This window comes from Haematobia irritans, chromosome 2 (genome assembly GCF_050003625.1).
Source record: "Haematobia irritans isolate KBUSLIRL chromosome 2, ASM5000362v1, whole genome shotgun sequence".
Taxonomy (NCBI): domain Eukaryota; kingdom Metazoa; phylum Arthropoda; class Insecta; order Diptera; family Muscidae; genus Haematobia; species Haematobia irritans.
Window position 1 is genome coordinate 28,644,793 of NC_134398.1, and position 72,089 is coordinate 28,716,881.

Consider the following 72,089-nt stretch of genomic DNA (forward strand, 5'->3'; position numbering starts at 1 on the left):
TTTGACAAAATTTTCTATAGAAGTAACAGTTTGGTCGTATATTCTTGTTGTTATTTGAATCAATAAAAAAAATATTCGCACAGAAATTGTTTGCTTCAGGTTTTGGGGTTAATAAGTGGCTGTTATATTAATTTTGCAAAAAATGTAGCCAAATGTCAGAGTTTTGCATTATATTAATTGACAGATTAAATGTATGCTACGCTATAAAAAAATAAACCTTATAGTTTATTAAGTTTTCTATATGAGAAGATATCAATGAATCCACTTACAAACCATAATCAATTTTTATATGGTACTTTTGTGCGTCATACGACTTCCAGAAATTCCCCATGTCAAAATAATAATGCAGGGTTCTTTTTTTGTTGGTTTGTGTTAAACATAAATCATGCCTCACAATATCCTTATGGTAAGAAAAGCTGCTCTTACGAGTGTGAAAAGATCTCTCGAACATATTGTGAATAATTGATCTAACTTCATAAAATACCATAGCAAGTTGATAAGCGAAAAATATATGCCATTCAATGAGATTTTATGGACTTTATGAAATATAAGCCAGGCAAACGAACGTCAGAACTCTGAAGTGAACAAACAAAGGCCAAGCGATTCAAACGAACGAACGAAAAACAAGGCAATACAAATTGACACAAGCTACTACACCACCAATTACGTTCACACCACACTCAAGTTTTTCTGTTTTTTTTTTTTTTGGAGTAGCGGCAGTAAGCAAGCACAAGATTACACGATTGCAGGCGGAAACGGAAATTGGCATGTGTGTGACAAGTGTATTTAAGAGTGTTTCCCAGTGTGTGTGTGTGTGTGTGTGGGAGAGTGTGTATTTGAAGAGGTTGTTTAAGTCAACCACCCAAGCGAATGAAGAACATTGATGCGTTGAAAATTGAAAATCTGTCCCATAAAGAAAACACACAGCTAAAATGCCAAAAATTCTCCAATACTCACCCCTTCCCCTTCCCCACTCCCATTCACATAATATCAATCGCCCATCATGATTAAAACACGCAAAAACTTCTTCTTCTTTTTCTTCTTGTTCTCCATCGTGAAATGTACAACAATGGATGTGTTCTCTTTTATAACAAAATGCTTTAGCTTTTGTATAGAGAGCTAGAGCTCTGTTCCAGCCTCCTCCCGAATGTGTGTTTTTGGTGTGTGTGTGTGTTGGTGTGTTTGTGTTCCTAAGTCATTGTCATCGTTATAGCTACATTGCTACACTTGAAGACTGTACAAGGCCGGAAATGACAAAATAAAAAGCAGAAAGAAAGGATTTCTAATGATTTTTACCCTCCAAATCGTAGAGATACACCGGAGAAAAAATATTTTGTAAAACTAAAAAAAAGTTAAAAATTATACTAAAAGTCGCCATGAGAAAATAAAAAAATTGATTTTTTGTACATCCATTTCTTATTAAGCTCAAACCGGGATAGGTCTTAAAGTGACAAATGTCATAAAGGTGGAACAAACATTGTCATAAAAGGTGGCTCAATTATGTTGAAAAAGTGGCCCAAAACATTACAATTTTTTTAAATGTGGTAGGATTTCCCTTTTGAGTGTGCTCGTTGACCTTCCGCCACATGCTGCAGAACCCATAAAAAAAACTGATTTAAAAACAATTTTTCAATTTTTTCGGAAAAAAATTAACATTTTAAAATCTCCCATTTTTGATTTGCTCTCTTAATAGACCACAATATTTTTAAATTCCTATTTACCAACAAATTTGTTATATTTCAGGATACTAACTTGAATTATTGCCTAAAATGTTAAATTATCACTTACCTAATTTAAGCAAATCTAAAATTCAAATCATCTTACCTGCAAAAATCAAAAAAAAGAAATATTTGTGAATAAGATTTTTCAATAAAAAAATATATTTTATAGAAGGTTTTATCAAAATTTTATTTCTATAGACAATTTGGTCAAATTTCGTTTTTAAAAAAATTTTGTTTAAATTTTTATATCTTTAGAGAATTTGGTCAAACTTTGTATATCCATAGAAAATGTTGTCACAATTTTTATATCCATAGAAAATGTTGTCACAATTTTTATATCCATAGAAAATTTTGTCAAAATTTTATTTCTATAGAAAAATTTCTCAAAATTTTATTTCTATAGAATATTTAGTGAAAATTTTATTTCTATAGAAAATTTTCTCACATTTTTATTTCTATAAAAAATGTTCTCAAAATTTTATTTCTGTAGAAAATTTTCTCAAAATTTTATTTCTACAGGAAATTGTTTCAACATTTTATGTCTACAGAAAAGCTGGTCACAATTTCTATGTCCACCGAAAATTTTGTCAAAACTTTTATCTCCATAGAACATTTTGTCAAAATTTTTATGTCCATAGGTTAGGTTCGGTTAGGTTAGGTGGCAGCCCGATGTATCAGGCTCACTTAGACTATTCAGTCCATTGTGATACCACATTGGTGAACTTCTCTCTTATCACTGAGTGCTGCCCGATTCCATGTTAAGCTCAATGACAAGGGACCTCCTTTTTTATAGCCGAGTCCGAACGGCGTTCCACATTGCAGTGAAACCACTTCGAGAAGCTTTGAAACCCTCAGAAATGTCACCAGCATTACTGAGGTGGGATAATCCACCGCTGAAAAACTTTTTGGTGTTCGGTCGAAGCAGGAATCGAAACCACGACCTTGTGTATGCAAGGCGGGCATGCTAACCATTGCACCACGGTGGCTCCCTGTCCATAGAAAATTTTATTAAAATTTGATTTCTTTAGAAAATTTTGAAAAAAATAATTTATTCCATAGCAAATTTTATCAAAACTTTATTTCTACAGAAAATTTTACCCAATTTTATATCTATAGACATTTTTGTCAAAATTTTATTTCCATAGAAATTTTTGTCAAAATTTTATTTCCATAGACATTTTTTTCAAAATTTTATTTCTATAAAAAATTTTCTCAAAATTTTTCAGTCCATGAAGAACTTTTACAAAATTTTATGTTTATATAAAAGAGTGTGAACATTTTATTTCTATAGAAAATTTTGTTAAAATTTTACTTCTACAGAAAATTTAGTCAAAATTTTAACTCTATAAAAAATATTGTCAAAATTTTATTTCTCTAAAAAATTGTGTGAAAATTTTATTTCTGTAGAAAATTTTCTCAAAATTTTATTTCTATAGAAAATTTTCTCAAAATTTTTAAATCCATGAAGAATGAAGAATTTTTTTCAAAAATTTACTTCTATAGAAAAGTGTGTCAACATTTTATTTCTATAGAAAATTTTGTCAAAATTTTACTTCTATTTTAAAATTTTATTTCTCTAAATTTTATTTCCATAGACATTTTTTTCAAAATTTTTTTTCTATAAAAAATTTTCTAAAAATTTTAAGTCCATGAAGAACTTTTTCAAAATTTTATGTTTATAGAAAAAGTGTCAACATTTTATTTCTATAGAAAATTTTGTTAAAATTTTACTTCTACAGAAAATTTTGTTAAAATTTTAATTCTATAAAAAATATTGTCAAGATGTTATTTCTCTAAAAAATTGTGTCAAAATTTTATTTCTGTAGAAAATTTTCTCAAAATTTTATTTCTATAGAAAATTTTCCCAAAATTTTTAAGTCCATGAAGAATGAAGATTTTTTTCAAAATGTTATTTCTATAGAAAAGTGTGTCAACATTTTATTTCTATAGAAAATTTTGCCAAAATTTTATTTCTATAGACAATTTTGTCAAAGTTTTATTTCTATAGAAAATTTTCTCAAAATTTTATTTCTGTAGAACATTTTATTTCTCTAAAAAATGTTGTCAAAATTATATTTCTATAGAAATTTTTGTCAAGCTTTTATTTTATTAGAAAATTTTCTTGAAATTTCTATTTCCACAGAAAATTTTGTTAAAATTTTTATGTCTATTGAAAATTTTGCAAAAATGTTATGGCCATAAAAATTTTTGTCACAATTTTTATGTCCATAGAGAATTTTATCAAAATGTCAAAATTATATTTCTATAGAAGATTTTATTAAACTTTTATTTCGTTAGAAAATTTTCTCAAAATTTTTATTTTCACAGAAAATTTTGTCAAAATTTTTATGTCCATAGAAAATTTTGTCAAAAATGTTATGGCATTAAAAATTTTTATCATAATTTTTATGTCCATAGATAACTATATCAAAATGTCAAAATTATATTTCTATAGAAAATTTTTTCAAATTGTTATTTCTTTAGAAAATTTTCTCAAAATTTTTATTTCCACAGAAAATTTTTTAAAAATTTTTATTTCCATAGCAAATTTTGTCAAAAATGTCCAAGAAAAATTTTAACAAACTTTGATTTCTTTAGAAAATTTTGTCAACATTTTATTTCCATAGAACAGTTGGTCAAAATTTCGATGTCCACAGAAAATTTTGTCAAAATTGTTATATCCATAGAAAATTTTATCAAAAATTATATTTCTATAGAAAATATGTTAAAATTTTATTTCTATAGAAAATTTCGTCAAAATTTTATTTGTATCGAAAATTTCGTTTTTATTTCTATGGAAAATTTTGTCAATATTTTATTTCTATAGAAAATTCTGTCAAATTTTTATTTTTATAGAGAAATTTGTCAAAATTTGAAATTTTAGAAATTTTTATCAAAATTTTATTTCTACGGAAAATTTTGCCAAAATTTTGTTTCTAAAGAAAATTTTGTCAACATTTTATTTCTATAGAAAAATTTGTCAAAATTGTATTTCTATAAAGAGTTTGGAAATTTTTCCAAAGTTTTATTTCTTTGGAAAATTTTGTAGCAATTTTATTTCTATAGAAAATTTTATTTCTGTAGAAAGTATTGTCAAAATTTTATTTCTGTAGACAAATTTTGTCAAAATTTTATTTCTAAGGAAAATGTTGTCAAAGTTTTATTTCTATAGAAAATTTTTGTGAAAATTTTATTTCTATGGAAAATTTTTTCAAAATTTTATTTCTATAGAAAGTTTTGTCAAAATTTTGGTTCTAAGAACAATTTTGTCAAAATGTTTATTCCCATAGAAAATTTTGTTAAAATTTTTATATACATAGAAAAATTTTTCACAATTTCTATATCCACCGAAAATGTTGTCAAAATTTCTGTCCATAGAGAATTTTGTCAACATTTTGATATCAATAGAAAATTTTGTTTAAATTTTGGTGGCCATAGAAAATTTTGTCATAAGGTTTATGTCCATAAAAAATTTTGACAAAATTTGATTTTTTTTTAGAAAATTTTGTCAACATTTTATGTCCATAGATCAGTTGGTCAAAATGTCTATGTCCACAGAAAATTTTGCCAAAATGTATGTCCATAGAAAATTTTATCAAAATCTATATTTCTATAGAAAATTTTATCAAAACTTTTTTGCTATAGAAAATTTTGTCAAAATTTTATTTTTGTAGAAAATTTTGTAAAAATGTTATTTCTATAGAAAATTTTGTAAAAATTTTATTTCTATAGGTGTTGTCAAAATTTTATTTCTATAGAGGATTTTGTCAAAATTTTATTTCTATTTTCTATAGAAATAAATTTCTATATAATTAAGTCAAAATTGTATTTTATTTCTATAGAAAATTTTGTCAAAATTTTATTTCTATATAACATTTTGCCAAATTTTATTTCTATAGAACATTTTGTCAAAATTTTATTTCTATAGAAAATTTTGTCAAAATTTTATTTCTATAGAAAATTTTGTCAAAATTTTATTTCTATAGAAAATTTTTTAAAAATTTTATTTCTATAGAAAATTTTGTCAAAAATTTATTTCTAGAGAAAGTTTTGTCAAAATTTTATTTCTATAGAAAATTTTGTCAAAATTTTATTTCTATCGAAAATTTTGTCAAAATTTTATTTCTATAGAAACTTTTGTCAAAATTTTATTTCTCTAGAAAAGTTTGTGAAAATTTTATTTCTAGACAAAATTTTGTGAAATTTACATTTCTATAAAAAAATTTGTCAAAATTTTATTTCTACAGAAAATTTTGTCAAAATTTTATTTCTAAAGAAAATTTGTCAACGTTTTATTTCTATAGAGAATTTTTCACAATTTTATTTCTAGAGAAAATTTTGTCAAAATTTTATTTCTATAGAAAATTTTGTCAAAATTTTATTTCTATAGAAAATTTTGTCAAAATTTTATTTCTATAGAGAATTTTTCAAAATTTTATTTTTAGACAAAATTTTGTGAAAATTATATTTCTTTAAAAAAATTTGTCAAAATTTTATTTCTATAGAACATTTTGTCAAAATTTTATTTCTAAAGAAAATTTGTCAACGTTTTATTTCTATAGAGAATTTTTCAAAATATTATTTCTAGAGAAAATTTTGTCAAAATTTTGCTTCTATAGAAAATTGTGTCAAAATTTTATTTCTATAGAAAATTTTGTCAAAATTTTATTTCTGTAGAAAATTTTGTCAAAATTTTATTTCTATAGAAAATTTTGTCAAAATTTTATTTCTATAGAAACTTTTGTCAAAATTTTATTTCTATAGAAAATTGTATCAACAATTTATTTCTATAGAAAATTTTATCAAAATTTTATCAAAATTTTATTTCTTTAGAAAAGTTTGTCAAAATTTTATTTCTAGAAAAAGTTTTGTCAAAATTATATTTCTATAAAAATTTTGTCAAATTTTTTTTTCTATAGAAAATTTTGTCAAAATTTTATTTCTAGAGAAAATTTTGCCAAATTTTATTTCTATAGAACATTTTGTCAAAATTTTATTTCTATAGAAAATTTTGTCAAAATTTTATTTCTATAGAAAAGTAAGTCAAAATTTTATTTCTATGGAAGATTTTGCCAAAATTTTATTTCTATAGAAAATTTTGTCAAAATTTTATTTCTATAGAAAATTTTGTCAAAATTTTATTTCTATAGAAAATTTTATCAAAATTTTATTTCTATAGAAAATTTTGTCAAAATTTTATTTCTATAGAAAAGTAAGTCAAAATTTAATTTCTATGGAAGATTTTGCCAAAATTTTATTTCTATAGAAAATTTTGTCAAAATTTTATTTCTATAGAAAATTTTGTCAAAATTTTATTTCTATAGAAAATTTTATCAAAATTTTATTTCTATAGAAAATTTTGTCAAAATTTTATTTCTATCAAAAATTTTGTCAACATTTTATTTCTATAGAAAATTTTATCAATATTTTATTCCTATAGAATATTTTGTCAAAATATTAATTTCTTTAGAAAATTTTGTCAAAATTTTATGATAATAGAAAATTTTTTCAAAATATTAATTTCTATAGAAAATTTTGTCAAAATTTTATTTCTAAAGAAAATTTTGTCAACGTTTTATTTCTATAGAGAATTTTTCAAAATTTTATTTCTAGAGAAAATTTTGTCAAAATTTTGCTTCTAAGAAAATTTTGTCAAAATTTTATTTTTATAGAAAATTGTCAAAATTTTATTTCTGTAGAAAATTTTGTCAAAATTTTATTTCTATAGAAAATTTTGCCAAAATTTTATTTCTGTAGAAACTTGTGTCAAAATTTTATTTCTATAGAAAATTGTATCAACATTTTATTTCTATAGAAAATTTTATCAAAATTTTATTCCTATAGAAAAATTTCTCAAAAATTCCAAATGTCGATGTTTTTGTCGAAATTTTCTTATTAAAATATTTTGGAGTAATATTTCCTTCAGTGTATGGTGTTCAAAGACTAATAGTCATTCGTTTTCACAACTCTTCGGATGACACATGTATATGAAGAGCTATGTAATGGATGGTATTGCTTGCTGCTTTGTAGATTTTGGCCTAAATTGATCACTATTCCAAACATTTCACACCAATACTAAAGGCGAGGGGTTAGGTGGATTAAGTCAAATAGGACCGGCCCTAAGATATCCTCTAAAATTGTTGGCTGTTGTTGAGATGGTGTTTTTTCTGTTACTTCACTGTGGTTTTCGTTTTCCCTGTCTATGTAAGGCTTATCTTTTTATCCTCCTGTAGATATATTCGTATATAATTTCTCTTTTTTGCTGGGAAAAATCTGGTAGCTTTGTATTTGATGCTCCCTTGCGAAAGGGGTGTGAAAATTGAAAAAGTTTTTGACAGTTTTTGGCGTAAACATAAAATACTTTTCACTGGCAACGTTTTGGCGTAGTACTCGGCTTAGTTTTTCCCCCCTCTCTGCCATCTAGGACCAAGACTATACCTATACCTAGTCTATAAGTCCTTGGCTCCTTTGGCTGATGCCGATGCTGCTGCTATTGCTGTTGGTGTAGGTGTTGGTGTCATTGTCGTTGCAGCTGCCATTGAAGAGGAATTCAAGTGTTTTCATTAGAGATTACAAACCCCTACAACAACTACTTGGGGAGGTTGAAGGAAGCAGAGAGTAAATGAATTGTTCGTAGTTGCTGTTGTTGATTTTTTGTTAGTTTCTTTCCTAAGATTTATGGCATTTTAATGGATTTCTAGAAGGAATTTCATTATTAAAAATAAAGATTTGTTAAGATTGTTTTCATTTAAGGATTAATTTAAGAGAAAAATAATATTTTCAAATCTGACAATAGTCTAACTTTTTGGCAGCAAATGAAAAATTTTAAACACCGAAAAGTAGGCAACGACTTTTTTGAAAATTTAAAATAAACAAGAATGTGAAACTAAAATAATGGAAAAGAATAAGGATACATTCATTGATATGGAAGAATATCACCAGTTTTTAATAGGTTATTCGTGAGTAATATTTATGTGGCTGGAACGATTTCACTGTCTAAAGTTTTTTGACAGCAAAGGGAAAATTTTAAAACCTCGAAAAGTGGGCAAGGTTTTTTTTATTTCTAAAGAAAATTTTCTCAATTTTTTTCTACAGAAAATTTTGTCAAAATTTTATTTCTAAAAAAAAATTCATAATATCACCAAACAGTTATTGTAAATCCGGCAGCACATGAAAAATGTTATAAACACCAAAAAGTTGGCAATGTTTTTTTTTTTTTGGCTATTCGTGAATAATACGAGTATATGTGGGATACATACCTAGTTATGCATCACTTACAAAATTTAGAAAAATCGAATTTTCCAATTATGATAAAGACGACCTTCTGTACTTTTCGCAAAAATTAGAATGATAGATTTTTCAACGTTTTTTTCAAATTTTACAATATTGACTTTTTGCACATTTAGAAAATTCCAATTTTCATTTTTTTAATTTTCCCCTTCTATTTTCTAACAGTTGCCAAGGATATTTCATCATAAATACCAGTATGAAAATATCGAAGGTTATTATGCTAACACATTGACAAAAAAAAACTGCCAAAGGTTGTGTAAACAAAAATTTGGCAATGTAAAAACAATCACAAATTATATATTAATGGTATGGCCTACCTAAAAGTATGCACTAACTTATTGAGCTAAAGCAATTAGAAGACATTAAAGAAAATAAATGGCTTTATAAACCTTCACTTACATATTCATAGTTATAGAGATATTACAGTTGATACATGTTATGGAAAAAGTATCAATAAAAAATTGATGACAAAATATTGCCAAAAAATGAAAGTTCTATGCTTTTTTGAAAAGATTTTTAATAAATTGTAAATGGAAACAAATCCACTTGGCATTTGGCCATTTGGAAAGGAAAAGATTACATGTAAAGAAATTATTATAAATCATTAAAGTGATTATAGGTGGAGATGCGAAAAATGTATGTCATCATATTTTTCAAGAATAATAGACAGACGATATTTCAACTAAATGTGGTAAACTTTTAAGAAAATGACCTTTAGATAGTTGGGCTAAAAAAATAAACTTTTGGAAAAGTACTTCTGTTACTTTTCAACCTAGTTAAGTTCTACTTTGATGCACTTAGCCTAACGATGATGAAATTTTTTAACCTCTATTGGAAACTATAAAAATTAAATATTTTCTTTTTTATTTATTTTTACTTTTAGCCAATGTTACCATTATTTCACTTTAGTGGCAAATGTGCAATTTTCTTAAACTTTGACAATTTTGTTGCATTTTTGTGTTATAACACCAAAGGCCACATTTTGGGTGACTTTACCGCGGTTGGCAAAATTCTACAAAAAATGGTAGATTTTTTACTGTTTCGTAGATTGGTAGAATTCTTGATGTTTTGGTAGATTTTGCAAAAAATTCCTCTCTAACTATATCCCTAAATAAAATAAAATTTTTTATAAAAACAAATTTTGACAAAATTTTCTATAGAAAAAAAATTTTGAGAAAAGTTTCTATAGAAATAAAATTTTGACCAAATTTTCTATAGAAATAAAATTTTGAGAACATTTTCTGCAGACATAAAATTTTAAGAAAATTTTCTATAGAAATAAAAATTTGACAAAAATTTGTATAAAAATAATAATTTTACAAAATTTTCTATAGAAATAAAATTTTGACAAAATTTTCTATAGAAATAAAATTTTGACACAATTTTCCATAGAAATAAAATTTTGAGAAAATTTTCGATAGAAATAAAACTTTGAGAAAATTTTCTACAGAAGTAAAGTTTTGAGAACATTTCGTATAGATATAAAATTTTGAGAAAATTTTCTATAGAAATAAAAATTTGCAAAATTTTCTATAGAAATAAAAATTTGATAAATTTTCTATAGAAATAAAATTTTGGCAAAAATTTTTATAGGAATGAAAATTTTAGAACATTTTCTATGGATATAAAATTTTGCGAAAATTTTCTACAGAATTTTGAGGAAATTTTCTACAGGCATAAAATTATGAGAAAATTTTCACTAGAAATAAAACTTGACAAAATTTGCTATAGGTTTAATACTTAGAGCAAATTATCTATAGATATAAAACGTTTAGAATATTTTCTATAGAAAAAAAAATATTGTAAGAATAATTTCTATAGAAATAAATTATTAAGAAAATTTTCTATCGAAATAAAATTTAGATAAAATTTTCAATAGAAATAAAATTTTGAGAACATTTCAATAGAAATAAAATTTTGACAAAATTTTTTATAGAAATAAAATTTTGATCAAAATTTCTATAGAAATAAAATTTTGACAAAATTTTCTATAGAAATAAAATTTTGACAAAATGTTCTATAGAAATAAAATTTTGACAAAATTTTCTATAGAAATAAAATTTTGACAAAATTATCTATAGAAATAAAATTTTGACAAAATTGTCTATAGAAATAAAAGTTTGACAAAATTTTCTATCCAAATAGAATTTTGAGAAAATTTTCGATAGAAATAAAATTTTGAGAACATAATTTTTCTATAGAAATAAAATTTTGTGAAAATTTTCTATAGAAATAAAATTTTGTGAAAATTTTCTATAGAAATAAAATTTTCTATAGAAATAAAATTTTGACAAAATTTTCTATAGAAATAAAATTTTGAGAAAATTTTCAATAGAAATAAAATGTTGAGACAATTTTAAATAGAAATAAAATTTTCAGAAAATTTTCTATAGAAATAAAATTTTGGTAAAATTTTCTATAGAAATAAAATTTTGGCAAAATTTTCTAGAGAAATAAAATTTTGAGAACATTTTCTATAGAAATAAAATTTTGACAAAATATTCTATGAAAAAAAAAAATTAACAAAATATTCTGTGGACATAAACATTTTGACAAAATTTTTTATAGAAAATAATTTTGAAAAAATTTTTTTATAGACATAAAATGTTGACAAAATTTTCTATAGAAATAAAATGTTGACAAATTTTTTTACAGAAATAAAATTTTGCGAAAATTTTCTATAGAAATAAAAGTTTGCACAGAAATAAAATAGGATAAAAATTGAAAATTTGCTATAGAAATAAAATATTGGGAAAATTTCTATCGAAATAAAATTTTGAGAAAATTTAATATAGAAATAAAAATTTGGTAAAAACAAATTCAAAATTTTGTAAAGAAATAAATTTTAAGAAATTTGTCTATAGAAATAACATTTTGAAAAATTTTCTACAGAATTTTGAGAAAATTTTCTATAGAAATAAAATTTTCTATAGAAATAAAATTTTGTCACAACTTTCTTTAGAAATAAAACTTTGATAAAATTTTCTTTATAAATAAAATTTTGAGAAAATTTTCTATAAAAATAAAATTTTGAGGAATTTATCTGTAAAAATAAAATTTTTACAAAATTTTCTATAGAAATAAAATTTTGACTAAATTTTCTATCGAAATAGAATTTTGAGAAAATTTTCTATAGAAATAAAATTTTGAGAAAAATTTCTATAGAAATAAAATTTTGACAAAATTTTCTATAGAAAAAAAAAAAAATTTTGCACAGAAATAAAATAGGAATAAAATTTTGAGAAAATTTGCTATAGCAAATAAAATATTGGGAAAATTTCTATCGAAATAAAATTTTGAGAAAATTTTCTGTAGAACTAAAATTTTGACCAAATTTTCTATAGAAATAAAATGTTGACAAAATTTTCTATAGAAATAAAATTTTGAGAATATATTATATAGAAATAAAATTGTAAGAATATTTTCTATAGAAATAAATTATTAAGAAAATTTTCTATCGAAATAAAATTTAGACAAAATTTTCTATCGAAACAAAATTTTGACAAAATTTTCTATAGAAATATAATTTTCAGAAAATTTTCTGTAGAAATAAAGTTTTGACAAAATTTGCTATAGGAATAAAATTTTGAGAATATTTGCTGTAGAAATAAAGTTTTGGGAAAATCTCTATCGAAATAAAAGTTTGAGGAAATTTTCAATAGAAATAAAATTTTGAGAAAATTTTCAATAGAAATAAAATTTTGACAAAATTTTCAATAGAAATAAAATTGTGACAAAATTTTCTATAGGTATAAAATTTAGAGCAAATTTTCTATAGAAATAAAATTTTGCACAGAAATAACATAGGAATAATATTTTGAGAAAATTTGCTATAGAAATAAAATATTGGAAAAATTTCTATCGAAATAAAATTTTGAGGAAATTTTCTATAGAAATAACATTTTACAAATATTTTCTATAGAAATGAAATTTTAAGAATATTTTCTATAGAAATAAATTATTAAGAAAATTTTCTATCGAAATAAAATTTTGACAAAATTTTCTATAGAAATATAATTTTCAGAAAATTTTCTGTAGAAATAAAATTTTGAGAACATTTTCTATAGAAAAATATGTTTGTGAAAATTTTCAATAGAAATAAAATTTTGAGAAAATTTTCAATAGAAATAAAATTTTGAGAAAATTTTCTACAGAAGTAAAGTTTTGAAAAATTTTCCAAAAAATTACATTTTTCGCAAAATTTTCTACAGAAATAAAACTTTGAAAACATTTTCTATAGAAATAAAATTTTGAGAACATTTTCTATAGAACTAAAATTTTGCGTAATTTTTCTATAGAAATAAAATTTTCAATAGAAATAAAATTTTGACCAAATTTTCTATAGAAATAAAATTTTGAGAAAATTTTCTATAGAAATAAAATTTTTTGAAAATTTTTTATATAGAATAAATTATTAAGAACATTTTCTATCGAAATAAAATTTAGATAAAATTTTCTATCGATATAAAATTTAGACAAAATTTTCAATAAAAAATAAATTTTGAGAACATTTTCAATAGAAATAAAATTTTGAGAACATTTTCAATAGAAATAAAATTTTGGGAAGATTTTCTATAGAAATAAAATTTTAAGAATATTTTCTATAGAAATAAATTATTAAGACAATTTTCTATCGAAATAAAATTTAGACAAAATGTTCTATCGAAATAAAATTGTGAAAAAATTTTCTATAAAAATAAAATTTTTTGAAATTTTTTTATATAGAATAAATTATTAAGAAAGATAGAAAATTTTATCGAAATAAAATTTAGACAAAATTTTCAATAAAAATAAAATTTTAAGAATATTTTCGATAGAAATAAATAATTAAGACAATTTTCTATCGAAATAAAATTTAGACAAAATTTTCTATCGAAAAAAAATTGTGAAAAAATTTTCTATAAAAATAAAATTTTTTGAAAATTTTTATAGAAATAAAATTTGGCGCTTGAATAAAATTTTGCGAAAGTTTTCTATAGAAATAAAATTTTGAGAAAATTGTTCATAGAAATAAAATTTTGACAAAATATAGAAATAAGATTTTGACAAAATTTTCTATAGAAATATAATAACCACAAAAATACTATCGGAAACTTAATTTTTTTCGTTTTGTTTGTTATTGTTGGCTTCTCTTCAATCGTTATTGTTGTTTTTGATCTCAGCTTAAAGCCATGCATTGACTAAACTACAAGTGTAGCTTAACCAACAGAGGACAAGTATGCTTGTCAAATTTATTTGGGCAAAGCCCTATAGACTGCAAGATGTTTTTTTTTAATTTGATAGAATTGTGGTAATATTTTCTTAAAAATTTTGGTAGATTTTGTTGTTGGCAACTGGGGCCTTAATCCGAATCGAAATAACGCGGAAAATTATGAGGCTTGAAAATATGCAAAGAAAGTGTTCTTTAGCATTCGAGTATTTGTTGTCAATTACATGATGATTTCATGATTTAGTTAAAAATCGCGACAGCATAGTTTTGCAAAAAAAAAAAAAAAAACAACTACATTTAATTCGTTGTTTAATGACATTTTATGTCACCTGGATTCAACTTTTCAATACAATTGCAATTTCCCCTTTTTTCAGTTGAAATTATTCATCAAAATTTCTGCTAAATGCCATATTTTTGTACTCCCCTTTTTATATCCTAAACCACATAGTGGTTAGGGTATAATAACTTTGATCTGCCACAAAATGTGCCTGCCAGAAATATTGATTTTAGATCCCATAAAATATATACCGATCGAATCAGAATCACCTCCTGAGTCGATATAGTGCTTGGTGTTCGTCCGTCCGTCCATGTATTTGTTGTTCGCAGGATTCCGGTCGCAATTATTAACCGATTTTGATGAATGTTTGGTATGTTGCGTTTTTTTGGTACGAGGACGAATGCTATTGAATTTGGAAAAAATCGGATCAAATTTAGTTATAGCTCCCATATGTTATATAACATATGTATTGCCCGGTTACGATAAATGGGGTCAAATTGGGTTCATTTACTAACCGATCGTCGTCAAATTTGTCACAAAGTAATCCAATTGACCACCCTTTATGTGTGCCAAATTTCATCGAAATCGGTTCAGAATTAGATGCAACTCCCATACGAGTATATATGTATAGCCCGATTTTCCCAAATTTGACTATCAACCGATCTGACTCTAAGTTAGCCAAATCTATTTTTTTACAGTACTTACTGTATGTGCACAAAAATCATCGAAATCGGTTCAGATTTAGCTATAGCTCCCATATATATGTATCGCCCGATTTTTAGAAATTTGGCCATAAAACCCTTATTTATCAACCGAAGTTACTCAAATTTGGCTTACTATAATGTTGTATAGTACTGACTATATGTGCAAAATATCATCCAAATCGGTTCAGATTTAGATATAGCTCCCCTATATGCATCGCCCGTTTTTGAAAACATTACCCCTTTACTTACTTACTTTATTTCAGTTGAAAATATTCATCATAATTTCTGTTAAGTGCCATATTTTCGAACTCCATGCTATTTATTGTTAAGCACTTAATTAGAATAATTTTTTTTTAATTTTTTTTTTTAATATGCCACACTTCTATATTTACCCCCTGTTTTTGTTTTCTGAGAAACAATTTAAAAATTCTACGAAACACATTTCAATTAAATCATCAAAGTTTCATACACTTCAATTATTCATTAAATTAACTCTCGATTAAATTACTTTGATTTCCTGAACAATGGAAATATATTGAAAATATCTAGGGATATAAAAAACAAAACCCAATGGAACACAAGGCAAACATGAAACTAAGGTCGTTCGAGCCGAATCCTATATACGCTCCATTAGTGTTACCTTTGTCCTAAGCTACATATACTCGCCTGAAAGTATGCTTGCATTTTCATTGTAATAAATAGAAGAAATTAATTGATATTAGATTAGGCTATGTGAGAAATTTTGATTTACTATCACTTCTGAAGTAGGGCTATTGGCAAAAGTTATTGAATATATACACTGAAAAAAAAAATATTCATTGAATATTAGAGATACTAAAGAGTAATATCGAATGATTGACAAAAAAAATCAAAAATCCAACAATCGCATTTTTATGTTGGCTGCAATCGCCTAATCAACTTTTTACCAGCATTACCCTTGAGAACTTCTAAAGAGAGTCCATTGTCGTAAAATGTGGCATATTCATTTCAATGGTGCCACTGATTTTATTTCTATGTTGATAGAAATAAACAGGGGATATGTTGCAAATATTTTAATGTCCAAAACTGACTTTTTGTAATTGTGAAAAATTCAAAGAGCAGATGTTTTCCATTATTAAAAAAAAATTTGAGTTAAAAAAGTACACTTCTCCAAATTTTCAAAAAAGTCGAAAACCCCAAAAACCAATTTTGAATATGTGAAAAACTTGAAACTTAATGTTTACAAATTTTGCAAAAGTCGAAAACTCTGAAGTCGATTTTAATTAATTAAAGAAGTTAAAGGTCAAAGAGTAAAATTATCCAATTTAAAGGACAACTTATCCGAATTTAAAAAAAAAAAGTTGAAAGGTCGAAATGTCGACGCTTACGACTTTTCATAATTTCGAAAAGTCTAAAACTCGATAGGACGTCTTTTTCTAATATTAACAAGCAAGGAAAGTCTAAAGTCGGGCGGGGCCGACTATATTATGCCCTGCACCACTTTGTAGATCCTCATTTTTGATACCATATCAAATTCGTCAAATGTTTTGGATGCTACATACATACATTTAAATCTGACTCGATCTAGCAAAATTTGTTAGATTTCCACAAAATTTATAAACTTAAAATTTAAGTCGGTTAATGCCCTGGGGTGGAACACAATGTTAGTAAAAACAAGTAAGGAAAGTCTAAAGTCGGGAAGGAAACTTCGAAAAAGTTTATTTATGATTTATCGCTCGATATATATGTATTAGAAGTTTAGGAAAATTAGAGTCATTTTTACAACTTTTCGACTAAGCAGTGGCGATTTTACAAGGAAAATGTTGGTATTTTGACCATTTTTTGTCGAAATCAGAAAAACATATATATGGGAGCTATATCTAAATCTGAACCGATTTCAACAAAATTTGGCACGCATAGCAACAATGCTAATTCTACTCCCTGTGCAACATTTTAACTAAATCGGAGTTAAAAATTGGCCTCTGTGGTCATATGAGTGTAAATCGGGCGAAAGGTATATATGGGAGCTATATCTAAATCTGAACCGATTTCAACCAAATTTGGCACGCATAGCAACAATGTTAATTCTACTCCCTGTGCGAAATTTCAACTAAATCGGACCAAAAAATTGGCCTCTGTGGCCATATGAGTGTAAATCGGGCGAAAGCTATATATGGGAGCTATATCTAAATCTGAACCGATTTCAACAAAATTTGGCGCGCACAGCTACAATGATAATTCTACTCCCTCTGCAAAATTTCAACCAAATTGGGGTAAAACTTTGGCTTCTGGGACCGTTTTAGTCCATATCGGGCGAAAGATATATATGGGAGCTATATCTAAATCTGAACCGATTTCAATAAAATTTGGCACACTTGACTATAGTACTAATTGTTCTTCTTGTGCAAAATTTTAAGTAAATTAGGGTAAAACTCTGGCTTCTGTGGCCATATAAGTCCATATCGGGCGAAATATATATATGGGAGCTATATCTAAATCTGAACCGATTTCTTCCAAAATCAATAGGTTTCTATTCTGACCTAAAATATATACTTGTATCAAATTTGAAGTCGATTGGGCTAAAATTGCGACCTAGACTTTGATCACAAAAATGTGTTCACAGACAGACAGACATACGGACATGGCTAGATCGAATCAGGGGTCGGCCTTGAGCAATATAACCAAAGACACCATATGCCTATCTCGTCTCCTTCTGGGTGTTGCAAACATATGCACTAACTTATAATACCCTGTTCCACAGTGTGGTGTAGGGTATAAAAATTAGAACTTCGAAAAGTCAACTTTTCAAAATTTTGAAAAAATCGAAAACCCCAAAAGCCGATTTTCCAAATTTAGAAAAACTCTGAAATCCAAAAACACGAACTTTCGAAATTTGGAAAATGTTGAATATTCGAATTAATTAAAACAATTAAACGACGAAAAAGCAACATAATCCATTTTATTTAAATACAGCGCAATATTAAAATTTAAAAAACGTTGAAAGATCGAAAAGTCGACTTTTACAGATTAAAACAAAATCTTGAAAGTTTGAAAATTCGAAGTTTTGCGTAATTTTGAAAAAGTCACACACTCAATAAGCCACCTTTTTCTGATATTGTAGAAACTTTCGAAAACTTCTAAAGCCAATTTTTCCAAATTTTTTAAAAGTCGGTCATTCCTAATTAAAAATAATTTTAAATTATCTAATTTAATATGAATAAAAAAAAAAAAACAAAAACAAGTATATACGGCCGTAAGTTCGGCCAGGCCGAAGCTTATGTTCCCCCCACCATGGATTGCGTAGAAACTTCTTCTACACACTGCCATCCACAATCGAATTACCTCCTAACACCGTCTTATAAATTGTAAGAAAGTCCATACGTGGTATATATTAAATTAAAAAAGACCGATTAAATACGTATATAATTCAGTTTGCCAAAATTTTCTATAGAAATAAAATTTTAACAAACTTTTCTATAGAAATAAAATTTTGACAAAATTTTTTTATAGAAATAAAATTTTAACAAAATTTTCTATAGAAATAAAATTTTGACAAAATTTTCTATAGAAATAAAATTTTAACAAACTTTTCTATAGAAATAAAATGTTTACAAAATTTTCTATAGCAATAAAATTTTGACAAAAATTTCTATAGAAATAAAATTTTGGTAGATTATTTTTGGCTCGAGTGGCAACCATGATTATGAACCGATATGGACCAATTTTTGTGTGATTGGGGATCGGCTATATATAACTAAAGACCGATATGGACCAATTTTTAGTATGGTTGTTAGCGACCATATACTAAAACCGGGTTCCAAATTTGAACCGGATCGGATGAATTTTGCTCCTCCAAGAGGCTCCGGAGGTCAAATCTTGAGAACGGTTTATATGGGGGCTATATATAATTATGGACCGATATGAACCAATTCTGTCATGGTTGATAGAGACCATATACTAACACCATGTACCAAATTTCAGCCGGATCGGAAGAAATTTGCTTCTCTTTGAGGATCCGCAAGTCAAATCGGGGGATCGGTTTATATGGGGGCTATATATAATTATGGACCGATGTGGACCAATTTTTGCATGGTTGTTAGAAACCATATACTAACACCATGTACCAAATTTCAGCCGGATCGGATGAAATTTGCTTCTCTTAGAGGCCTTGCAAGCCAAATCGGGGGATCGATTTATATGGGGGCTATATATAATTATGGACCGATGTGGACCAATTTTTGCATGGTCATTACAGAACATATACCAACACCATGTTCCAAATTTCAGCCGGATCGGATGAAATTTGCTTCTCTTAGAGGCTCCGCAAGCCAAATCGGGGGATCGGTTTCTATGGGGGCTATATATAATTATGGACCGATGGGCACCAATTTTTTGCATGGTTGTTAGATACCATATACTAACACCATGTTCCAAATTTCAGCCGGATCAGATGAAATATGCTTCTCTTAGAGGCTCCGCAAGCCAAATCGGGGGATCAGTTTATATGGGGGCTATATGTAATTATGGACCGATATGGACCAATTTTTCCATGGTTGTTAGAGACCATATACCAACACCATGTACCAAATTTCAGCGGGATCAGATGAAATATGCTTCTCTTAGAGGCTCCGCAAGCCAAATCTGGGGGTCCGTTTATATGGGGGCTATACGTAAAAGTGGACCGATTTGCAATACTATCCGACCTATATATATATATATATATATATATATATATATATATATATATATATATATATATATATATATATATATATATATATATATATATATATATATATATATATATATATATATATATATATATATATATATATATATATATATATATAAGAGAAGCAAATTTCATCCGATCCAGCTGAAATTTGGTACATGGTGTTAGTATATGGTTTCTAACAACCATGCAAAAATTGGTCCACATCGGTCCATAATTATATATAGCCCCCATATAAACCGATCCCCCGATTTGGCTTGCAAGGCCTCTAAGAGAAGCAAATTTCATCCGATCCGGCTGAAATTTGGTACATGGTGTTAGTATATGGTTTCTAACAACCATGCAAAAATTGGTCCACATCGGTCCATAATTATATATAGCCCCCATATAAACCGATCCCCCGATTTGGCTTGCGAGGCCTCTAAGAGAAGCAAATTTCATCCGATCCGGCTGAAATTTGGTACATGGTGTTAGTATATGGTCTCTAGCAACCATGCAAAAATTGGTCCACATCGCTTCATAATTATATATAGCCCCCATATAAACTGATCACCAGATTTGACCTCCGGAGCCTCTTGGAAGACCACAATTCATCTGATTCAGTTGAAATTTGGTACGCGGTGTTAATATATGACCTCAAACACCCATGCCAAAATTGGTCGAAATCGGTCCATAATTATATATAGGCCCCATATAAACCGATCCCCAGATTTGACCTCCAGAGCGCCTTGGAAAATTCTTCCCATTCGGTTGAAATTTGGTACGTGATGTTAGTATATGGTATCCATGCAGGAATTGGTTCCTATCAGCCCATAATTATATATAGCTCCCATATAAACCGATCCCCATATTTGACCTCCGGTGCCTTTTGGAGAAGCAAAATTCATCCGATCTGCTTGAAATTTGGTACGTGGTGATCGTATATGATATTTAACAACCATGCCAAAAGTGGTCCATGTCAGTCCATAATCATATATAGCCCCATATAAACCGATCCCGAGATTTGGTTTTGGAGCCTCTTGGAGGAGCAAATTTCATCCGAGTGAGTTGAAATTTGGTACATTGTGCTAGTATGTGGTCGTTAACAGCCATGCTTAACTAGGTCCATATCGGTCTATAGTTATATATATATCCCTCATATAAATCGATCTCCAATCACACAAAAATTGGTCCATATCAAGTTCATAATTGTATATAGCACCCATATTTCAATTCTAGCTCTCTACACGGACGAAAAAGACTGTTTTTCATATGTTTGGCTATAAACATTATATGTTTGGAACACAAATTTTTAAACACAATATTTTTGAGTGCAAGCATATAATGTTCATAAACTAGCATAACATGTTTGGGACATATATGTTAATATGTTAGAACATATTATGTTTGGGACATAAAATGTTTGTAAATATAATATGCTTGGATGCAAACATATATTAATTTAGAAATAGCCTATAAACATATATGTGTTTAGTAGCTTGGAGCGCTATTTAACAGGGAGCGATATTGAATTAAGTTGGTGGATGTTGCTTGTTATTACAAAATTAACATTTTATTTTTCCTTGGGCAATTGATCAGCTACTTCTTTGATCCTTACAAACTGTGTGGTCCGCTGTACGAATCCCTGTCCGGCAAAAGGTAAAATTAAAAAAAAATCATACAATTGAATAATTTCTTCTACAATGTTTGTATTACAGAAAAAGGTGCTAAGAACTAAAAAATCTCGTGGAAGTGAGAAAGATGTGGGGGAATATACAATTGGGCAGAAACAAAATTTTGAGCATTCAGGTCGAAAACCTATGTTGTTAGCACCTATATTACCTGTTTATTTTCATAATTCATTATGATTGTGAATATATAAATAAATAAATAAAATTTTGAGCACAATATTGTTTGAGAGAATTTTTTTTAAGCATATAATATTTTTGGGTGCAAAATGCTTCCAAACATATTATATGTTCACATAATAACATATTGTTTTTTGGAAGACAACATTATTGAATTTGGATGCAAAAATACAAAATGTTTGGAACTTAGACTACCCAAACATATATTGTTTAGACCAATATGCTTTCAAACATATTATATATTGGAAGAGATCAAACATATAAATGTTTGGGCAATACCCAAAAATGTATATGCTTGAAGCAAAATATGTTTGGGAGTATATGTTACAGAAGCGATTTTTTGTGAACGTGTACGTACCGTGCAAAAAGTCCGTATCGATTTGTAATTATTTGTAGACTTAACTATACATAACTTTTTGGTCTAATATATACCACGTATGGACTAACTCACAATTTAGAAAATGATGTTAAGAAATTTTAAGATACCACACCCAAGTATTTCGATTGTGGATGACAGTCTTTCGTAGAAGTTTCTACGCAATCCATGGTGGAGGGTACATAAGATTCGGCCTGGCCGAACTTACGGCCGTATATACTTGTTTATTGTAAAAACTCCTATACTCGTATATGTATCTCTGCGTTACCAACCAATTGAAAAATTTTGTAAACACCCTTTATTCTACGGCGAAGGATATGGAAATACAATCGCAACCTACATCAATAACACATGGTTACTGAGAGTATGTTAATGTCTATGTGTGGGTTGCAATGTAATCTCATTGATGAAAAATAAAAATAAACAAGTATATACGGCCGCAAGTTCGGCCAGGCCGAATCTTATGTACCCACCACCATGGATTGCGTAGAAACTTCTACGAAAGACTATCACCCACAATCGAATTACTGGGTTGTGGTATCTTAAAACTTCTTAACATCGTTTTCTAAATTGTGATTTAGTCCATACATGGTATATATTAGACAAAAAAGTTATGTATAGTTATGTCTACAAATAATTACGAATCGATATTGACTTTTTGTACGTAGAGAGCCAGAATTGAAATATGGGGGTCGCTTATATGGGGGCTATATACAATTATGAACTTGATATGGACCAATTTTTGTGTGATTGGGGATCGATTTATCTGAGGGCCATATATAACTATAGACCGATATGGACCTAGTTAGGCATGGTTGTTAACGACCATATACTAGCACAATGTACCAAATTTCAACTCACTCGGATGAAATTTGCTCCTCCAAGAGGTTCCAAAACCAAATCTCGGGATCGGTTTATATGGGGCTATGTACGATTATGGACTGATATGGACCACTTTTGGCATGGCTGTTAAATATCATATACTACCATCACGTTTCAAATTTCAAGCAGATCGGATGAATTTTGCTTCTCCAAAAGGCACCGGAGGTCAAATCTGGGGATCGGTTTATATGGGAGCTATATATAATTATGGACTGATAGGAACCAATACCTGCATGGTTGGTGGATACCATATACTAACATCACGTACCAAATTCCAACCGAATGGGAAGAATTTTGCTCTTCCAAGGGGCTCTGGAGGTCAAATCTGGGGATCGGTTTATATGGGGCCTATATATAATTATGGACCGATATCGACCAATTTTTGCATGGGAGTTAGAGACCATATACTCACACCATGTACCTAATTTCAGTCGGATCGGATGAAATTTGCTTCTCTTAGAGGCCTGGCAAGCCAAATCGGGGGATCGGTTTATGTGGGGGCTATATATAATTATGGACCGATTTCGACCAATTTTTGCATGGTTGTTAAAGACCATATACTAACACCATGTACCAAATTTCAGCCGGATCGGATGAAATTTGCTTCTCTTAGAGGCCACGCAAGCCAAATCGGGGGATCGGTTTATATGGGGGCTATATATAATTATGGACCGATGTGGACCAATTTTTGCATGGTTGTTAGAGACCATATACTGACACCATGTACCAAATTTCAGCCGCATCGGATGAAATTTGCTTCTCTTAGGGGCCTCGCAAGCCAAATCGGGGGATCGGTTTATATGGGGGCTATATATAATTATGGACCGATCTGGACCAATTTTTGCATGGTTGTTAGAGACCATATACCAACACGATGTACCAAATTTCAGCCGGATCGGATGAAATTTGCTTCTCTTAGAGGCCTCGCAAGCCAAATTTTGGGGTCCGTTTATATGGGGGCTATACGTAAAAGTGGACCGATATGGCCCATTTGCAATACCATCCGACCTACATCAATAACAACTACTTGTGCCAAGTTTCAAGTCGATAGCTTGTTTCGTTCGGAAGTTAGCGTGATTTCAACAGACGGACGGACGGACGGACGGACGGACATGCTCAGATCGACTCAGAATTTCACCACGACCCAGAATATATATACTTTATGGGGTCTTAGAGCAATATTTCGATGTGTTACAAACGGAATGACAAAGTTAATATACCCCCCATCCTATGGTGGTGGGTATAAAAACGAATATCCACGGATATGTTTCACATTCACATACATGTACTTGCATTCATGACAATATGGACTTTATGGGCATATGTGAAATCGTTTTTCTTCCCGAACTTTTTGTTTCGCAACAACAATTTCCATTTTCAATTCCTTGTTCAAAAATATAAATGAAAATTAATACGTGCATGTATGGCTGTAACGGAAATCCCTTGCAATCAATCATGGTTGGCTTTAGCTCACTTAGTCAACTCTGATATCAGGCCAATAGGGTTTCTGATGGTGCGACTGCTGTACTCTTGGCTATATATACTCGTTTCGACTTTTTAAATTCCAACGAGGATACAATGGTAGATGATAAAAAAAAAAATAATGTAAAGTGAGAAAGAACCAAGTAGACCTCATGTTTCCGCATCGACTGCAATGAATATACAGTCAAGCAAATTTTAACTGAAGAAGAGAAAACGTAAATCAACCAAGCATCTCTTATTGGAGCGTCTTGCATTACCTTGTAAGGCATAAGTGAAGTTTGATGACTTATCGGTTTATAGAATTGAAGAATTATTTTTATTTATTTATATTAAAAAAATTTATTTAAAGAATGTCCATCTTAAGCAATCCTACAATAACCTAACCCAACTTAAAATGTTTATATAATTTTTTTTTTCAGTGTATAACTTCATTGGAACCTCTTATGTGAGTACCCTGTATAACCCTCAAAGGTTTAAACGTATTTTAATGGCTTCTCGGTATAGAGGAGAATTAAAGGACTTGGCAAATATCTAACCAAAAACCAATACAATCTAAAATTTCTAGTTAATTTTGTTCAGTGTATAACTTCATTTGCATATATGTAGTTTTTACATATGCATTGACATCCAATCATAGATTGATTTTTGTATAACAACAAAACCCTATAACACGGAAGAACTATCGATGTACAATTTGCGTTGTCTGCTAAAAATTGCTCCGAAAAGTAGGCAACAAAAAAGTTTTTTTTTTTTTAACCAAAGCACTATTTGAATATGTATAGAACAAACACACGAAAAAAACTCAATGCTCAACATTTCTATTTGATATGTCCCTGGTTTATTTTCAGTTTTTTTGTTTTGGTGGTACTTGGTCGCTATTGTTAGAAATCAATTTCCGTAATGGCATGCATATGTTAACAATGCATATCGTTTAACAATATTACTTACTTGTATAATAATATGTTTTATTACACGAACGACTAAGTGTTTCCTTTAAGAGTGAGGTGAGGCTTTTAGATTTGATTGAATTAAGGGTGGTTAAATTGTAAGGGCCGATGTTCAATGTGAACCACACCTAAACGCCATGTTTTTTTCCGAATTTTATTTGACATTTCTCTATTTCAGACTTACTCAATTTGAACCATGGAGAGATACACAATCCAACAAAGTGTTAAATGGTTCCAAGAAATGGCAACAGTGGATGATGAATTTTCGAAGAAAATCATCTTCAGTGATGAGGCACATTTTCACCTCAGTGGATTCGTCAATAAACAGAATTGCCGCATTTGGGCGATTGAGAATCCAAGAGTGATTGTCGAAAAACCAATGCACCCACAAAGAGTGACTGTTTGGTGCGGTTTATGGGCTGGCGGCATCATCGGGCCATATTTTTTCCAAAATGAGGCCGCTCAGACAGTTACTGTGAATGGTGTTCGCTATCGTGAGATGATAACGAACTTTTTATGGCCCGAATTGGAAGATATGGATGTGGACGATGTGTGGTTTCAGCAGGACGGTGCCACTTGCCACACAGCTAACGCAACAATGGCTCTTTTGCGCAACAAATTCAATGGCCGTGTTATCTCACGTAATAGCGATGTCAATTGGCCGCCAAGATCATGTGATTTGACACCGTTGGACTTTTTTCTTTGGGGTTATTTGAAAGAAAAGGTGTACGTCGATAAGCCAGCAACAATTCAAGAGCTAAAGGATGAGATAATTCGGCATATTAACGGTATAGAACCTCCATTATGCCTCAGCGTCATAGAAAATTTGGATCATCGGATGAAGGTGTGCCACCATTTGGCCGATATTTTGTTCCATACATAATTGAGTAATACCAATATATCATAATAAAATAAAATTACAATAATTTCCTAAATAGTTTGTGTTTTATTCAAAATCAACATAGGCCCTTGAAATTTTAACCACCCTTTAGTATAGCAATGTTTACCAAAAAACTATCAAACAAAAAAAAATCTTATTTTGTCAAAATTTTATTTCTATAGAAAATTTAAAAAAAAATTTATTTCTATAGAAAACTTTGTTTCTATAGAAAATTTTGTCAAAATTTTATTTCTAAAGGAAAATTAAACAAAATTTTATTGATAAAATTTTATTTTTATAGAAAATTTTGTCAATATTTTATTTCTATGGCATATTTTAACAAAGTTTGATTTCTATAGAAAATTTTCTCAAAATTTTATTTCTATAGAAAATTTTGTCAAAATTTTATTTCTATAGAAAATTTTGTCAAAATTTTATTTCTATAGAAAATTTTGTCAAAATCTTATTTCTATAGAAAATTTTGTCAACATTTTATTTCTAGAGAAAATTTTATAAAATTGTATTTCTATATAGAAAATTTTGTCAACATTTTTATAGGCAATTTTAACAAAATTTTATTCCTATAGAAAATTTTGAACCAAATTTTATATCTAAAGAAAATTTTGTCAGCATTTTATTTTTATAGAAAATTTTATGAAAATTTGATTTCTATAGAAAATTTTACATATTGTTTTTTTATTTGATTAATTTTCACCTCGTACCACTGTACCCCATTTAATTTAATTTCCTCATTTTGCCCCTTCGGACCACTGGACAGAATTGCTTACTTCGCGTCACTGTACGCTTTGCAACAGTTATCATTACTTGCATTAAGTACAAGTGGTATCGAAGGGAGGTTACTTTCATCACCCAACGTTTTTGAATTATACGTTGGTAACACTGCCGACTTAAGAATGTGGGTCTGTGAGAACGATGCAAGAATCAACCGAGGCTTGACGAGTAGTAAAGAGAGTGGCACCGACCACAGCCGAGCAGACTCATCCTAACGCTATTCGTTCGCATCCCGACTGTAGTTAACGCGATTCGTTCGCATCCAATCCTTGTAATTAACCAGCACTCCACACTACCTTCTTCTTCTCGTAACGAGCACCATCAGCCGACGCCATTGTCATCTCCGCACACGAACACCATCGGCCCGATACCATCATCATCCTCGTATACGAGCACCATCGGCCCGACACGATCGTCATCTCCGCACACGAACACCGTCGGCCCGACACCATCGTCATCTCCGCACACGACAATGTCGGACCGACACTATCGTCATCTCCGAACACGAACACCGTCGGCCGGACACCATCGTCATCCTCGTATACGAGCACCATCGGCCGACATCATCGTCATCTCCGCACACGAACACCGTCGGCCCGACACCATCGTCATCCTCGTATACGACAATGTCGGCCCGACACTATCGTCATCTCCGAACACGAACACCGTCGGCCGGACACCATCGTCATCCTCGTATACGAGCACCATCGGCCGACATCATCGTCATCTCCGCACACGAACACCGTCGGCCCGACACCATCGTCATCCTCGTATACGAGCACCATCGGCCCGACACTATCGTCATCTCCGCACAAGAACACCGTCGACCCGACACCATCCTCATCCCCATTTACGAACACCGTCTGCCCGACACCATCGTCACCAGTCAGCGTCGCCCTGTTCTCCCGACACCACAACCACCACACCGCTTCTTCGTCGACACCAGCCGACACCGTACTATTCACCGTCGTCACCAGTTAGCATCACCCCGTCCTATCACCGACACCGTTTCATCATCATCACCAGGCAACATCGCCCATTCCTCGTCGTCACTAAGTAGCTTCGCACTAGAGGTGGGCACGTGCCACTAAATTGTCGTGAATCATGAAAATTTTCGTGACTCACGCGTGAGTCGTGAGTCACGCTCATGGCAACGGCGTGAGTGTGCTTGAGCGTGATTAACAAACCAAAATGTCGTGCGTGAGTCACGAAAATATTATCTTCGTGAGTGTGCGTGAGCAAAATATTACTCACGTGCACACCTCTACTTCGAACCGTTTCAACATCGTCATCAACCAGCATTGCACCAGTCCTCGTCATCGTCCAACCAAGCGCAGCCCACATTTCTTCCTAGTCGAAGCCCCACCAGTCGTTGCCGCCCCTTCAGACCACTCAATGCCCGTACCCACAATTGTATTGCAAATAAATAAAAATTGTTAATAAAAACCAGCAAAGGTATAAAAGTAGTGTGTTATTATTTAAGGTTTGTGGATCCTTAAAAGGTAATCCTGGACGGATTACCACGAAGAAAACCACGTTCCAAAATTTTACTCTCTGAAAAGGAGCTTTAAAGCTGAGATCAAAACAACAAATAAAATTTTATTTCTATAGAATTTTTGTTTTGAAAATTATAGGTCTATAGAAAATTGAAGCTCCTTTTAGTTGGAGACGAATTTCTTTATTTTAAAGAAATTTATTGGTCTGTGTTTAACAACCGCTTAAACTACACTCTAATGCTTGGGGAAAATTTAATTATTATAGATCTACGATAGTACATCATATTGATTAAAATCCATTATGACCAGTAAATGAGCTTTAACCGGAATGAATAAGCAAATATGGCGATATAATTTTTCCTTTTGTTTATTCGCTAGTTAGATATTTTTTGTTTTAATTTTCAAACATAATTGCAAATGGCATTTCAATGCTTGGCGATTTGCTAATGCATCCTGATTATCACATAAATCATCATCAATTGATATTAAAATTCAAATTCATGGTCAATGTCACATCCTTACAAAGTGCTATGGAAATTTTGTATTGCATAATTTTAGGCTTGCTCTCATTAAACATAATATGGCTATATAGCTTACAATGCTTCTCTTTCATTTCATGGAACATCGAGCAACCAGTTTTTATTCCATTTATCTAAAACGATTTGTAATCAAGCGTAAATCGTAAAAACCGCAGAGCAACAAAAAAAAACAACGCTATAATGAAAAACTAATTTGCCAATCATTTAACTCTACCCATATACCCAAACAGGACATACCATTGATTATAAGTTCTTACTGGCTACCATGAAAATAAAAACCTTACATTTTCCCAACCAATTATTGCATTCACTATCTCTGATGATAGCATGAAGGACACCGTTGAACACAAATCGCTTTGATAATCGCCTGGAAAAAAGTGTGATAATTTAAATAAAATCTGAAACGATATCTAAAAAAAGTAGGTATGCTTTTAGGATCACACATTGAAGTGGGATTTATATTTTGACATTTTCCTTTAGTCCTTATTATTGTGTACTTTTTTATGGAGATCAAGTGAAACAAAATTATCAGTTATATAAAGCAAAATGGGAAAGTCCCATGGACCCAAGAATTTCAGAGTATTTCGCAAATTCTTCTAAAGAAACACTTCATCTAACAAGCATACCAGGACAAGCAAACATTGAAAGGAGTGCAAACAGAAACACAATGGATCAACTTGATAGCATACGCAGATTATGTGTCTAGCAGCTCGGGGAAATTTGTCAAAAAAAAAAAAAAAATTCAAAATTTGGCTACCTGCAAGTTCATACTGCCTGAGCAGTAGAAGTTGGTAGAATTCTACCAAAAACGGTACATTTTTTACTGTTTGGTAGATTGGTAGAATTCTTGATGTTTTGGTAGATTTTGCAAAATCTTCCTCTCCAACTAAGGGGTACTGCATAAATTTTGACAAAATTTTCTATAGAAATAAAATTTTGACAAAATTTTCAATAGAAATAAAATTTTAAGAAACATTTTCTATAGAAATTTTGACACAATTTTCTATAGAAATAAAATTTTGACAAAATTTTCTATAAAAATAAAATTTTGACAAAATTTTCTTTAGAAATAAAATTTTGACAAAATTGTCAATGGAAATAAAATTAAGAGAATATTATCTATAGAAATAACATTTTAAAAACAATTTTCTATAGAAAAAAAAAATTGTAAAAAATTTTCTATTGAAATAAAAATTTTGACAATAATGTTCTATGGAAATAAAATTTTGACAAAATTTTCTATAGACATAAAATTTTGACATTTTCAATAAATATTTTTTTCTATAGAAATAAAATTGTGACAACATTTTCTATAGAAATAAAATTTTGACAAAATTTTCTATATAAATAAAATTTTGACAACGTTTTCGATAGAAATCAAATTTTTACAACATCTTCTATAGAAATAAAATTTTGACAAAATTTTCCATAGAAATAAAATCTTGACAAAATTTTCATAGAAATAAAATTTTGAAAAAAAATTCTATAGAAAATTTTGTCAAAATTTTATTTCTATCGAAAATGTTGTCAAAATTTGATTTCTATCGAAAACGTTGTCAAAATTTTATTTATATAGAAAATTTTGTCAAAATTTTATTTCTATAGAAAATTTTGTCAAAATTTAATTTTTATCAAAAAATTTTGTCAAAATTATATTTCTGTAGAAAATTTTGTAAACATTTTATTTCTATAGAAAATTTTGTCCAAATTTCATTTCTATAGAAAATTTTGTCAAAATTTTATTTCATAGCAATTTTCTTCAAAATTTTATTTCTATAGAATTTTTTTTCAAAATTTTATTTCTATAGAAAATTTTGTCAAAATTTTATTTCTATAGAAAATGTTGTCAAAATTCTATTTCTATAGAAAATTTTGTCAAAATTTTATTTCTATAGAAATTTTTTTCAAAATTTTATTTCTATAGAAAATTTCTTCAAAATTTTATTTCTATGGAAAATGTTGTCAAAATTTTATTTCTATAGAAAATTTTGTCAAAATTTTATTTCTATAGAAATTTTTTTCAAAATTTTATTTCTATAGAATTTTTTTTTCAAAATTTTATTTCTATAGAAAATTTTGTCAAAATTTTATTTCTATAGAAAATGTTGTCAAAATTTTATTTCTATAGAAAATTTTGTCAAAATTTTATTTCTATAGAAAATGTTGTCAAAATTTTATTTCTATAGAAAATTTTGTCCAAATTTAATTTCTATAGAAAATTTTGTCAAAATTTTATTTCTATAGAAATTTTTTTCAAAATTTTATTTCTATAGAAAATTTTTTCAAAATTTTATTTCTATGGAAAATGTTGTCAAAATTTTATTTCTATAGAAAATGTTGTGAAAATTTTATTTCCATAAAAAATTTTGTAAATTTTTTTTTATTATAATTATAGAAAATTTTGTCTTTTTTTTTTTTTAGAAATAAAATTATGACAAAATTTTCTATGGAAATAAAATTTTCACAAAATTTGCTATAGAAATAAAATGCTGACAAAATTTTCTATACAAATAAAATTTTGACGAAATAAAATTTCTATATATATACAATTTCTATAGAAAAAAATGGACAACATTTTCGATAGAAATAAAATTTTCATAACATTTTCGATAGAAATAAAATTTTGGCAAAATTTTCGATAGAAATAAAATTTGGACAAAATTTTCTATAGAAATAAAATTGTGACAAAATTTTCGATAGAAAGAAAATTTTGACAAAATTTTCTATAGCAACCAAATTGTGACAAAATTGTCTATAGAAATAAAATTTTGACAAAATTTTTTATAGAAATGTTGAAAAAATTTTCTATATAAATAAAATTTTGAAAAAAAATTATATAGAAATAAAATTTTGACAACATTTTCTACATAAATAAAATTTTGACAAAATTTTCTATAGAGATAAAATTTTGACAAAATTTTCTATAGAAATAAAATTTTGACAAAATTTACTATAGAAATAAAATTTTGACAAAATTTTCTGTAGAAATAAAATTTTGACAAAATTTTCTATATAAATAAAATTTTGACAACATTTTCGATAGAAATAAAATTTTGACAAAATTTTCTATAGAAATAAAATTTTGACAAAATTTTCTATAGAAATACAATTTTGACAACATTTTCCATAGAAATAAAATTTTGAAAAAATTTTCTATAGAAATAAAATTTTGAAAAAAATTGCTATAGAAATAAAATTTTGACAACATTTTCGATAGAAATAAAATTTTGACGACATTTTCTATAGAAATAAAATTTTGACAACATTTTCTATAGAAATAAAATTTTTACAAAATTTTCTATAGGAATAAAATTTTTACAAAATTTTCTATGGAAATAAAATTTTGACAAAATTTTCTATAGAATAACATTTTGACAAAATTTTCTATAGAAATGAAATTTGGACAAAATTTGCTTTAAAATGAAATTTGGACACAATTTTCTATAGAAATAAAATTTTTACAAAATTGTCTATACAAATACAATTTTGACAATATTTTCTATAGAAATAAAATTTTGATAAAATTTTCTATAGAAATAAAATTTTGACAAAATTTTCTATAGAAATAAAATTTTGATAAAATTTTCTATAGAAAAAAAATTTTGACAAAATTTTCTATATAAATAAAATTTTGACAAAATCGTATATAGAAATAAAATTTTGAAAAAATTTTCCATAGAAATAAAATTTTGAAAAAATTTTCCATAGAAATAAAATTTTGAAAAAAAATTTCTATAGAAATAAAATTTTGACAAAATTTTCTATAGAAATGAAATTTGGACAAAATTTTCTATAGAAATGAAATTTGGACAAAATTTTCTTTAAAATGAAATTTGGACAAATTTTTGTTTTTAAACGAAATTTTGACAAAATTTTCTATAGAAATAAAATGTTGACAAAATTTTCTACAGAAATATAATTTTGACAAAATTTTTGATAAAAATTAAACTTTGAGAAAATTTTCTATAGAAACAAAATTATGACAAAATTTTCTATAGAAATATAGTTTTGACAAAATTTTCTATAGAAATAAAATTGTGACAAAGTTTCTATAGAAATAAAATTTTGACAAAATTTTTTAAAGAAATGTTGAGAAAATTTTCTTTAAAAATAACATTTTGAGAAAAAGTTTTATAGAAATAAAATTTTTACAACATTTTCTATAGAAATAAAATTTTGACAGAATTTTCTATAGAAATAAAATTTTTACAAAATTTTCTATAGAAATAAAATTTGGACAAAATTTTCTATAGAAATAAAATTTTGACAAAATTTTCTATAGAAATAAAATTTTGACAAAATTTTCTATATAAATAAAATTTTGACTAAATTTTCTATAGAAATAAAATTTGGACAAAATTTTCCATAGAAATAAAATTTTGACAAAATTGTCTGTAGAAATAAAATTTTGACAAAATAGAAATAAAATTTTGACAAAGTTTTTTATAGAAATAAAATTTTGACAAAATTTTCTATAGAAATAAAATTTTGACAAAATTTTCTATATAAATAAAATTTTGACAACATTTTGGATAGAAATAAAATTTTGACAACATTTTCTATGGAAATAAAATTTTCACAAAATTTTCTATAGAAATAAAATTTTGACAAAATTTTCTATAGAAATTTCTATAGAAAAAATGGATAAAATTTTCGATAGAAATAAAATTTTGACAAAATTTTCTATAGAAATAAAATTGTGACAAAATTTTCGATAGAAATAAAATTTTGACAAATTTTTCTATAGAAATATAATTTTGACAAAATTTTCTATAGAAATAAAATTTTTACAACAGTTTCTATAGAAATAAAATTTTGACAGAATTTTCTATAAAATTTTGACAGAATTTTCTAAAATTTTCTATAGAAATAAAATTTTGACAAAATTTTCTATAGAAATAAAATTTTGACAAATTTTTCTATAGATATAAAATTGTGACAAAATTAAACAAATATTAAAGGCTCATTAATTAGTATAAAGCCGTTATTGACAAAATCTCACATAATCAAATCCTCTTTTCTTTGTTTATCTCATACTATCTCATACTAAAAAAACCTTCGGTTGAATAGCTTATTAGCCATTGTTATCCTTTGCTCAACATTATCTCTGCTTAAGTATCTAATGTTTAAGGCAAACAAATCCTTAAGGTATATTTAGCAAATTTATCCTCACTAATAATTACATATTGGCCAATTAACGAGAGGATACTGAACACCCTATATAAATTATAATTGATATTTAATAAGCTTTGGCATTAATTGTGTGAAGGTTTATTAAATCAATGAGCCTAATTACAAGGCAATATAAAGTTAATAAAATATTAATTATGCTAATATGGACAACAATTGGTTATAGGACGGGGCAATAGAAGACAACACTCTAGGCGTTTATAAACTTATGAAAAGTAATCAATTGTCTAATCAATACAAGCCTACAAGTATGCAATATTTTTATCGGTGAGAGCCAATAACATATTTTTAAATCGAATAATAATAAAATTTTCTATAAAAATAAAATTAAGACAAAATTTTCTACAGAAATAAAATTTTGACAAAATTTCATATAGAAATAAAATTTTGTCACAATTTTCTATAGACATTTTCCAAATAGTATTTGTGATTGTGATTGTCTTCAATTGACGCCCAGAAAAATTTCTCAAGGCAATTATTACAAACATTACCACAATCTATGAAAAACCACAAAACTTTAATTTGGTTTGGTTTCAAGCGGGCACAAGATAACCTACCCAAAAGCATTGGGCCGCCTGTCGCACTCTAAACTCAATATACCCACAACAAAACCAAACGATAACAATTGCAGTGTATTGGACAAAGTTGTAACGGAAACGGAAATGTTACTCACAACTACTGCAACACAACTGCATTAATTTTAAGTAACTTTCCTCTAACCAAAAAAGGCAAAGCAAAATAGGAAACATATTTCATTTTTAGTTCTATCAAACATCTTTTTTTCTGCCTCTTGTAGGTGACCACTGTTTTCAAGGCAACTTCAAGTCATTAGGAATGTATGAAATTGTAAAATAAAGAAAAACAAGCAAGGAAAGGCCAAAGTTGGAGGGAGCCGACTATAACATATCCTACACCACTTTGTAGATCAACATTTTCGATACCATCTCAAATTGTTGGGTGCTGGCAAAAAATTACCCAATTGATAAAATTTTCTAAAGAAAAAAAAATTGACAACATTTTCTAAAGAAATGAAATTTTGAAAAAATTTTCTTGAAAATAAAATTTTGAAAAAATTTTCTATAGGAATAAAATGTTGACAACATTTTCTATAGAAATAAAATTTTGATAAAATTTTCTATAGAAATAAAATTTTGACAAAATTTTCTATAGAAATAAAATTTTAACAAAATTTTCTTTAGAAATAAAATTTTAACAAAATTTTCTTTAGAAATAAAATTTTAACAAAATTTTCTGTAGAAATAAAATTTTGACAAAATTTTCTATAGAAATAAAATTTTCTATAGAAATAAGATTTTTACGTATTTTTGAGTATTGTTGACCTATTTTATGATTAGTCTGGTTATTAATTTTGTTCGGCTTGAGGTCATAGAAACAATCGCTTATTGATGTGTTTTAATATTTATTTCCAATATTTCGGTAAGTGCCACTAACCATATTCGGGGATTTTGTATCTATATAAAATACAAAAATTAAATTACATTTAATGTTCACAAAAATCACAATATTATTTAAGATATAATTTATTGAAAATCACTAACTTGATTTCGTGTGCTGCTGTTCGTTTCGCAAGTCACCGAACACAAGCTTCCTTTGTGTCGATGCTTGCTTATGATATGTCGATACATTCTCGCGCATTCTTCCGTGTCTTTTTTGAAATTTATTCTCTTGTCAGGAGAGAGATCTATTATATTAAGCATCTCAGGAGTGTAACTTCGCCTATGATTATTCTCTTGAGCAAGTATCTCGACGTCTGTAAAATTGGGCTTGTGCCCTGTTGTTGCACAGTGCTGTTTTTTGTTCTACCGACTTGTCTGCAGCTTTAAGGTCTGATTTATGCGACGACAGTCTTGTCTTAAGTTTGGTCATTGTAGTGCCAACATATGCCATCGGACATATTTTGGACTTGTCCCCATTACATTTAATTTTGTACACTATATTACTCCTGTCCTCACTCTTTATTTTCGATTTTGTATTAATGAATAATTCTTTTACGGTACTCGTCGTGCGTGATGCAATTTGAATCTTGTCCTTGTTCGACGAAACATTCTATAGAAATCAAATTTTTACAAAATTTTCTATAGAAATCAAACTTTTTTAAAATATGCTGTAGAAATAAAATTTCGACAAAATTTTCTACAGAAATAAAATTTTGACAAAATTTTCTATAGAACTAAAATTTTGACAAAATTTATTTCTATAGAAGTAAAATTTTGACAAAATTTTCTATGGAAATAAAATTCTGACAACATTTCTATGGAAATAAAATTCTGAAAAAATTTCTTTCTATAGCAGAAAAATTTTGACAAAATTTTCTATGAAAATAAAATTCTGACAAAATTTCTTTCTATAGAAGAAAAATTTTGACAAAATTTTCTATCGAAAAAAAAAATTGAGAACATTTTGTATAGAAATAAAATCTTGACAAAATCTTCTATAGAAATAAAATTTTGACAAAATTTTCTATGGAAATAAAATTTTGACAAAATTTTCTATAGAAATAAATTTTTGACGAAATATTCCATAGAACTAAAATTTTGACAAAATTTTCTACGGAAATAAAATTCTGACAAATTTTTTTCTATGGAAATTAAATTTTGACAAGATTTTTCTCTATGGAAATAAAATTTTGACAAGATTTTTTATAGATATAAAAATTGACAAGATTTTTTATAGATATAAAAATTGACAAAATTTTCTATAGAAATAAAATTTTGACTAAATTTTCTATGGAAATAAAATTTTGACAAAGTTTTCTATGGAAATAAAATTTGGAAAAATTTTCTATAGAATAAAATGTTGACAAAATTTTCTATGGAAATAAAATTCTGACAAAATTTCTTTCTATAGAAGTAAAATTTTGAGATATTTTCAATAGAAATAAAATTCTGGCAAAATTTCTTTCTATAGACGTAAAATTTTGACAAAATTTTCTATTGAAATAAAATATTGAGAAATTTTTCTATAGAAATAAAATTTTGAGAAAATTTTCTATAGAAGTAAAATTTTGACAAAATTTTCTATCGAAATAAAATTTTGAGAAAATTTTCTATAGAAATAAAATTTGAGAAAATTTTCTATGGAAATAAAATTTTGACAAAATTTTCTATGGAAATAAAATTTTTACAAAATTTTCTATAGAACAAAATTTTGACAAAATTTGTTTCTATAGAAATAAAATGTTGACAAGATATTCTATAGATATAAAATTTGACAAAATTTTCTATAGAATAAAATTTTGACAAAATTTTCTATAGAAATCAAACTTTTTTTAAAATATTCTATAGAAATAAAATTTTGACAAAATTTTCTATAGAAATAAAATTTTGACAAAATTTTCTATAGAAATAAAATTTTGACAAAATTTTCTATAGAAATAAAATCTTGACAAAATCTTCTATAGAAATAATATTTTGACAAAATTTTCTATGGAAATAAAACTTTGACAAAATTTTCTATAGAAATAAATTTTTGACGAAATAGTCCATAGAACTAAAATTTTGACAAAATTTTCTACGGAAATAAAATTCTCACAAATTTTTTTCTATGGAAATAAAATTTTGACAAGATTTTTTTCTATGGAAATAAAATTTTGACAAGATTTTTTATAGAAATAAAAATTGACAAGATTTTTTATAGATATAAAAATTGACAAAATTTTCTATAGAAATAAAATTTTGACAAAATTTTCTATGGAAATAAAATTTTGACAAAGTTTCTTTCTATAGAAGTAAAATTTTGAGATATTTTCAATAGAAATAAAATTCTGGCAAAATTTCTTTCTATAGACGTAAAATTTGAGAACATTTTTTATAGAAATAAAATTTTGACAAAATTTTCTATAGATTTGAAAATTTTGAGAGAATTTTTTTTAGAAATAACATAGTGATAAAATTTTCTATTGAAATAAAATTTTGACAAGATTTTCTATAGATATAAATTTTGACAAAATTTTCTATAGAAATAAAATTTTGACAAAATTTTCTATAGAAATACAATTTTGATAAAATTTTCTATAGAAATAAAATTTTGACAAAATTTTCTATAGAAATAAAATTTTGAAAAAAAATTTCAATGGAAATAAAATATTGATAAAATTTTTTGTGGAAATAAAATTTTGACAAAATTTTCTATAGAATAAAATTTTGACAAAATTTTCTGTAGAAATAAAATTTTGACAAGATTTTCTATGGCCATAAAATTTTGGCAAAATTTTCTATAGAATAAAATTTTTACAAAATTTTCTATGGAAATAAAATTTTGACAAAATTTTCTATAGAAATAAAATTTTGTCAAAATTTTCTATAGAAATAAAATTTTGACAAAATTTTCTATAGAAATAAAATTTTGACAAAATTTTCTATAGAAATAAAATTTTGACAAAATTTTCTATAGAAAAAAATGTTTCCATTTGTTTTGTTTTGTTATTGTTGGTTTTGTTCTTTAAGCATTGTTGTTTTTTATTGCAGCTTAAAACCATACATTGACTAAACTACAAGTGTAGCTTAACCAACAGACAAAATTTTCTATGACAAAATTTTCTATAGAAATAAAATTTTGAAAAAAAATTCAATGGAAATAAAATATTGATAAAATTTTTTGTGGAAATACAATTTTGACAAAATTTTCTGTAGAAATAAAATTTTGACAAGATTTTCTATGGAAATAAAATTTTGATAAAATTTTCTATAGATTTGAAAATTTTGAGAAAATTTTTTTTTAGAAATAACATAGTGATAAAATTTTCTATTGAAATAAAATTTTGACAAGATTTTCTATAGATATAAAATTTGAAAAAATTTTCTATAGAAATAAAATTTGAACAAAAATTTTCTATAGAAATAAAATTTGACAACATTTTCTATGGAAATAAAATTTTGACAAAATTTTCTATAGAAATAAAATTTTGACAAAATTTTCTATAGAAAGAAAATTTTGACAAAATTTTCTATAGAAATAAAATTTTGAAAAAATTTCTATGGAAATAAAATTTTGATAAAACTTTTTATGGAAATAAAACTTTGACAAAATTTTCTATAGAAATACAATTTTGACAAAATTTTCTATAGAAATAAAATTGTGACAAAATTTTCTATAGAAATAAAATGTTGACACAATTTTCTATAGAAATAAAATATTAACAAAATTTTCTATGGAAATAAAATTTTGACAAAATTTTCTATGGATATAAAATTTTGACAACATTTTCTATAGAAGTAAAATTTTGACAAAATTTTGTATAGAAATAAAATTTTGACAAAATTTCCTATAGAATACAATTTTGACAAAATTTTCTATAGAAATAAAATTTTGACAAAATTTCCTATAGAATACAATTTTGACAAAATTTTCTATAGAAATAAAATTTTGACAAAATTTTCTATAGAATAAAATTTTGACAAAATTTTCTATGGAAATAAAATTCTGACAAATTTTTTTTCTACAGAAATACAATTTAGATTAGATTTTCTATAGATATAAAATTTGAAAAAATTTTATATAGAAAAAAATTTGACAAAATGTTTTGAAGAAATAAAATGTTAACAAAATTTTGTATAGAAATAAAATTTTTAAAAATTTTTCTATGAGAAATAAAATTTTGAGAAAATTTCCAATAGAAATAAAATTTTGAGAAAATATTCTATAGAAATAAAATTTTGACAATATTTTCTATAGAAATAAAATTTTGACAAATTTTTCTACAGATATAAAATTTTTACAGAATTTTTTAGAAATACAATTTTGACAAAATTTTCTATAGAAATGAAATTTGGACAAATAATAATAAAATTTTGACAAGATTTTCTATAGAAATAAAATTTTGATAAAATTTTCTATGGAAATAAAATTTTTAAAAAATTTTCTATAGATATAAAATTTGACAAGATTATCTATAGAAATAAAATTTTGGTTAAATTGTCTATAGAAATAAAATTTTCACTACATTTTCTGTAGAAATAAAATTTTGACAAAATTTTCTACAGAAATAAAATTTTCTCCAAAGGTTTGGAAGATTATTTTTGGCTTTGGCGACAATACTGTCTGAGAAATATTGAAAAAGACACTATGTGATTATCTCGTCTCCATCTGGGTGTTGCAAACATATGCACTAACTTATAATACCAATACCCTGTCCCACTGTGTGGCGCAGAGTATAAAAATATGGCACACCCTTAGAACTTGAAGAAAATGTCTAGGATTGCATGGTAAGTTATGCATTGGGAATGGAAATGAAATGAAATTTATTTGTTTGTCCTTAAGAAGGTGACAAAAAGAGATTGTTTCACAATAGAGGAGAAAAGATAGGAACAAACAAACGGAAAGAGATAGAAAATGAGAGCGAGTGAAGGTCAGGGATGTTCAGATCAAATGTCACCAAAGAACAGCATGCATCCTCCTGCACAAACAATGCATTGATACTCACAACTTTAAACAGTGTATCTGTAAGTGTATGTGTGTGAATCTTAGTTGATACGTAAATTTGTGGGGGATTTTTTTTCCTGTCACTCACTATTAATTGACACATTGAGTGACCATTGTACAAAGAACTTTGTCCATTCAGCAAGTAGAGCACAACCAGTGGTTTTCTAAGCAACTTCATGGGAAAATTCCCATGTGTTGAGCATAGAAGATATATGAAATAGTTTGGGTTTTATGTAGGGTTATGCCTGAAGCATATGGTTTTAATTTTGCATTGCGGTTAAAAAAAATACATCCGAAATTCAAATAACAAAAATTAAAGCATACCTTTGGGCAGTGTCAATATAAATCAACTGATTTTGGATTTGATTAAATTGCAAATAAACTTAAAGTAGGTTTAATAAAATTATTTTTTAATTTTATTTTGATTGCATAAATTAAATTTTTATTTATTTTTTAATTTTAATTTTAATTTCATGGATATTTACGAACCTCAATCAAAACTGTATCAGCTAATCACAAATCTGCCAGAGAAGTTTCCTTATTACGAAATGTCATTTATATAATACCCAATCTGACTCCAACAACACGAGATACAGATAAGTAACGTCATTTCTTTGAAAAATAATGGATTATTTTAAATCCAGTTTACTTTATCCCATTGTAATTTAGCTAAAACAAGTTTTTAAATTTTTTAACAATCTGTGGGTATTATTGGTTTATTACAAATTTAAAACAAAGATTCTCTCTTTTCGTTATTATTTTTTTTTGTTTCTTCAATCATATAGCAATTGATGGCTTATAAACCCATAAATCATTTTATTCAGATCTCTACCAATATTTGTTTATTGATTGCTGCAAAACCAGAGCAATGAAATCAAATTAACTTTGTTTGCTTTTATTGAAACTGAGGTCAATTTATCATTTTCAGTGAAAATTGCAAATTTACATAGGCAATCTGGAGATACAGTGGACGAAAGTAATTTCTAAATAAAAAAATCTAAAAACATCAAAAATAAATTTATGCAAGATTGTTATTTATTTTTTGAAATTATAAGAAATAATTTTCTTTACTTTGATTAGAAAATGTGGTTAAAATTTATGAAGAACAAAGTCAATATAAATTAATTTCCTTTTGAAAATTGTCCCACGCCTAGAAATATGCTACTAAAATATTTTTTTGACAAAATTTTCTATAGAAATAAAATGTTGACAAAATTTTCTATAGAAATAACATTTTGACGAAATTTTCTATGGAAATAAAAATTTTGACAAAATTTTCTATGGAAATAGAATTTTGCAAAATTTTCTATAGAAATAACATTTTGACGAAATTTTCTATAGATTAGAAAATTTTGAGAAATTTTTCTATAGAAATAAAATTTTCACAAAATTTTCTATGGAAAAAAAATTTTTGACAAAATTTTCTATAGAAATACAATTTTGAGAAATATTTCTATAGATTTGAAAATTTTGACAAAATTTTGTTTAGAAATAACGTTTTGACCAAAATTTCTATTGAAAACATTTTTTTTTAGATTTGAAAATTTTGACAAAATTTTCTTTAGATTTGAAAATGTTGACAACATTTACTATAGATTTCAAAATTTTGACATTTTCTATAGATTTGAAAATTTTGACAGAATTTTCTATAGAAATAAAATTTTGAGAAAATTTTCATAGATTTGAAAATTTTGACAAAATTCTCTATAGAAATAAAATTTTGAACAAATTTTCTATGGAAATAAAATGTTAAGAAAATTTTCTATTTTTTTTTTTTTTTTGAGAAAATTTTCTATAGATTTGAAAATTTTGACATTTTCTATAGATTTGAAAATTTTGACATTTTCTATAGATTTGAAAATTTTGACAAAATTTTCTATAGAAATAAAATTTTGACAAAATTTTCTATGGAAATAAAATGTTAAGAAAAATTTCTATAGATTTGAAAATTTAGACATTTTCTTTAGAAATAAAATTTTGACAAAATTGTCTATACAAATAAAATTTTGCAAAATTTTCTATACAAATAAAATTTTGACAAAATTTTCTATATATATAAAATTTTTTATAGAAATAAAATTTTGCCAAAATTTTCTATACATTTGAAAACTGTGAGAAAATGTTCTATATATTTGAAAATTTTCACAAATTTTTCTATAGAAATAAAATTTTGAGAAAATTTTTTAGATATAAAATTTTGGCAAAATTTTCTATAGATATAAAATTTTGGCAAAAATTTCTATGGAAATAAAATTTTGACACAATTTTCCATAGAAATAAAATGTTGACAAAGTTTTCCTTTGGAATAAAATTTTGGCAAAATTTCCAAAAAAAATTGACAAAATTTTCTATAGAAATAAAATTTTGACAAAATTTTCTATAGATTTTAAAATTACGACAAAATTTTCTATAGATTTGAAAATTTTGAGAAAATTTTCTATAGCTTTGAAAATTTTGAGAAAATTTTCTATAGACTTGGAAATTTTGAGAAAATTTTCTATAGAAATAAAATTTGGCAACATTTTCTATAGCAATAAAATTGTGACAAAATTTTCTATAGATTTGAAAAGTTTGAGACAATTTTCTATAAAATGAAAATTTTGACAAAATGATCCAGAGATTTGAATATTTTGACAAAATTTTCTATAAAAAAAAATTTTTGACAAAATTTTCCATAAAACATTTTGTGACAAAATTTTCTATAGAAATAAAATTTTTACAAAATTTTCTATAGAAATAAAATCTAGACAAAATTTTCTATAGATATAAAATTTTGACAATATTTTCTATAGAAATAACATTTTGACGAAATTTTCTATGGAAATAAAATTTTGACAAAATTTTCTATAGATTAGAAAATGTTGACAAAATTTTCTATAGAAATAAAATTTTTAAAAAATTTTCTTATAGAAATAAAATTTTGAGAAATTTTTCTATAGAAATAAAATTTTTTCAAAATTTTCTATGGAAAAAAAATTTTGACAAAATTTTCTATAGAAATAAAATTTTGAGAAAATTTTCTATCGATTTGAAAATTTGGCAAAATTTTCTTTAGAAATAACATTTTGACAAATATAGAAATAAAATTTTGAAAAAATTTTCCTATAGAAATAAAATTTTGAGAAATTTTTCTAGAGAAATAAAATTTTTAGAAAATTTTCCATGGAAAAAAAATTTTGACAAAATTTTCTATAGAAATAAAATTTTGACAAAATTTTCTATAGAAATAAAATTTTGAGAAAATTTTCTATAGATTTGAAAATTTTGACAAAATTTTCTATTGATTTGAAAATTTTGACAAAGTTTTCTATAGAAATAAAATTTTGACAAAATGTTGTAGAAAAATAAAATTTTAAGATTTTGACAAATTTTTCTATAGAAATAAAATTTTGAGAAAATTTCCTATTGATTTGAAAATTTTGAGAAAATTTTCTATAGATATAAAATTTTGGCAAAATTTTCTATGGAAATAAAATTTTGTCACAATTTTCCATAGAAATAAAATGTTGACAACGTTTTCCTTTGGATTAAAGTTTTGACAAAATTTTCAATAGAAATAAAATTTTGACAAAATATTATATAGATATAAAATTTTGACAAAATTTTCTATAAAAAAAAATTTACAAAATTTTCTATAGAAATAAAATTTTGAGAAAATTTTCTATAGATTTGAAAATTTTGAGAAAATTTTCTATAGATTTGACAATTTTGAGAAAACTTTCTATAGATTTGAAAATTTTGAGAAAATTTTCTATACAGTTGAAAATTTTGAGAAAATTTTTTATAGATTTGAAAATTTTGAGAAAATTTTCTATAGATTTGAAAATTTTGAGAAAATTTTCTATAGATTTAAAAATTTTGACAAAATTTTCTATAGAAATAAAATTTGGCAAAATTTTCTATAGAAATAAAATTTTGACAAAATTTTCTATAGAGTTGGACATTTTGAGACAATTTTCTATAGAAATGAAATTTTGAGAATTTTTTCTATAGATTTGAAAATTTTGACAAGATTTTCTATAAAAATAAAATTTTGACAAAATTTTCTATAAAAGATTTTTTGGTTGTTTGTTTGTTTTATTTTTGGCTCGAGTGGCAACCTGGAGTCCATTACCTTATTTTGTATCTTTAAATACTTTTCCCCCAATAATTGTATATTTTTCTTTATACAATTTGTCAACGTATAGAATTGTTTAATATCGTATTCCGCATTATGTTATGCTGCTTATGACGAGCTCTATGTTTGCATATACGAAAGAAAAAATGTTTGTAGCATACCCTAAGGCATTCAATCACAAAGTACCATTGCAGTGCATACAGGGGAAAAAACACAAAAAGCCTCAAGCTTACATTTGTCGAGCCTCATAATTAGGTGTTTTCAGTAAATGAGTTTCTCTAGCACTTACTGAGTGCTACATACTAACATCCTCTATAAATATGTATACAAATAGCTCTCACCAGGCACTTTAGAGGACACCATATACTGCGCCCCACCTTTGCATTAGCTAGAATAAGTTTATCTTTTTTGTATTGTGGCACAAGAGAGGAGGAGAGCAATGAACGTAGTGAAATTTTTTTTTTTTTTATTTTTATTCTTTCTATTTAAAATAATTGGAATTTTATAGAAAATTGTAACCACAAATGATGAAAATATTTCAATGAAAAAAAAAAAACATGAAATACCTATGCAATGTGGTAATGCAATTCTCAAATATCTCAAATCAAAGTATTAAATCAGAAACAAAATAACACTACAAAAAAAAAGCGAAAGTGGGAAATGATCTGAAAATTTTTTGTATTTCCAAAAAAGGATACTTTTGGGAGTATGGAATGGGACATAACTTTTGTATACAATCCCTTAATGGAGTAGGTGATATATAACAGTCTACTATCCCATTTATAATACTTTGAAATATTAATTTGAGAATTACAAATATAACGAGGATTGTTTTTTTTTTGTTTTTAGTTTATAATTTTCCTATTTTTCTAATTTATTTATGTTTTTTTCAGTGTCAACAGAAATGTCACACATATAATATTTGTCTTTTTCTTTTGAGGTTAAACTACAACGCAGCAAAGAAATTCAATTTGTAATTCTGAGAAAGTCTAACGAATAGTTTTCCCGGTATATGTCTTACATAAAATTTTATATCAAATATATTCCAAGAATACTTTTATGCAACTATCAAAGAAAAATTCTTAATATATGTACTATACAATTGTAATTCATTTTTTGTGCTAGTTTCAAAAGTATCAAAAAACAAAGTTATATTGTGGATAGTATACATTGTAAAGAAAACTTATTTATTTCGGAAAATTTAAAGTATACTTTTGGGAGTATAGAAATTATAGCAATGGGAGTGGGGGTAGAATAATAAGTGGTACAATAATAAGCTTACACTTCTATCTGTAATGCAATGAAATATTGCTTTTAGAATATTTTTTTTTTTTTGACATATTTTACATTCCAAGAATAATCCTCGAAATAATCCACAATGCGTTTTAAGTTCAAACAAAGAACATTTTCACCGAAAGATTCTGTTTTCAATACAAGTGACTTTTTATTTTGTGTTCCACATACATAGATGTACGTCTGATATTCTGATATCTTAAGTATAGTTTATTAGAAAAAAAAAATTAAAGCATACTTTTAGGAGTTATTTGAAATTGATGTGTTTTTTTATATATATTATCATTAGAAAATTTGAAGTTTATAAAATGAATTTTCTCAAATTTTGATGTTTATAGAAAATTTGTTTCAAATTTTTATTCCTGAATTGGATTTTGGGGAAATGTGAATACAAATTATTTGATTCCAAAATTGATTTGTATGGAAAGTGTTCCACAAATTTCAGATTTTTAAATTATTTCAAAAACGAAATAATTTAAAAATCTGAAATAATTTAAAAATCATATTTTCGTTAACTTCCCAGCAAAAAAAGCGTCGCCAAAAAAGTAATGAAAATGTTCTTTTTGGATCCGGAAGTGGTGCAAAATTGACGCAGAAGCGATGAATTTAACATGGGCTTGTCATAGGACGGAAGTCCTCCATTTCAACAGCCGCTGCACTGAATTTGCATCACTTCTTTAGGTGTGATCCGAATTAAACGTTTGGGATGTAAATTAGAAATTTCTGTGATATTTTGTCGAATAAATAATTTTTATAATTTTTTATAATTTTTTATAATTTTTAATGGATTCTAACGATTGTCTGAAACGTTTGACGTCAAATATTTTCAAAAATTCACAATTTTTTCAGATTGGATTTAGCATTTTTTTCGAAAAAATTTAAATAATATGTACCATTTTATGAATTCTTACTCTGTTTTTAACCTATTTGAAACAAAAAAAGTTAACATTACCCATTAAAAATATGAAAAAAAGCAAGTTATAAAAAATTGAATTAAAAGAACTTCCTGTGTAGTTAAAATAAAGAACATCATTGGGAGTACATCTTCTGGAAGTGCTTTTAAAGTTGTTCCTCTGGAAGAACTTCCAGATTTTTTTGCTGGGTTATAGTACCCTGTTCCACAGTGTGGCGCAGGGTATAAATATGGTGGAAACGGGACACTCGCTCCCTGACATTGTTTTACTTCGGACCGTTTCACATATACATATCCGCCGTATTTCTATCTATAAACGAAAAAGCAAGAATTCCGATTTGTTTGAAAGAATTCATATCTTTTCGAATTTGTTTTCAGCACGAAGGATATGTTATGGTTGACTAAGTTAACGCAAAATGTTCCTACAAACACGCTTCGGAAGGCGCAGCGAAGCGGGCCGGACTACGCTAGTATTCTAAAGAAATACGATTGTGACAAATTTTTCTTTAAAACAAAATTTTGACAAAATTTTTTATAGAAATAAAATTTTTACAAAATTTTTTATATTATTGTTGTTTTTTTATTGCAGCTTAAAACCATACATTGGCCAAACTACAAGTGTAGCTTAACCAACAGAGGAAAAGAATGTTTGTCAAATTTATTTGGGCAAAGCCCTATAGACTGCAAGATGGTTGGATGGACGCACGTTTCGGAATTACCACATTCCTCATCAGCATCCTCTACTTGCAGCAAAACTATCCGCCAATTATCAGAATAAATTCAGGCAGTTCATTAAACCCAACAATGAACCACACTTGAACCTTCCGAAAAAAGGTTTTAGGTTGATAGCCGGCTTATGCCGAAATAAATTCGGATGCTTATGAGGAATGTGGTAATTCCGAAACGTGCGTCCATCCAACCATCTTGCAGTCTATAGGGCTTTGCCCAAATAAATTTGACAAACATTCTTTTCCTCTGTTGGTTAAGCTACACTTGTAGTTTGGCCAATGTATGGTTTTAAGCTGCAATAAAAAAACAACAACAATTTTTTATAGAAATTAAATTTTGACAAAATCTTCTTTAGAAATAAAATTTTGACAAAATTTTCTATAGAAATAAAATTATTGTTGTTTTTGATCTCAGCTTAAAACCACACCCAGAGAAGGAATATGATCACCTCAACCATGTTTCAAGAGCAAAATGTTATTTTTGAATGGTGACCATGTAACATGTTTGTCGCAAACATTTTATTTTCTCGGAGATTATGTGTCTGATTTCGGCAAGCATATTATTTTTGACGAGAAAAGAACATTTTTGCCATAAACATGTTACATGGTCACCATCCAAAAATAACATTTTGCTCTTGAAACATGGTAGAGGTGATCATATTCCTCCTCTGCGTGCATGCCTTGACTAAACTACAAGTGTAGCTTAACCAACATGAAGATAAAGGAAGCACGCTCAAAAACAAACCCAGCCAACTACATTCAAATCGATGATTTGAGCTTGGCAAAGGAAAAGAGATATGCTTACACATTTGGTTAGGCAGTAGCCGACTATCAAACTTTTTTTGGGAAGGTTCAAGTGTAGTTCACTTTGAGTGAATTACCCGAATTTATTTTAATAATTGGTTGATAGTTTTGCTGCAAGTGGAGGATGCTGTTTTAAGCTGAGATCAAAAACAACAATAATGATTGAAGAGAAACCAACAATAACAAACAAAACGAATGAAATTTTGACAAAATTTTCTATAGAAATAAAATTTTGACAAAATTTTCAATAGAAATATAATTTAAAAAAAAATCCATAGCAGTAACATTTTCGAAATTTTCTATGGAAATCAAATCTTGGCAAAATTTCCTATAAAAATACAATTCTGACAAAATACAAAAAATATAAAAATACAATTTTGATAAATTTTTCTATAGAAATAAAATTTTGACAAAAATTTCCATTAAAATAAGATATGCTAAATTTTCTACACGCACAGAAAAACCATGTTTGGACATGGTTGCCGCATCCATTTAATGCTTATCTAGAGCATGTAATTGCCGCGAAAACCATGTATTTTGTCTTTGTAAAAATAGTTTTCGAGCGGAGAAAAATTTATGGTGGCAATAAGCATTTGAATGGTTCTCAAATACCGCAAACATGTTCTATCATTTAAATGATAGAATTAAATGGTCGGGAAAATCATGTACCTGACCATTCAATTTTTTTTACTTTTTTACAGGGAAAAAAGTATTTTGATAGGTTAAGTATAGACATGTCTAGAACCATTACATGGCCATAAAGACCATTTACATTTTTTTCGTGACCATTTAATTTTTTAACTTGTTTGCAGCGAACACAATTTTATCAAAACATTGAGCAGGTACACACGATTTTCATTTTGCGCGTCAGTCGTGTGTTGATTGTTTCTTGGAATGGACGGAGAATACGGATTTACTGTGTTTTGTGTTAATTTATTTATTCAGAAGTGGCACGTGGTTTTATGTGAACACAAAAAAGGAAAGTGTAATTGAAAAAATGTACCTGTTTTTTGTTCTGCATTTTGCTATATGGTATCATTTATTTTTATTTGCAGTTACATGATGTCTGCGTTTGTACATTTGATGCGCACGATGTAAGTATGGAATAATTACTTATTGTTGAAATTGAAATAAAATAGAGTGTGTAAAAATATATGATGTTTGCTTGAACGGCATTATAAATACAAATAAACTAGAGGTGTGCGCGTGACACGAAGTTTGCGTGACACGCGTGATTCACGCGTGAGTCACGTGATTCGTGAATGAAATTTTGACCAAATCACGTGAATGTGCGTGAATGGGACTGAACAAAAATGTGTCGTGCGTGAATATCAAATTCTGTTCGTGAATGTGCGTGAGTAAATTTTTTTTCAAAATCACGCTCACGACAAAATTCACGTTCACGAAAAAATTCACATTCACGAAAAATTCACGCTCACGACAAAATTCACGCTCACGAAGAAATTCACGTTCACGAAGAAATTCACATTCACGAAAACTTCACACTCACGATGACATTCACGTTCACGAAAAATTCACTCTCACGAGAAAATTCACGTTCACGAAGAAACTCACATTCACGAAAAATTCACGCTCACGATGAAATTCACGTTCACGAAAAAATTCACATTCACGAATTAATTCAGCCTCACGAGAAATGATACGTTCACGAACCTATTTAAGCTCACGACAAATTTTATATTTACAAAAATGTCTTGCTCACGATAAAAAGTATGTATGGAATATCTGAAATACTAAAAATTAGAAATTGTATTGGACTTCATACTAGATGTTATTAAAAACAACATTTTCATTATTCATGTTTCGCAGCTAACATTTATTTTTTAATAATTAGCTTTAAAAAGTAAGATTTACTCAAGTATATTTTACTAAAATTTTTAAACATGTACACAGTCTTACACAAGTTTACATACCCCTGAGTTTTTAACCTACTAACCAAACATCTTTCTTGTTGTTTTTTATAAACCACACTAAAAAAATTCTGAATAATGTGTTGGGGTATAACTGACGTCGTCATTCCGGTTGTAACACATTGAAATACTGCTCTCATACAGAATAATATTCTGGGTCGTGGTGAAACTCGATCTAGCGATGCCGGCCCGCATGTTGAAACCAAATTTCCGAACGAAACAAGCTATCGATATAAAACTTGGTATAAGTAGTTGTTATTTATGTAGGTGGATGGTATTACAAATGGTCCCCCATATTTGGCTTCCGGAAGAGCAAATTTCCATATGGGTCCTTAGTTATATATAGCTCCCATTTTAACCGCACTAGTAATATGATCTTCTTTGAATGGTATGATTTAGGGAAAATACAACAACACACACAATTTAACGTAATTTTGGGCCTGGTTTACTTGCTAGATATGTCGAGGACAACCATTCGGACGAAAGATAGTTTTCTATGCATTCAAGACATTTTCTGCAGCAAAAAAAGCCATATCTATCGCTATTCTTTATAACGAAGTCAATTGTGTCATAGTATAATAATTTCATGTATTATATGATCTTTGACTACATTTTTAAACATAAGCAGCATTTTATTTTTAGATATTGCCACAGATTAGATATCAATCACAGAATTAATAAGAAACAAGAAGCCTTATTTGATTAAACAATAATTGATTTCTTCCAGCACTTTCAATGAATTACTTAATTGGTTGTGGTCGAAACTTAATTTTTTAATTGAGGCAATAATTATTTATTGTATTTTTTATTTATTTATAATTATTGGTTTCTTCGATGAAGGTAACTTTACAAGAGTTTACACTTTCTTATGTGCTTTCTGATTATATTATAGTTGGATTTTTTCTTTACACGAAAAAATATCAGTAAAATATTTCCAATTGAAAAGTTGATTGGAATTGAAAACGTAATCAATTAATTAATTAACTTATAAAATTAACTTGTTAATCAAAATAAATAATAAAGCCAACTAAGATAATGATTGAACATTTTTACATTTTTAAATTGAAAACATACTTCCAAATATAAAATTAACAATTTTCGGAAATAATTGTTTTCATTGGTTCATTAAATTTTGGCTTAGATCTGAAAAAATAAATCTATATAGTATAATTATAATATATGTAATTATAATATAATAAAAAATAAAATAAGTAAACAATAACACTATAAATCATTGATTGCCTCAATTAAAAATTAATTAAGTTTTTCGGACAAAATCAATTCAAATTTTAATTGAGTTTATATTTTGATTTGATTAAAATGTTAATTGTATCTGTTAATTTTTTAATTGAGTACGTTTTCAACTTCAGATTTTTAATTAGAAATATTTTGGCGAATTTGTGTGGGTAGCTCATTTGTATCACAAGCGAGAGTGAGTAAGTTTTTAAGTTTTGTAAGTATAATAGTCGTGAACGAGCGTGAGTTGATTTTACATCGTGAGCGTGCGTGAATAGTTTTTATGAATCGTGAATGTGCGTGAGTTGCATTTTACATCGTGAGCGTGCGTGAATAGTTTTTATGAATCGTGGGTATGCGTGAGTAAGTTTCGTATGTCGTGAACGTGCGTGAGTTGTATTTTACATCGTGAGCGTGCGTGAATAGTTTTTTTATGAATCGTGGGTGTGTGGAAGTACGTTTCATTGTTCGTGAACGTGCGTGAGTAGTTTTTTTCGAATCGTGAGTGTGCGTGAATAAGTTTGTTGTTCGTGAAAGTGCGTGAGTAGTTTTTTCGAATCGTGAGTGTGCGTGAATAAGTTTGTTGTTCGTGAGTTGATATTTCCCGTCGTGAGCGTGCGGTAGTCACTATTCTGCAATCGTGAGTGTTTATCTTTGCAGGTTTTTGGTTCGTGAACGTGCGTGAGCGTGAATCAATAAAAACCTTCGTGCGTGAATGTTACGAATTTATTCGTGAGCGTGCGTGAGTGTGAGCAATTCAAAAACGGGCGTGCGTGATCGTGCGTGAATATTACGAATTCATTCGTGAGCGTGCGTGAGTGTGAGCAATTAAAAAACGGGCGTGCGTGATCGTGCGTAAATGTTACGAATTCGTTCGTGAGCGTGCGTGAGCGTGAGCAATTCTAAAAAAGGCGTGCGTGATCGTGCGTGAATGACATTTTGAATTTGTGAGCGTGCGTGAGCGTGCGTGAAAAATCCCTCACGCGCACACCTCTAAAATAAACAATGAATTAGTTTATAAATAAATAAAAACAAACAAATAAAGTTAATTTTGTGTTTTCTTTTCTCAAGTGGCGTCCTTTTTTCGACGATGAAAAAAGTTTTTTCATAAAGATCAAAACATTTTAGGTTGTGACCATGTTCTTTTAAGTAGAAGAAAAACATTTTTAATGAATACCATAACATTTTAAATCGTGACCATTGTCTTTTCATTCAAACAAAATTCTTTTTGTCAATATAATAACATTTTAGATGACGACAATTACATTTTTCTTAGAACCATGTTCACTGAGCCAACATGGTTGCAGGTTAAAATGTTACATGGTCGCCGCAAAAATAGCTCCTATCATATTATTTTGCTCTTCGAATATGATTGTGACAATCATGTTTCTTCTCTGCGTGTATGGATACGAAATTTTGACAAAAGTTTCTATAGAAATAAAGTTTTGAGAAATTGTTCTATAGAAATACAACTTTAAAAAAATCCATAGCAGTAACATTTTCGAAATTTTCTATGGAAATAAAATCTTGACAAAATTTTCTGTGGAAATACAATTCTGACAAAACTTTCTATAGAAATAAAATTTTGAGAAATTTTCTATAGAAATAAAATTGTGACAAAATTTTCTATAGAAATAAAATTTTGGCAAAAATTTCCATAATTTTATGTAGAATTGATTTTTTATGAAAACTTTCCTTGAAAATAAATTTTATGGAAATGTTCTCGAATTTGGATTTCTAAAAAAAAAAAAAAAAAAACAAAATATAATAAAATTCTTTTCGAAATGCTATTTTACACAAATTATTAATTTGTTTAAAATAGCATTTCGAAAACTTAGTTAATTCATTTTTTTTTTATTTATCAAAATGTCGCCAAAGTAATATTTCTCCGGAAATATCCTTTTAATTTAATTTGAAATGAATTTCTCCAGGAAATTATGGCTTAGTATGATTGAAATTGATTTTCAGATAGTTTCTCAAATTTGGATTTCTATGAAAAAATATTTCAAAATTGCTTTCATTTATTTGTTTCAAAATTTAATTTTGCAAATGTCACCTGTCAGTCGGATTTCTATGGAAATGGCATCGAACTTTTATTTTCAAAGAAATTCTCGTGGAAATTAGAACTTAATTAAATTGAATTTGTGAATTATTTTAATGTTAAGTTTTGGCAACTTTTTGTTGTATTTCCATTTGTCTTGATAAATTTCGTGTTAATTTAAATGCAAACAAGAAAAAAATAGCAACAATGCCTTATTAAAACTTTTAGCATATTTTTAAATTAAATGCACAAAATCCATAGAATTTAATCTTTCTCAATATTTGCTTTTGTATTTCTACTTCTATTCAAACAGATTTCTTTATTTATACAGCTTTTCATTGGCAGCTGACTACTTTCTGTACATTAAAAAGTTTCAATAAACTTTTCTTTGTGCGTGTGTGTTAATTTTTAGAGAGTTTCCTATTCACAAGGATATAAAATCCTTTCGCTCGTGCTAATAATATTGCAATGGCTATAAGATTATAGAAATTTTCAGGTTTAATATACTTTCGTATTTATGTTTAAACCAAAATTGTTTGTTGACTTTATACTTTTAGGTGACTTGACTTTGTAGCGCCTTATGGTATTGCATTGGTTTTTAAGTTTGAACCCAAAGAATTATGGAATATTTTAGAGACCACAGCTATGTAACCCGAAGACTAAATAAATATTGTTTGTTGCCTTTTAAATTAGGTTTAAATGCTAACGCCCCTGAAAGTATGCTTTGAAAAATATTATATGAATTTGTGTGGTATAATTTTCATATTTAATTTGAACCCAGATTTGTCTTCTTTGTATTCGAAAACATTTACTAAAAATATTTTAAGGTTTATTTAGTCTGATAATGGTCATTACCATTATGCCAAAAGAAAAACATGCTTTTCCTTCTTTGGGATTCGAGATATATGCTTGAAATCTTAAATTTGATTAGCAATTTTAATTATTTTGAGATGTTTTTGGTATTTTGGATTTTCCATTAGAATAAATTAGATTTGTAGCTGTAGTCTCTGACTGTAGAGGTAGTCGAAGACTACAGCTACACAGAAAAAACAAAAATATTTTTTTGACTTTAATCACGAAATTAGTTCAATTCAATGTTTTAAATAGAAATTTTTTCAATCACAGATATCAATTAAACAATCATTGATAAAAAATTCTATAGAGATAAAATTTTCACAAAAGTTTCTATAGAAATAAAATTTTGACATAATTTTCTATAGAAATAAAATTTTAAGAAAATTTTCTATAGAAATAAAATTTAGGCACAACTTTCTATAGATAAAATTTTGACAAAATGTTCTATAAACATAAAATTTTGATAATATTTTCTTCAAATAAAATTTTGACAAAATTTTCTATAGAAAAATTTGGAAAATTGTTCAATAAAAATATAATCTTGACAAAATTTTCTACAGAAATAAAATTTTGACAAAATTTTTTATAGAAATAAAACTTTGACACAATTGTCTATAGATATAACATTTGGACACAATTTTCTATAGAGATAAAATTTGGACAAAATGTTCTATACAAATAAAATGTAGACAAAATATTCTATAACAATAAAATTTGATAAAAATTTTCTATAAAATTAAACCCTGGACAAAATTTTCTATAGAAATAAAATCTTGACAAAATGTTCCTTAAAAATAAAATTTTGACTAATTTTTCTATAGAAATAAAATTTTGACAAAATGTTCTATTAACATAAAATTTCACATAATTTTCTAAAGAAATAAAATTTTGACATAATAGAAATAAAATTTTAAGAAAATTTTCAATAGAAATAAAATTTAAAATAGATATAAAATTTTTACAAAATTTTCTATAGAGATACAATTTTGACAAAATTTTCTATAGAGATAAAATTTGGACAAAATGTTCTATAGAAATAAAATGTAGACAAAATATTCTATAAAATAAAATTTTGATAAAAATTTTCCATAAAAATAGAACCTGGACAAAATTTTCTATAGAAATAAAATCTTGACAAAATGTTCTTTAAAAATAAAATTTTGGCTAATTTTTCTATAGAAATAAAATTTTGACCAAATCTTCTATAAACATAACATTTTGATAATATTTTCTTCAAAAATAAAATTTTGACAAAATTTTGTTTAGAAATAAAATTTTAACAAAATTTTCTATAGAAAAAAAAAATTGGAAAATTTTTCAATAAAAACAAAATCTTGACAAAATTTTCTACAGAAATAAAATTTTGTCAAAATTTTCTACAGAAATAAAATTTTGAGTTCTATAAACATAAAATTTTGATAATATTTTCTTCAAAAATGATATTTTGACAAAATTTTGTTTAGAAATAAAATTTTGACAACATTTTCTATAGAAATAAAATTTAGAAAATTTTTCAATAAAAATAAAATCTTGACAAAATGTTCTTTAAAAATAAAATTTTGGCTAATTTTTCTATAGAAATAAAATTTTGACCAAATCTTCTATAAACATAAAATTTTGATAATATTTTCTTCAAAAATAAAATTTTGACAAAATTTTCTATAGAAGTAAAATTTTGACAAAATTTTCTATAGAAATAAAATTTTAACAAAATTTTCTATAGAAATAAAATTTTGACAAAATTTTCCATAGAAATAAAATTTTGACAAAATTTTCCATAGAAATAAAATTTTGACAAAATTTTCCATAGAAATAAAATTTTGACAAAATTGTCTATGGATATAAAATTTTGACAAAATTTTCTATGGAAATAACATTTTAATAAAATTTCCTATAAAACAAAATTTTAATAAAATTTCCTATAAAACAAAATTGTCTATAAAAATAAAATATGGACAAAATTTTTAATAGTAATAAAATTTTGATAAAATTTTCTATTCGTTTTGTTTGTTATTGTTGGCTTCTCTTCAATCGTTTTTGTTGTTTTTGATCTCAGCTTAAAGCCATGCATTGAACAAACTACAAGTGTAGCTTAACCAACAGAGGAAAAGTATGCTTGTCAAATTTATTTGGGCAAAGCCCTATAGACTGCAAGATGGTTGGATGTACAGCTGTTTCGGAATTACCACATTCCTCATCAGCATCCTCTACTTGCAGCAAAACTATCAACCAATTATCAGAATAAATTCGGGTAATTCACTCAACCCAAAGTGAAAATTTTCTATAGAAATAAAATGTTGACAAAATTTTCTATAGAAATAAAATTTTGACAAAATTTTCGATAGAAATAAAATCTTGACAAAATTTTCTATAGAAATAAAACTTTGACAAAATTTTTTATATAAATATATTTTTTTTTTTTTTGGTAGATTTGTTGTAAAATTTTTCTTCAAATTTCTCTTCTGGTTATGAGCCGAAAGTCTCAGAAGCAAAACGTACTATGGAAATAAAATTTTGAAGAAAAAAATTCTATAGAAGTAAAATTTGCGAAATTTTTTATGTTAATAAAATTTTGATAAAATTTTCTGTAGCAACAAAATTTTGACAAAAATTTCTTTAAAAATATATATAGACTATATATATAGAATAGACATAAAGTTTTGACAAAATTTTCTATACAAATAAAGTATTGACTAAATTTTCTATACAAATAAACATTTTGACAAAACCTTCTATAGAAATAAAATTTTGACAAAATTTTCTATAGAAATAAAATTTTGACAAAGTTTTCTATACAAATTGAAATTTTGAAAAAAAAAATTCTATAGAAATAAAATTTGATAAAATTTTCTATAGAAATAAAATGTTGACAAAATTTTCTATAGAAATAAAATTTTGACAAAATTTTCTATAGAAATAAAATTTTTGACAAAATTTTCTATAGAAATAAAATTTTGCAAAATCTTCTGTAGAAATAAAATTTTTGACAAAATTTTCTATACAAATAAAACTGAAACTTTCAGAGATCGTTGGGGGCGCTCATATGGTGAAAATAGCGCACCTTATTTTTTGATACCTGGTCGCGGAGGGGGACCTCCCCTTTGTCCAAATTTTTGAAAATTGGACCAAAGTTGACCGATTTGCTTGAAATTATCATTGAATGTTGGGGTTGGCATCTAGACAAAGATCCGCTACTTTATATTTCGATATTTGGTCGCGGAGGGGGTCTTCCCCCTTGTTTGACTGTTTTAAAGTACAGTGAAAAAACTAAAATTCTCTAAATTACCTGAGATTTACAGAGAACATGCGGTGAGGTTATGAAATTAATAACATAAACGAAAAAGCAAATTGTCCGATTTGTTTGAAAGAATTAAAATTTTTCGATTTTTTTTTCAGCTCGAAGGATATGGCTGACTAAGTTAAGGCAAAATGTTCCTACAAATATGCTTCGAAAGGCGCAGCGAAGCGGGCCGGTTTACGCTAGATTTTCTATACAAATAAAATGTTGACAAAATTCTCTATAGAAATAAAATTTTCTATAGAAATATAGTTTTGAGAATTTTTTTTTTTTGTAGAAATAAAATTTTTACTAAATTTTCTATAGAAATAAGATTTTTATAAAATTTTGACAAAATTTTCTATAGAAATAAAATTTTGACAAAATTTTCTATACCTTGGTTTTGGTTGATTTGTTGTAAAAATTTGGTAGATTAGTTTTGGCACGAGTGGCAACCGTGTTAAGGGGCCAAAAGTCTCGGAAACAAGTGATCAAATTCGTGAGGGATTATTTCTCATCCCATTGTAACAATAAATACAATACAATCAAAATTGTATTGTTGTATTAATTTTTAGTGCATATTTTTAGGGGTTACAGAATTTTTTTGTAGCCATAAATATTACACTTCAAACTGGCACTAGCAATTTTGCTAATATAAAAAAATATTTCCTCTAGTTTTGGAGATTTATATAAAAAAAATATTATTAGTCTGACCAATGTCATCACGGTCGTCTGAATTTTGTGTCGCCTAGAAAATTCGGCCGGCAGGTATTAAGCGAAAGGCTATTGCCTTGATTGTTTCGGAAATTTCTCCTATTAACAGGAGAGGTAGCTTACCCATTAATAGAGGCTGATAGCAGCCTCTATCGATGGGCCTTTTCTTGAGCATTTATTTCGCATTCCATTGTAGGCATTTTTTAAAATTTTGTTGCATATATTTAGGGGTTATTTTAAAAATCGAAATTAAGATTAGTTTGTTGAAAAGTTTATAAAATTTTTCTTTATGGCAAAATAGCTCTAACAGTTTTTTTTACTGAAAAATTCAATCTTTTAAACTTTTTATAATAAAATCAATAACAAATTTTTGTTTAAAAAAATAAATTTGATTGCATACATTTAGGCGTTGTATGAAATCCGCCAAAGCTTTTGCTACTATAAATGTTACGTTATCGTTGAATCATCAAATCTGTGATATACAAATCTCCTTGAATTGTATATGGTGTTACACCATACATTCTATATATTTTTTTGCAACCTTTTCACCTCATAAATTTATATTTTGAAATGCTATGAAAATGTTAATAGGTGTTAAGATCTGTAAATATCGTTAATAATGATATCTCTGTACATATGGGACCATAGACCCATGCCGAATACAATATGTCGTGCATATAAAAAAAATATATATATACATAAAATTCTGTAAAATATCAAATGAGAAAGTCCATGAAAATGATGCCTACGTTAAGGCATTATTGTCCATGTATTTTTTTGTTTGTTTGGCCCATTGTTTTGTTTTCATGCCATTTCTTTAACCACGCAATGTGTTAAGAGGTTTCGCCTTGAAAGTAGGCAAACCCAAAAAAATAACAAAACAAAAGTAAAGAAAAAAAATCCGAATAAAATGTGGGAATTTTGTGGTAAATGTTCACAAACAGCCTATAAAACAAACAGAGTTTCGCCTTGCTTGATTTTATTGGGCGCACAAAAACGTCTGCCTCACACTTGGTACACCATATAATATGGCTAACGAATTGGCTTTTTAATATTGATTTTGTTTTGTTTACGGAAAAATTTAATGGCTATTTAAAGAAATCACAAAATTTATACTCAATGGAATAGCGCTTCTGCACAGCCTAAAAGTATACCATATTATTTTTCAATTTAATTTTAATAATAACCATATTTCAACTATAAACTCTATAGACTTAATTTTAACTTAAAATCTCAGAGCTTTTCTTTCTTCTTAATTTCATTTTCATACCATATGCTTGTGCTCTGCGAACAAAATGAAGACACGTGTGCCATTTACTGACACTGTTATCCCAACACTGACAGCCGACAAACTTTTTCTGTACTTCATGCTGTGTTGCCAATGAAAACAATTTTTCTTTTTAAACTTTTCCATATGACCAACGAAGATAATTCAATTAAAACATAAATAAATTATATAATGTATTGTATGTGTGTGAGTGTGGTTGTGTGTGTTTGTATCTATTGTCCATCAAGCCAAAACAGAGAGCTACAAAAAAAGTTATTGTCAAAACAATTGTAAACTGTTTCCTTGATGGAAATGATTTAAGATAAGTTTTGTAGGATATTGAAAAACTAAATTAAAGAAATATTCAAAAAATAATAATAATAATAATAATAATAATAATAATAATAATAATAATAATAATAATATAAATAAGTATATACAGCAGTAAGTTCAGCCGGGCCGAATCTCAAAATTTCCACCACCATGAATCAAATATAATAGTTTACTTTGAAACCTCTTCTATTTTCAGTTCATCCAGTACGCTTCTCGAAGATAAATTTAAAAATTCTACCTATGAAGACTAGATCAGATTCTGGATTTATAAGAACCAATTTTGTTTGAGTTTTAGATAAATCATAAACATATCGATTTGAAATCTTAAATCTGTAAATTTTTACCACGATTATTTAATTGATTACGAGTAGTAAAATCTGGAAATGCTACTATAGTTCCAATTCCAGGCAAATTGGATAAAAACTACGGATATTAGAAGCCCAAAAAGTAAAGCAGGGAGATCGGTCTATATGGGGGCTACACCAAAACATCGACCGACACACCTCTTTGTGGTCCTAAAATACCTCTAGATTTTCAATTTCAGGCAAATCGAATAGAAAATACAGTTTCTGGACGCCAAAGAAGCAAAATCGGCAGATCGGTCTATATGGGAGCTATATCAAAACATGGACCGATAGGCACCATTTTCGACACACCAATTTGTGGTTCTAAAATACCTGTAGATTTCCAATTTCAGGCAAATTGGATAAAAACTACGGTATTTATAAGACCAAGACCCCAAATCGGGAGGTCGGTTTATATGGGGACTATATCAAAACATGGACCGATACTCACAATTTTCGGCACACCTCTTTATGGTTCTAAAATACCTCTAGATTTTCAATTTCAGGCAAATCGAATAGTAAATACAGTTTGTAGAAGTCCAAGAAGTAAAATCGTGAGATCGGTCTATATGGGGGCTATACCAAAACATGGATCGATACACCCCATTTTCGGCACACCTCTTTGTGGTCCTAAAATACCTCTAGATTTCCACTTTCAGTCAAATTGGATAAAAACTACGGTTTCTATAAGCCCAAACCCCCGCATCAGGAGGTAGATTTATATGGGGGCTATATCAAAACCTGGACCGATATAGCCCATCTTCGAACTTGACCTGCCTGCAGATAAAAGACGTGTTCGTGCAAAATTTCAGCACGAATGCCTCATTATTGAAGACTGTAGCGTAATTACAACAGACAGACAGACAGACGGACATGCTTATATTGTCTTCGAATTTCTTCCTGATCAAGAATATATATACTTTATATAATCGGAAATCGATATTTCGATGTGTTACAAACGGAATGAAAAACTTATTATAACCCCTTCACCATTCTATGGTGGTGGTTATGATAATGATCAAAAAGCAAGTAATTACGGTCGAAACTCATGTACCACGGTCTCATCTCAAAAATTTCTGTAGAAATAAAATTTTAACATTTTTCATGGAAAATTTCTATAGAAATAAAATTTTGACAAAATTTTCTATAAAAATACAATTTTGACAAAATTTTCTATAGAAATAAAATTTTGACAAAATTTTCAATAGAAATAAAATTTTGGCAACATTTTCCAGAGAAATATAATTTTGACAAATTTTTCTATAGAAATAAAATTTTTACAAAATTTTCTACAGAAATCAAAATATGAGAAAATTTTCTATAGATATAAAATTTTGACAAACATTTCTATAGAAATTAAATGTTGAGAAAATTTCCTATAGAACACAAATTTTGACAAAATTTTCTATGGAAATGAAATCTTGAGAAAATTTTCTATAGAAACAAAATTTTGAGAATATTTTGTATAAAAATATGATGTTGACAATATTTTGTATAGAAATATAATGTTGACAAAATTTTGTATAGAAATAAACTGTTGACAAAATTTTGTATAGAAATAAAATTTTGACAAAATTTTCTACAGTAATAAAATTTTGGCAAAATTTTCCAGAGAAATGAAATTTTGACAAAAATTTCTATAGATATAAAATTTTGACAAAAATTTCTATAGAAATTAAATGTTGAGAAAATTTCCTATAAAACAAAAATTTTGACAACATTTTCTATAGAAATAAAATTTTCACAAAATTTTCTATTGTAATAAAATTTTGGAAAAATTATCTAGAGAAATGAAATATTGAAAAAATTTTCTTTATAAATAAAATTTTGACAAAATTTTGTTAAGAAATACAATTTTGACAAAATTATGTATAGAAATAAAATTATGACAAAATTGTCTAAAGAAATAAAAATTTTAAAAAAATTTTCTATAGAAATAAAATTTTGACAAATTTTTTATTGAAATAAAATTTTGACAAAATTTTCTATATATATAAAATTTTGACAAAAGTTTCTATAGATATAACATTTTGACAAAATTTTCTATAGAAATAAAATTTTGACAAAAATTTTCTATTGTAATAAAATTTTGACAATATTTTCTACAGAAATAAAAATTTGAGAAAATGTTCTATAGATACAAAATTTTGACAAAATTTTGTTAAGAAATAATATTTTGACAAAATTATGTATAGAAATAAAATTTTGACATAATTATCTACAGAAATAAAAATTTTGAAAAAATTTTCAATAGAAATAAAATTTTGACAAAATTTTCTATAGTAATAAAATCTTAGCAAAATTTTCCAGAGAAATGAAATTTTAACAAAATTTTCTTTATAAATAAAATTTTGACAAAATTTCTATTGAAATAAAATTTTGACAAAATTTTCTATAGGTATAAAACTTTGACAAAAATTTCTATAGAAATAAAATTTTGACAAAATTTTTCTAGAAATAAAATTTAAAAACAAAAATTCTATTGTAATAAAATTTTGGCAAAATTTTCTAGAGAAACGAAATTTTGACAAAATTTTCTTTATAGATAAAATTTTGACAACATTTTGTTAAGAAATAAAATTTTGACAAAATTATGTATTGAAATAAAATTTTGACAAAATTGTCTACAGAAATAAAAATTTTGACAAAATTTTCAATAGAAATAAAATTTTGACAAAATTTTCTATAGATATAAAATTTTGAGAACATTTTCAATAGAAATAAAATTTTGACAAAAATTTCTATAGATATAAAATTTTGACAAAAATTTCTATAGAAATAAAATTTTGACAAAATTTTCTATAGAAATAAAATTTTGACAAAAATTTCTATAGAAATAAAATTTTGAAAAAAATTTCTATAGAACTAAAATTTTGACAAAATTTTCTACAGAAATAAAAATTTGAGAAAATTTTCTATAGATATAAAATTTTGACAAACATTTCTATAGAAGTTAAATTTTGAGAAAATTTCCTATAGAACAAAAATTTTGACAAAATTTTCTATGGAAATAAAATTTTCTATAGAAACAAAATTTTGAGAATATTTTGTATAGAAATTAATGTTGACAAAATTTTGTATTGAAATAAAATGTTGACAAAAATTTTGTGTAGAAATAAAATTTTGACAAAATTTTCTATAGTAATAAAATTTTGGAAAAATTTTCCATAGTAATAAAATTTTGGCAAAATTTTCCAGAGAAATGAAATTTTGACAAAATTTTCTATAGAAATAAAATTTTGACAAAATTTTCTACAGACATAAATTTTTGACGAAAATTTCTGTAGATATAAAATTTTGACAAAAATTTTTATAGAAATAAAATTTTGACAAAAATGTCTATAGATATAAAATTTTGAGAAAAATTTTTTTATATATAAAATTGTGACAAAAAATTCTATAGATATAGGTTAGGTTAAGGTTAAAGTGGCAGCCCGATTAAGATTCAGGCTCACTTAGACTATTCAGTCCATTGTGATAAAAATTCTATAGATATAACATTTTGACAAAAATTTCTGTAGGTCAGAGCTTCCCAAATCAATTTCGTTGCGCCCCCCCCCCCCCCCAAAAATGTATCAATTTCGTTGAGAAATCCTCCCCCCCTTCCCACCTCTACAAACCTAAAACAAATTTTGTTTACCCAAACAGAAATAAATATTAACAAACGCTGAAAATATGATTAACAGTAACTAATTTAATCATTAAAAATAAAAATGTTAATGAATAATAATATAAAAGAGTTTATCAATTAGTGGAAAATTTGGCAATTGTTCCTTTCATTAGGTAGATTTTTAATATTTGATACTATTACTGATAAAGTGCGCCTTAAATAAGTTTCAACATGAAGGCAATACAGATATTTTGACTTTATGTCTAAAAGTGACGAAAATGGTTTCAAAATTTTTAAAATGTGTGAACACAAAAGTGGGTACAGGTTCTGATATTTCAGCAAGAAATTTAGCTGTTGCAAATATAGTGAACGACTAAAAATGGAAAACCTACAACAAATTATAGAATTGCATGTAACTTTTATTGTTCTCTCACTGTGGTTATAAATGAACATTTCGAAATGTACGAATGGTATGCATTTTTGTAGTATATTATTGATGTTTTGTTGAACTTAACAATTAGTGTTGTTTTAACAAATTTAATGATACAAGACCAGCTCAACCAAAAATGACGCTGCGCCCCCCTTGAAACCTCGTGGTGCCCCCCTAGGGGGCGCGCCCCCCATTTGGGAAGCTCAGCTATAGATATAACATTTTGACAAAATTTTCTACAGAAATAAAAATTTGAGAAAAATTTCTATAGATACAGAATTTTGACAAAATTTTGTTAAGAAATAAAATGTTGACAAAATTATGTATAGATATAAAATTTAGACAAAATTGTCTCTAGAAATAAAAATTTCGACAAAATTTTCTATAGAAATAAAATTTTGACAAAATTTTCTATAGTAATAAAATTTAGGCAAAATTTTCTTTATGTATAAAATTTTGACAAAATTTTGTATAGAAGTAAAATGTTGATAAAATTTTGTAAAGAAATAACATTTTGTCAAGATTTTTTATAGAAATAAAATTTTTGACAAAATTTTCTATAGAAATAAAAATAAAAACTCAATTAAAACTTTAATTCGAAAAATTTTCGTAAAATTTTTTTCTGTGTATATAAAGGAAAATATTTAAAAATGGTCACAACATTGTGGAAAGCTGGCACAGCAGAAACATCGCTTAAAAGAGTGGCAGATTTGCTGCTATTAATAGCTTCTTATAATTTAAGCATTTAGGGGACGTTTGATTAATTCTCTCTAACTTCCTCATACACCAATATTTTCTCTTCCTCCTTTGCTCAGAAAAATCTCATAAAATACTTTGTTAATATCGCCATATGAGAATTTAATCAGAATTTTGAGTTTGCCTTTATTTAATTTTTTTTTTTTGCAATATAAGAAAAACAAAACCAGAATGTTCTTTCAATCTTTGATTGCAGGAAAATTAATCGAATCGACCGACCGACCACCCTGGTTCATATTTATCTCTGTCTTTTGCCAATTGTTCATTTCCTTGGAGGAGGTAGTTATGCACGTGGAGGGTGGAGGGTCAATTTGCTGCTCATTTGCCTTTATTTGCCATCTCGGTGGCTACCATCCGCAATCTCTCAAGTACGTTAATTTGATAGCCATTTCAGACATTGGCATTATTTTTACATAATTTTGCACAGTTCACGTTCACTTTACAAAATCCCCCTCACATAAATCTCTCAATTGAGGCCATCAGATCTCAATTTTCTCTGTTTTGTTTGTTTTTTTTTTGCTCGGGTATTTTTATTTTTGCCTTCAAAAGAAATGCGATGCCTTTTGTCTTTGGTCCTTGTCTTCAATTTGTGGATTCAATTGCACAAGAATGTAAGGACAATGTGTATATGTATGTATGTACACAGTCCAATGTATATAGTGCGACTTTTGCATTGGCAATTTTAAATTCAAGAACAGAACTCAAGAAAAACAGATAAAGTAAACTTTTTTAGGTGGCATAATTTCATTGGAAATTTATTATATCTTTTCGTTTTCTTTTTTCTCTTCTTTTCTCAAGCATGGGGCAGTTTTAATTTATACTAAAGCATACTTTTAGGCTGCATCATATTTATTTCCTCTCATGATTACCTTAAGCCGTAATAGCAATAACAACAACACAAAATATCATCTCTGTACCAGTCATCATGGCGGCCTGCATAAATAAATGAGTGGCTGTGTGAGAGGCGAGTTCAGTCCATTGCCTTAGTGTGTGAATGAAAGTGTACCATGTTCTCGCTGTGTGTGTGTGTGTGAATAAAAGCGAATGTCAAATTGCCCTTCACTGATCCATTTTCAATTTTAAATTATGTGAAATCAATTTCATTTATTGAAAACGAATACGTGCCCTTTAGTACATTACTAGGTAGCGCATTATTTATGGCAATCTTATAAAATATCACCAGTAAATGGAAAAAATGCCGTAGATAAACCTTGGAGAATTATTGATATGAAAGTTTTCAAAAACCTAAAAAAGGGAAAGCATGACAGATTTATGATGACGATACCAAAGAAGTTTTCGAGTTATTTGCCAAATGAGGCAAACATAAAGAATGGTTCGAGTTGGGTTTACAGTTGACACAGTTGGTAGAATTTCTACCAAAAATGAAATAAAATTTGTAAAAAATTTCCTATAGAAATAAAATGTTGACAAAATTTTCTATATGTTAGAAATAAATTTTTGAGAAAAATTTCTATAGAAATAACATTTTGGGAAAATTTTCTATAGAAATAACATTTTGGGAAAATTTTCTATAGAAATAAAATTTTGACAAAATTTTCTAGAGAAATAAAATTTTGAGAAAATTTTAATTAGAAATAAAATTTTGGCAAAATTTCCTATAGAAAAAAAATTCTTACAAAATTTCCTATAGAAATAACTGTTGATAAAATTTCCTGTAGAAATAAAACTTTGACAATATTTTCTAAAGAAATACGTTTTTGGCAACATTTTTTATAAAAATAAAATTTTGAGAAAATTTTTTATAGAAATAAAATTTTGAAAAAAAATTTCTAAAGAAATAAAATTTTCACAAAAATAATTTCAATAAAAATAAAATTCTGAAAAAATACATGTATACTTTTTTAATATATACAAAGGGTTGGTGATTCAAGGCTATGCAAAGATAACGTAATATCCTATATTTAATCCCTAAATATATGCAACAAAAAATTAAAAACAATTAACACAAATTTTGATGCGAAAATGGATCTCTTGTATTGTCACACATAGTGGCCCAGAACAGAATGTATGGATCAGCAATCAAGCTACTCAAATCGTCACTTTGTACAACAATCCTACCATTGTACATTTCCAGTGGCCACTATTTTCTAAACATTCATATAGAAAATTTTGTCAAAATTGTATTTCTTTAGAAAAGTTTGTCAAAATTTTATTTCTATAGAAACTTTTGTCAAAATTTTTTTCTATAGAAAATTTGGTCAAAATTTTATTTCTTTAGAAAATTTTGTCAAAATTTTATTTCTATAGAAAATTTTGTCAAAATTTTATTTCTATAGAAAATTTTGTCAAAATTTTATTTCTATAGAAAATTTTGTCAAAATTTTATTTCTATAGAAAATTTAGTCAAAATTGTATTTCTATAGAAAATTTTGTCAAAATTTTATTTCTATAGAAAATTTTGTCAAAATTTTATTTCTATAGAAAATTTTGTCAAAATTTTAATTCTATAGAAATAAAATTTTGACAAAATTTTATTTCTAGAGAAAATTTTGTCAAAATTTTATTTCTATAGAATTAGAAATAAATTTTTGAGAAAAATTTCTATAGAAATAAGATTTTGACAAAATTTTCTAGAGAAATAAAATTTTGACAAAATTTTCTAGAGAAATAAAATTTTTAGAAAATTTTAATTAGAAATAAAATTTTGGCAAAATTTCCTATAGAAAAAAAATTCTTACAAAATTTCCTATAGAAATAACTGTTGATAAAATTTCCTGTAGAAATAAAACTTTGACAATATTTTCTAAAGAAATACGTTTTTGGCAACATTTTTTATAAAAATAAAATTTTGAGAAAATTTTTTATAGAAATAAAATTTTGAAAAAAATTCTAAAGAAATAACATTTTCACAAAAATAATTTCAATAAAAATAAAATTCTGAAAAAATACATGTATACTTTTTTAATATATACAAAGGGTTGGTGATTCAAGGCTATGCAAAGATAACGTAATATCCTATATTTAATCCCTAAATATATGCAACAAAAAATTAAAAACAATTAACACAAATTTTGATGCGAAAATGGATCTCTTGTATTGTCACACATAGTGGCCCAGAACAGAATGTATGGATCAGCAATCAAGCTACTCAAATCGTCACTTTGTACAACAATCCTACCATTGTACATTTCCAGTGGCCACTATTTTCTAAACATTCATATAGAAAATTTTGTCAAAATTGTATTTCTTTAGAAAAGTTTGTCAAAATTTTATTTCTATAGAAACTTTTGTCAAAATTTTATTTCTATAGAAAATTTGGTCAAAATTTTATTTCTTTAGAAAATTTTGTCAAAATTTTATTTCTATAGAAAATTTTGTCAAAATTTTATTTCTATAGAAAATTTTGTCAAAATTTTATTTCTATAGAAAATTTTGTCAAAATTTTATTTCTATAGAAAATTTAGTCAAAATTTTATTTCTATAGAAAATTTAGTCAAAATTTTATTTCTATAGAAAATTTTGAAAAATTTTATTTCTATAGAAAATTTTGTCAAAATTTTATTTCTATAGATAATTTTGTCAAAATTTTAATTCTATAGAAATAAAATTTTGACAAAATTTTATTTCTAGAGAAAATTTTGTCAAAATTTTATTTCTTTAGAAAATTTTGTCAAAATTTTATTTCTAAAGAATATTTTTATCCTTCATCATTCATTTTCAAATTCTTTTCTATTTCTCTTGAAAATTTGGCAAAACTTTAATTTGTCAAACATTCATTTCTATAGGAAATTTTTTTTAAGATTTTATTTCTGTAGAAAATTTTCTCAAACATTTTATTTCTATAGAATATTTTAATTCTTAAAATTTTATATCTATAGAAAATTTTGTCAAAATTTTAATTCTATAGGAAATCTATTCAAACATTCATTTCTATAGAAAATTATCTCAAAATATTATTTCTATACAAAATTTTGTCAAAATTTTATTTCTATAGAAAATTTTGTAAAAATTATTGAAAATTTTGACACATTTTTATTTTTATAGAAAATTTTCGAGAAATTTTATTTTTATAGAAAATTATCTCAAAATTTTATTACTATAGCAAATTATCTCAAAATTTTATTTTTATTGAAAATTTTGCGAAAATTTTATTTCTATAAAACGTTTTGTCACACTTTTATTTCTATAGACAATTTTGTCAATTTTTTAAAGAAAATTTTATCAAATTTTTTCAAATTTTTTTATACCCACCACCATAGAATGGTGACGGGGGTATAATAAGTTTGTCATTCCGTTTGTAACACATTGAAATATCGATTTCCAACTATATAAAGTATATATATTCTTCATCAGGGAGAAATTCTAAGACGATATAACGATGTCCGTCTGTCCGTCTGTCTGTTGTAATTACGCTACAGTCTTCAATAATGAAGCAATCGTGCTGAAATTTTGCACAAACTCGTCTTTTGTCTGCAGGCAGGTCAAGTTCGAAGATCCCCATATAAACCGACCTCCCGATTGGGGGTCTTGGGCTTATAGAAATCGAAGTTTATCCAATTTGCCTGAAATTTGAAATCTAGAGGTATTTTATGACCATAAAGAGTTGTGCCAAAAATGGTGAGTATCGGTCCATGTTTTGGTATAGCCCCCATATAGACCGATCTCCCGATTTTACTTCTTGGGCTTACAGAAACCGCAGTTTTTATTCAATTGACCTGAAATTGGAAATCTAGAGGTATTGTAGGACCAAAAATGCGTGTGCCAAAAATTGTGAGTATCGGTCCATATTTTGGTATAGCCCCCATATAGACCGATTTCCCGATTTTAGTTCTTGGGCTTCTAGAATCCGAAGTTTTTATCCTATTTGCCTGAAATGGGAAATCTAGAGGTATTTTCGGTCATAAAGAGGTGTGCCGAAAACGGTAGGTATCGGTCCATATTTTAGTATAGCTCCCATAAGAACGATCTCCCGATTTAACTCCTTGGGTTTCTAGAAACCGTAGTTTTTATCTGATTTGCCTGAAATTGTAAATATTGTGGTATATTAGGCTCACAAAAACGTGATCATGAAAATTGCTTGAAACTCAATGTAAAATTACCAGATTTTACTTCTACAGATTTAAGATTTCAAATCAAGACGTTATTTATAATTTTCTTGCACACTTACAAGAGATGTTAATGATTCCTCTAAAACTCAAACAAAAATGGTTCTTATAAATCCAGAATCTGATATAGTCCTCGTAGGTGAAATCTTTAAATTTATCTTCGGGAAGCGTCCTCAAGTCCTCAAGCCCTCCTGAAATTTCAAAGGAAACCCTAATATTTGGGTCATGGTGGTGGGTATTTAAGATTCGGCCCGGCCGAACTTATTGGTGTATATACTTGTTCATAGATCATTTTGTCCAAATTTTATTTCTATAGAAAATTTTGTCCAAATTTTATTTCTATAGAAAATTTTGTCCAAATTTTATTTCTATAGAAAATTTTGTCAAAATTTGATTTCTATAGAAAATTTTGTCAAAATTTTATTTCTATAGAAAATGTTATAAAAATTTTATTTCTAAAACTAATTTTTATGAAAATTTTATTTCTATACAAAAATGTTGACCAAAATTTTAGTTCTCTAGAATTTATTTTTTTCAAAATTTTATTTCTCTGGACATTTTGGTGAAAGTTTTATATCTATAGAAAATTTTGGCAAAATTTTATTTCTATAGAAAATTTTGTCAAAATGTTTTTCTATAGAAAAATTAATTGAATATAAAAATATATTTTAATTTGTTTTTATGACATGATATTATCATTTCCGTTATTGAGTCATTCAGTTCAGAGTTCAGATAAAAATGCATTCCTCTATATATTGCACCACAGGTCTTATCATTTGTTTTTGAACACTTTCAATTAAAGAGATAAATTACTGTATATGTATTAACCAATTTCTAAAATATTAAAGCATACTTCTAGGCATCAATTTTTTTATTCAATTTTGAATCGAACATACATGGAAGTGCTTGATAGTGCTAAGATATATAAGAGCTTATTCAGTACAAGTGCTTATAAAGAGTGCACTTCCTTATATGATGTCCATTAAAAACCTTATTGAATCCTTGCAATGATCACTATCTATCGTTTTGTTTGTATAAAAAAAACGACTATAAAATTTTCAATTAATATTCTTAACATGTTAGACAACTTTCCAGAAAGCTACTATCTACTGACTCTCAAAGAACATATACACGTGGCTCTTTTCAATATTCGTGACTACAAACACGTGGCCTGAGGTCTCAATCACCATAAGATATTTGTACAAAATATTGCCATAACATCTTTTAGAAAAGACATCAATATGAATATTAAATGAAATAAATGGCCATAAACAAATATAATAACAGCAGCAACAACAACAAGAAGAATGTTTATTCGTCAAAGTCCTTGAAATTTTGAAATGACTTTTAAATTGACATAGAAATGGCCTTTGATAGAAACAATCTTCTTAATGTTCTTATCATAACCACACGTTTTTCTACAGCAATTTGGACATGTTAAGTATATCCGATTATGATTGTTTTGGGCATAAATAAATCATGAGGAGACTGAGAAAGATACTTTGGCTTCATTTTCATTTGACACAAATTATCACTTAAAATTTAAATAGATTTTTGTGTGGTACATTTATGGGAAATACTTGGATTTCG